The 71,349-nt window shown below is 34.9% G+C and overlaps 5 protein-coding genes, 1 long non-coding RNA gene and 1 other non-coding gene across 11 annotated transcripts; 1 reads left to right on the top strand and 6 right to left on the bottom strand.

The window, feature by feature from the left end:
• Positions 1-9,267: 9,267 nt before the first annotated feature.
• Positions 9,268-11,506, bottom strand: LOC114271284 (uncharacterized). The gene is made up of 2 exons (XR_003632286.2): positions 10,870-11,506; positions 9,268-10,044 (listed from the first exon to the last, which is right to left on the bottom strand). It is a non-coding gene; the product is annotated as an uncharacterized LOC114271284 (long non-coding RNA).
• On the bottom strand, positions 11,126-11,207 carry TRNAS-GCU (transfer RNA serine (anticodon GCU)). Its single transcript has one exon. It is a non-coding gene; the product is annotated as a tRNA-Ser (tRNA).
• Positions 11,507-13,984: 2,478 nt separating the features above from the next.
• Positions 13,985-20,498, bottom strand: LOC114271280 (thermosome subunit gamma). The gene is made up of 6 exons (XM_082870362.1): positions 20,000-20,498; positions 19,802-19,839; positions 17,358-17,628; positions 16,305-16,591; positions 14,759-15,186; positions 13,985-14,255 (listed from the first exon to the last, which is right to left on the bottom strand). Exons 1-5 carry the CDS (start codon positions 20,354-20,356, stop codon positions 14,769-14,771), a joined length of 1,371 nt encoding a protein of 456 aa, XP_082726488.1. The 5' UTR covers positions 20,357-20,498; the 3' UTR covers positions 13,985-14,255; positions 14,759-14,768.
• A 1,151-nt stretch (positions 20,499-21,649) lies between these two features.
• Positions 21,650-23,953, bottom strand: LOC114271281 (protein CfxQ homolog). The gene is made up of 3 exons (XM_028212908.2): positions 23,816-23,953; positions 22,613-22,752; positions 21,650-22,511 (listed from the first exon to the last, which is right to left on the bottom strand). Exons 1-3 carry the CDS (start codon positions 23,841-23,843, stop codon positions 21,975-21,977), a joined length of 705 nt encoding a protein of 234 aa, XP_028068709.2. The 5' UTR covers positions 23,844-23,953; the 3' UTR covers positions 21,650-21,974.
• A 24-nt stretch (positions 23,954-23,977) lies between these two features.
• LOC145790969 (uncharacterized) lies at positions 23,978-29,077 on the bottom strand. 2 transcript variants are annotated; one of them, XM_082870363.1, is made up of 5 exons: positions 28,643-29,077; positions 28,450-28,487; positions 26,008-26,278; positions 24,945-25,231; positions 23,978-24,119 (listed from the first exon to the last, which is right to left on the bottom strand). In XM_082870363.1, exons 1-5 carry the CDS (start codon positions 28,739-28,741, stop codon positions 24,110-24,112), a joined length of 705 nt encoding a protein of 234 aa, XP_082726489.1. In that variant the 5' UTR covers positions 28,742-29,077; the 3' UTR covers positions 23,978-24,109. The 2 variants fall into 2 exon arrangements, with proteins under 2 accessions (XP_082726489.1, XP_082726490.1); XM_082870364.1 differs by lacking the exon at positions 28,450-28,487 and having other exon boundaries at positions 28,643-28,773.
• A 1,433-nt stretch (positions 29,078-30,510) lies between these two features.
• On the bottom strand, positions 30,511-35,755 carry LOC114271279 (uncharacterized). 4 transcript variants are annotated; one of them, XM_028212905.2, is made up of 8 exons: positions 35,290-35,755; positions 34,144-34,226; positions 33,455-33,565; positions 33,222-33,320; positions 32,991-33,101; positions 32,384-32,687; positions 31,474-31,613; positions 30,511-31,372 (listed from the first exon to the last, which is right to left on the bottom strand). In XM_028212905.2, exons 2-8 carry the CDS (start codon positions 34,153-34,155, stop codon positions 30,836-30,838), a joined length of 1,314 nt encoding a protein of 437 aa, XP_028068706.2. In that variant the 5' UTR covers positions 34,156-34,226; positions 35,290-35,755; the 3' UTR covers positions 30,511-30,835. The 4 variants fall into 4 exon arrangements, with proteins under 4 accessions (XP_028068706.2, XP_082726492.1, XP_082726491.1 ...); XM_082870366.1 differs by having other exon boundaries at positions 33,455-34,029; positions 35,290-35,671; XM_082870365.1 differs by lacking the exon at positions 34,144-34,226 and having other exon boundaries at positions 35,290-35,483; positions 35,514-35,531.
• A 6,764-nt stretch (positions 35,756-42,519) lies between these two features.
• Positions 42,520-47,856, top strand: NYC1 (NAD(P)-binding Rossmann-fold superfamily protein). Its single transcript, XM_028212901.2, has 10 exons — positions 42,520-43,029; positions 43,840-43,918; positions 44,264-44,399; positions 44,699-44,773; positions 44,896-45,091; positions 45,560-45,628; positions 46,163-46,302; positions 46,421-46,543; positions 46,739-46,931; positions 47,333-47,856. Exons 1-10 carry the CDS (start codon positions 42,667-42,669, stop codon positions 47,516-47,518), a joined length of 1,560 nt encoding a protein of 519 aa, XP_028068702.2. The 5' UTR covers positions 42,520-42,666; the 3' UTR covers positions 47,519-47,856.
• The last annotated feature ends 23,493 nt before the right edge of the window (positions 47,857-71,349 follow it).

The following is a 71,349-nucleotide window of genomic DNA, read 5'->3' on the forward strand; positions in this document are numbered from 1 at the left end:
TGTGTGCAAAACTAAGACAAAACACACACAATACACAAGAGAGAGAGAGAGATATAGAGATGGAGGATATATGAACCCTAACCCTAAAACTCAAGACCCTCTGAAAATGCTGTCTAAATTGTCTAACCTCTCAACAAGAGAGAAGAGCCTCTCTTTTTGTAGACAATGGTCTTGTAAAACTTCCAAAGGAAGCTAACAAGAGGGCAATCCCTCCATACACGTGTATGGAGGGGGTGAAAGTGTATGCCAGCTGCATGAAATTATCTGCAAAAGCAGATGCACAGTAGTCGGCCGGCCAAAAATGCAATTGACCAAAAAAAGATAGCCGGCCAGCCATATATAGCGCCGGTCGGCCAGCCATATATAGCGCCGGCCGGCCAAACATTTGGCCGGTGGCCTCAAGCCATGGCCGGTGGAGTGTGGGGATGGCTCACAAGCCATTCTCTGCCCCTCCAAGGCAAAGCACAAGTGTTTGGTGCAAAACCAGACACAAAACAGTCGAGTCGAGAGATCCTGAGGCAAGGCGCGTAGCCAAGACCTCCGGGAACTCAAGACGAACACAAACATGGATGATCACCAAGTGTTCAAGAGGTGACGTCCAAGTCTTGAGGACGGTCAAAAATGGGGTGTCTACAGAAGAGGATGCACATCAAAGCCTCGTTTCGCCCATATACTGCCATAACCTAGCGGAAGTGGCTTAGGTGTATGTAGGGGTCCGTCTTCTCCTCGTACGTGGTGAATTTGGGCTGAAGGAAGCCTGAAGGTAGGGGCGCGTTTTCAATTTTCGAAACGAACGGCGAGGTTTGCAGCCTTGCTAATGCTTTGTTCGTTGGTTCGTAGGCAGGGCGTGGTAACGACATTCCGACCTCGACGCTTTCATGCATCCGAGGAGCCAACCGCTGAAGGGCAGATACCCTGCGAGGGTTGCGCGCCCTAGTATCCTCCTTCCATCGTGTCTTTTCTTCCAGCATGATCCGCAAATCGGATGATCTTGGCAACTCCGTCTGCCTGGATGATGTCTGGTGCGAGCGCGAAGGTCGATAGGTACTTCCCTCAGTGTAAGACCTCAATGATCTCGTTCTCTCAAACCTGGAGTAACGAGTTCTGGAGGTTCTGGATTGAGTATCGCCTGTCCTGAGGCTTCTACTCTCTGCTTGTGATGGTGTGGAATGCCTTCCACGGTCTTCTGAGCGGCGAGAGGGCGTCTTGCTTTTGCGCCCCTCTCCTATCGCCACTCCTTTTCCCTTCATCTGGCGTTTCATAATCTCCATGTCTGCCGCCATCCGTCGTATTAATTCGTCCTGCTCCTTTACACGGTCCTCCAAAACTTGAGGATCAATCCTCCGCTTTTGTCTGTCAAGACTTTGTGAATGAGAGTGACGGGGGCTGTTATTCCGCCTCCCCCTAGCATCCCTCCTGGGGTTATGTCGTTGGGGCTCCAAGTCCGCCATGGGAGGGACAGGAGGCAAACCTTCACGCCTCCCACCTCCTTCTGGTGTTTGTCCATCAATGGCGGACTGTGGTAAATCTTCGTTGTGCGCCATTGATTCTAAAGAGGAAAAAGCTTGATCAAGAGGTTTTGTTCTTGTCTGAAATTCCCACAGACGGCGCCAATTGTACGGGAAAGAAATAAACCTTCTCGTATAATCATGTTGATCAAGTCTGCGTTCCTCCGTACGTCGTCGCTTTACTCCCTGAAAATACAAACGTGAGCTAGCCGGCGGGTGTGTGCCGGATACCTCTCCGATGTCTAAGTCAGCAAAATAGACAAAGACAAAAAGCTCTGTGTATTCGAGAATCAAAGTTGTGTGTTACCTCTCCATAGGTGATGTTTGTGAGCTTTTATAGGTTCCGTGTGGCACAATCATAGTAGGACTCTTACTCCTCCATGTAGAGTCCTCCTTGAATTCACACTCCTGAAAGATAATGCTTATCCTTCAACACCCTCCTCCCTGCTTAAACCAAGTGAGATGGTTTTTCCATGGTCGGACTCCAATATGACCGAGGTATGCATAGCTATGCTAAGCCGCAGACTAGACCGAGATAACTCTACTTCAGTTCTTCCATTCACTGCTACCACGGTTTTCCCAATGCTGACCATAGTATTGTTAAGTCCGTGCTAATCATTAGCTAGGTCGGACAGAGCTAGCTGCGCTACGCTGCGACCGGACTAACTCTGAGAGTGGCATCCTGGCGACCGAGCTATCCGTAGTGCTCTCCTGGATCGAGATAACACTAGGTTCTTTGGGTCCAGATTAACTTTAGGGCCGTCTGGAACCGGACTAACTTCAAGGCTCTGGGACCGGACTAATCTTAAAGGCCTTTTTATTCTGCCCTCCGTATTGTGGTCCATAACGGCCCATTACCCAGCTCAGCCCACTTTTCATATAAATTTCCCTCTCAATAACTTTTTAAATTATTAGTTTAAAAAAATTTATATAGTACAATTTTGATAATTTGTAATAAAAAAAGTTAAACCTAATTAAATGATGTTATATAAATTATGACATACCAGTTCTTCTTATGAAAATATACAAGTTTAAAAGTTATAATTAAGACAAATATACAGTTTTATTATTAAATATGAAGTGATATTTAACAATAATTGATTTGATGTTTCTGTTATTAATCCAATAATTTAAGTTACATTTTTTTTGGTTTTAATTTCATAATTATAAATACAATATAAATATAATACACACAGATTTCTAATCTTTAAGAATAAGAAGGTTTTAGAATATTTCCAACATTTCATCATTTTCTTTTAATTTTTTTTAACTTGATTTGATTTTAAACTTGAATAAAAAATTTGATTTGATATTAAGCACTTTAACTTTTTCATTTAATTTTTATCAATTTTTATAAGAACTTTCATTTTTATCTCAAATTTTTTTTTTCTTTTCATCAATTTTGATTAAAAAAACAATAATTTTTTATGCTTCATCTTTTTTAATTTTTATCAAATTATAATTTGATAAAAAAAAAATAAGGGTTGAAAATTGGGAGCTTTTTTGATAAATCCATTTTCTAAGAGCTTTATTCCATCCAACCCATATTCTTTTTGACTATTCCATTAGGTCCAATTTGAGATAAGAAGACCAAAATACCATTTTCATCTACTTATGTTCCATTTAGTTCACATTATTTTCTTATGTTTCAATAAGTCCTATGGGTGACATAATTACCAAAATACCCTTAATGTGAATGTTCACACTGTCAATATAAATGTTTATATCGTCAATGTGTAGGGGTCCGGCTCATGTCGATCCTCGTGGGTGCCCGGAAAAATTCGAGTCGGGCCGGGCCGGCCCACAAGCCAAAAAAATAGGCCCGACCCGGCCCGTTGATAATATGAATATTCACATTGACAAGTTAACATTCACATTGATAGGAGCGTAAAATTGGCCTGCAGCCCGTGGGCTGCCCGAAACCAACCCGTCGCCCGGGGCGGGCCCGGGCCGGCCCGTTCACAATATGAATATTCACATTGACATATTAACATTAACATTAACATTGACAAGAGTGTAAAATTGGCCCATGACCCATGAGCAGCCCGAAGACCGGGCCCGGGCCCGGGCCCGGGTCGGGGCGGGCCCGGCCCGGCCCGTTGACAATGTGAATATTCACATTGACATGTTAACATTCACATTGATAGGAGTGTAAAATTAGCCCGCGGCCTGTGGCCGGCCTGAAACCCGCCTGCGGCTCGTGGGCTGCCCTGGGCGAGCCCGGCCCGACCCGTTGATAATGCAAATATTGACATTGACATGTTAACATTCACATTGATAAGAGTATAAAATTAGCTCGCGCCCTGTGGCTGCCCGAAACTAGCCCACAGCCCGTGGGCGGCCCGGGGCGGGCCCGACCCGGCCTGTTGACAATGTGAATATTCACATTGACATATTAACATTCACATTGATAAGAGTGTAAAATTGACTCGCGTCCCATGGGCGGCCCGGGGGGAGCCCGGTCCGGCCCGTTGACAATGTGAATATTCACATTGACATATTAACATTCACATTGATATGAGTGTAAAATTGGCCTGTGGCCCGTGGGCGGCCCGAAGCCCGCCTGCTGCCCAGGGCGGGCCCGGCCCGGCTCGTTGACAATGTGAATATTCACATTGACATATTCACATTAACATTGATAAGAGTGTAAAATTAGCCCGTGACCCGTGGGCAGCCCGAAACCTGGCCCCGGGCCGACGCGGGCCCGGCCCGTTGACAACGTGAATATTCACATTGACATGTTAACATTCACATTGATAAGAGTGTAACATTAGCCCGTGTCCCGTGGCTGCCCGAAACACGCCTACGGCCCGTGGGCGGCCCGAGGCGGGCCCGGCCTGTTGACAATGTGAATATTCACATTGACATGTTAACATTCACATTGATAAGAGTGTAAAATTGACTCGCGTCCTATGTGCGGCCTAAAGCCCGTGGGCGGCCTGGAGTGGCCCGGGTTTAGGTCTGGGCCTACCCCGGGCCGCGGGCGAGCTTCGGGTAGCGGATAAGTTTTACACTCCTATCAATGTTAATGTTAACATGTCAATGTGAATATTCACATTGTCACGGGTTGGGCCAAGCCCGCCTCGGGTTGCGATTGGGCTTCGAGCCGCCCACGGGCTGCGGGCCAATTTTATACTCCTATCAATGTGAATGTTAACATGTCAATGTGAATATTCACATTGCCAACGAGCCGGGCCCGCCCTGGCCCGAGGTCGGGTTTCGGCCTGTCCACGGGTCACGGGCCAATTGTACACTCTTATCAGTGTGAATGTTAACATGTCAATGTGAATATTCACATTGTCAACAGGCCGGGCTGGGCCCGCCCCGGGCCGCCCACGGGCCGTGGACGGGTTTCGAACAGTCACGGGGCGCGGGCTAATTTTACACTCCTATCAATGTGCATGTTGACATGTCAATGTGAATATTCACATTGTCACGGGTCGGGCCAAGCCCACATCGGGCTGCGGTCGGGCTTCGGGCCGCCCACGAATGTGAATGTTAACATGTCAATGTGAATATTCACATTGTCAACGGGCCGGGCCGGGCCCGCCCCGAGCAGCGGGCGGGCTTTTGGCCGTCCATGGGCCGCAGGCCAATTTTATACTCTTATCAATATCAATGTTAACATGTTAATGTGAATATTCACATTGTCAACGGGCCGGACCGGGCCCGCCCCGGGTCGCCCATGGGCCGCGGGCGGGTTTCGCGCCGCCACGGGACGGGGGCCAATTTTACACTTCTATTAATGTGAATGTTAACATGTCAATGTGAATATTCACATTGTCAACGGGCCGGGCCGAGTCGGGCCCGCCCTGGGCTGCTGTCTAGTTTTATACTCTTATCAATGTGAATGTTAATATGTCAATGTGAACATTCACATTGTCAACAGGCCGGGTCGAGCCCGCCCACGGGTCGTGGACGGGTTTTGGGCAGCTACGAGGCGCGGGCTAATTTTACACTCCTATCAATGTGAATGTTAACATGTCAACGTGAATATTCACATTGTCAACGGGCCGGGCCGGGCCCGCCCCGGGCTGCGGGCAGGCTTTTGGCCGCGGCCCAATTTTATACTCTTATCAATGTGAATGTTAACATGTCAATGTGAATATTTACATTGTCAACGGGCCGGACCGGGCCCGCCCCGGGCCGCCCATGGGCCGCGGGCGGGTTTTGCGCCGCCACGGGACGGGGACCAATTTTACACTCCTATTAATGTGAATTTTAACATGTCAATGTGAATATTCACATTGTCAACGGGCCGGGCCCGTCCTGGCTCGCGGGCGGGTTTCGGGCCGCCCACGGGCCAATTTACATTCCTACAAATGTGAAATTTAAAATATGAATGTTCACATCATTAAATTGATAATCGTTGAAAAAATATTTATAAAGGTATCAAAATTAAATATAAGGGTATAAGTGTCCAAGAAAATAATGTAAATCAAGAAAATGGACTTTATGGAATAAAACTATACATACATGGGACTAAATGGGTTAAAAAATTCCTTCATGGACTTCTTGGGTTAAAACACTTCTAAATTGGACTTATCAATAAAAATCTCATGAAAATTCTCTTAATTGGAATTATAATGAAATAACATCTTGAAATAATGAAAGTTTAAGTATGTGGTTGGTTGAAATGTATAATTTGATTAATTCCCTTCTTATATTTGTATAAAAATCGACATTTATAACCGCATCATTATAAGTCGGATTATGAAAAAAATTTTGAGGTGTCAAACATTTTTTATTTGTAAATATCCTACCTATTAAAAAAAAGAAAAAATAAAATAAAAAGAAAAAAAAATGTGTAACTTTTGGATATGTATTTAACAATTTTGTTTTGTGGACGTAAACAATTGATATTTCAATTTAAAAAATTAAAAAGTAAAAAAAAAATAGATTGGGTTTTTTGGGGATAAAATAAGTCATTTAACTCCTCTATATACAATTTTAAGATGGACTATTTTAATCACAAAAATAAATAGAAATATATTTATAAATTATTCATATATATTATGCTATTATATACAAATATAGCGGTAACAAATTAATTAATATATATGAAAATTTATACTAAGTTTTCATTTTCAATTTATTGAATTATGATTAACAAACTAACAAATAGCAGTAATGATATAATAAGTTAGAAAGAGGATAAAAATAAAAAACACAATAATATTTAAAAATTTTAAATTTACCTAGTTATACAAAAAATTAAGAAATTAAAATTAAGATATTAAAGCTTTCACAGGTTTTGTGAATTAGAAATCTCCTCCTCCTTATATAATATATATAGATAAATAGGATTGAAAAGATGGGTATTCATTTATTTCAGGTAAATTACAAGGGAAATTTATGGTAGACACCACCTTTGGTCATTTGGATGTGTATTATATGTATTTTTAATTATAATGTTTACATTTTTAATTATGACTAATTGTATTTTTAATTATGATATATTATAATATTATTTTAGTTATGATTTAAAAATTATTTGATTATATCTGAAGTGATATTATTATTTGGTTATAATTCAAATATTTCTTTTTACTTATGATTCTCACTCATAGTAGTTATGTCATTTATGATAATTAAATTCACAAATAACATAACTTGCATATGATACAAACTCTGAAAATGGTGTGTACCATAGCATTACTCAAACTAAAATCACCTTCTTCAACTTTAAAAATATAATTAATTTTATATTTTTGACATAATTACACTAATTTTTTTAAAAAAAATTTAATTCATATATTACTTATGTTATGTTATTTTCTACTAAAATTACTTATGTATGTTATGTTACTTTCCCACTAAAATTATACCATGAAAGCCGTTTCAGATTGACTCTTTTGATAATTTTTTTGTTAATTTATTTTTATTGTTTTTAATGTTTTTTTTTTAATTTCAAAAAATTTAAAACTTTTAAAATTTATTCAATTAAACGAACGATAAAAGTATAATACAATTGATATGATGGGTATGAAATTATATATATATATATATATTAAATGCTTTTTTTTAAGAAAGGAAATATTAAATGCTTAAATTTTGCTAGAGAATTGAAATTGATTTCTTATGTGAATTTTTATAATTTTTTTTAATTATTTAACTTTTGAAGGTGTATGATTTAAATAATTACATAGGAGTTTTTTTTTTTAATTGATTTAAATAATTACATAGGAGTTCTTTGGTGAGATAAGGGGGTGCTGTTGTGCCTTAAGACACAGCACTTACTGTTGTCCCTTTTTGGGAGGTTTTCCGAGTATTTTTCGATAATCTGAACCATGCATATTGTAAGGTTCGTCAAGAATATTATTATTATAAAAAATCAAATTAATAGGATATTCATAACTCCATAATTAGACCCCAATTGTTTTTAAAAATTTATGAAAATTATGTTAATCGTTAATATTTATAGAAACAAATGTGCTTTGTTTATAGGGTTACAGATATCCAATTAACTAGATTTTTTGTATGGATAATCTACTCGACGAATCCTACAATACGAACGGTTCAGATCATCGAAAAATATTCGGAAAAACCTCTACCAAGGGGCACAGCAATAACTGATATGCCTTAAGGCACAACAGCACGCCCTCTCCGTCTTTTGTGTAGTTTCTCGTAAGTGTAAAATTGATAATAATAATAATAATAAAAAAAATAGAAGCTAAAAACATTCCTCCTAAACTTTCTAATAATTAATTTTTTACAACTTATCAGTTATTTTAATTTTTTATAAACTGTAAGCAAAAATTACACCAAGCACTTCAACATATATGGTCAATATATATATAAAATAAATTCTACCAAACAAAATTATAAACTTATAAAAAGTGAATAGCATGCATAGATTTAGACTAATCTCATACAATTTTTTATTAAGTTAATTGTCTTATATTGGTTTATTATTTTTTTTGTATTTAATCTTTTTAAACTCAACCTGGTCAACGATTTGCCCATGCAAAATTTGCCCATACTTTTCTTCCAACCCCTGCCATTGAAAATTATTGACTCCACCACTGCCCCTATAACAACTCATGCCTGATAAAATTATGAAACACCATTCGTATTAGGATCAACCTCAAATGTCTTAGCGGCCCAAGGTTCTGCGAGGCTTTATGCTAAATATTAAAATTATGTCTTATCTTATTAGGTCTTTCAAAAATTAGGGCCTTCAATAATAAGAATTTTGAGAAGAAAAAAAAAATTGAAGGCCTTTACGATAAATTAAGTGACGTAATGATTAAGCTACCTCTGCTTTCCTGATCATTTCGGTATACACTTGAAATTTGCAGAAGTGTTTACATACTATGAATGCTCTAGCTACATTAAGATAATATTTGTACTCCCTTTTTTGAGTTAGACGATCAATCACTCGCCAAGGAAAAATTCTTTCTAGCAGGCTCAGCTCAATGCTTATAGTGTTTTAGTTGTAATGATTCATTATCTGTTGATATCATTGTTGGGTAGTTCACATCACATGGATTATATTATACCTACCTGATAAATTTTTCAAAGCAAGAGATGGTTTGAGGTTAAAGTCAAGGAAATGAAGTTAGTATTCCTCACTTGACTTCGCAAACAAAAGGAACATAGAAAGCGGGGTCATGGTAAACACTGTCAAAAAAATTGCATATTATATGTCAGTTATGATATTTGTGGGGTTGATTATTACAAATATTATAGCTAAATCTTTTTCAATCATAACTAAAAACAATAATAATAATGATGAGTCATAATCAAACATCACATAAAGTACAATCAAACAACTTTTGGATCATAACATAACCAACATCTCAATGAGTCATAACTTACATCATGATCAATCATAATTAAGTCATAACTAATACTACAATAAGTCATAACCGAATACTACAGATGTCATAACTAGAGCATATGGCACACACCCCAAAAGATTTCCCTCTAAACACTTTGTTTAAAAATTATGACAATGTTTGAGTAGGTTGGGAGCAATATTTTTAAGCATGTGGTGACAAATTTCTAGAAACCATGGTTCCAAAATGAACCGAACCAAACCGTCAAGATCTTCCATATTTGGTTCAGTTTCAAATTTCATGGAACCGTAAATAGTGATTTAGTCATTGAATTTCCTCCTAAACTGAACCAAACCGAACTATGTTCACCCTACATAGAATGAAGAAAACAATGAGGCATGCATTGATGTAGCCGCCAACATATTGAGGATATTGTACCTGCAAATTTTCACCTTGAAAGTGGCATATCAACATGTGTTCATACGTGTTAGATTTGTCTCATATTGTCTATTTAAGTTACTCAAACTATGTTAATATATTCTAGAAGCTCTTCTACTTATTATCAATTGGTTTTATGTTGAATGTTTTAACAGTATTCTCAATTTCTTACCAGTCTAGCAGCATTTTCATTGATGCAAGAAATTTTAAATTCATACAACTAAGGATAATACTTGCCTTCACCTCTGCCAACCCAAGCTAGTGTTGATTTTCTCAAAAGAACATGTCTTCATTAGAGATCTCAACTAAAAGCCATCCTGCAAATCAAAAGAAGAATTAACTCAAAGTTAACAACCAGCAAAAACACTATCTTTATTGTGAAGTATAATCTTACCATTCAAGATTCAACTCACAATACATGTATAAATCGATGAGAATCAATGGGTGAACCTATTTTCACATAGAATCAATGGTGAATCATGTAACAGTAAGTATCAAGAAACCAACCATATTGAATCTTGATCAAATGGGAAAACAAAAACATCTTCGAGATGAAAACAAATGACACAAACAAGATAATCGGTCTTTCAGGCATTTAATCAGACAGAAAGTAGACAATTCAAGACAAACCAAGCATTAACACAACTTGCATCTTTAGAATTAGCAAATCAAATGAATCTGTTTGTGTTGATGTTCATATATGGATGTATTATTATATACCCATATGAATCAAGAGCATATAAATTTCTTCAATATCTTAAATTGACAACACACATTTGATATTCCAAGTAATATTCTCAGAAAAAAACACCATCAGTGTGGGAACATACTTAACAAATCGTTCCTTCACCGGCATTCTAGTGGGATGCCCACCTGTTAATTTAACAATTCAATTATGATTATGTTTTGGTGGACTAGTCTTAACAATCTTAGGTATTATGACCCCCCAAAAAAAAAAAAAATAGTAATTAAAAACGAATTTAGAGATTCTGTTTCTAATATTTAAGACGTGAAATTCTAACATATACACTGAGGAATGGGTTTATAAAGACTGCAATTTGCAGACACATAAATGCGTGAAAGAAAAAGAATGAAATGGTGAAATTGTAAAACACACAATACCCAGAAAAGTTTGAGGCTACCCATGAATCAAATCACTATTGGCAAGTGCAAAATTTGCAGAAACTGCTTTTGAACGTAGAAATCATAGTAATCCAAATTGGGCATACATGAATCAAATCAAGCATTGAGGAGTGCAAAATTTGTAGAAACAACTTGCGAATGTAGAATGATGACATCAAAAGTTGTCACACAGAGAGAGAGAGAGTGGCTGATCAAATTCTTTCTTGGTGTTTTTCCATTGCTTTTTGGTTTACCCAATATTAAAAAATATCTACACGTCGCCTGAGAGATTCGAACTCTCGCGGGGAAACCCCATGTACTTAGCAGGCACACGCCTTAACCACTCGGCCAAAGCGACGTTGTCTGATTGTCTTCCTCCTTTTTTATTTAAAAATCTTAGATTTCAATAGGAAGGGACACCCTTTTTAACTTTTTTTTGTTTTTCAATCCACTAAATTCAAACTTGACTACTCAAAATATCTTCTTGTGATTCATATTTAATTTATACATAAACTACACCCTATGCAAATTTTATCTGCTTTCCACTACCATCCATCCAAGAAAATTCTTAATAGATATGTCTGGATTTCCAAACTTTTCTTTTCAATCTATATTTATTAGGTTTTTTCTTGGCAATCCTATTTGAACAAAACTCCTTTCAGTTGTACTTAATTTCGCACTTTTTATTTCAATGAGGCTATAAGTGTTTAGATGTGAATCCAACCCGAATTGTGCCTTGCAGAGAAATTTGTGATGTTAATACTTTCAGGATTGCCACTTCGCTGATTATGATGAGGATCGAGCTGTCCGATCAGCTCGTAGGGATCCAGAAGGCAGTGCCCTTTGGCGGGTCCGGGGCAGCGCCCAGGCAAGGTCGAGGGGCAGTGCCCCCGAAGCAAAATGTAATTTTGCATTCGAAATTGCATGTCCGCCCTTGCTCGTTCGAGCGAAGGTTGCGTTTAGCAAAAAACCTGAAAAAGATGATTTTACGCTCGAGCGCAGGTTGTTTGGCTCCAGCGAAGCCACTTATGGAAACACATGCGTTTTTGGTTCCTCGCTCGAGCGAAAGAGTCTTCACTCGAGCGAGCTTCGCAGTCCCAGATTTCTATAAGTACGGGTTTTTGTTAGATTTTAGGATTACTTTATCTCTAGAGATATTTTGCTAGTTTTCTTTGATGTTTTGATTGAGTATTTAACTCATGGTTTTAGAAATTTACATCAAAGGGTTGTTTGTTTAATCCTATACAAAAGAGAGAGTTATTCTTCAGTGGATTCTGAAGAATACAAGCCTGAAGCTTTGGTGGATTCTGAAGTGACTCATCGTCAAGACAATTCTGAGGTGAAGACGGAGTTGGAAGAGACACATAGAGGTTGGTTCAATTCGGGCATAGATTTGCTAGGTAATTGAGAGTATACCCGTGTAATTCCTTTATATCTTCTTAGTGGATTGTTTTGTGGCTGTTGCCCATGGTTTTATTTATCACAATTGGAGGTGCTCCAATTGTGATTTTTCCACGTTAAAATCGTTATGTTGATTTGTCTTGATTGTTTGATTGCGATTGTTTTATTGATTTAAATTGATACATAATCACAAATCAATATCTAGCGGATTTTTAGATTTTTCAATACCGTACATGCATTTTGAGCAAAAATTTGGACTCTATTTTCTCTGTTTCTAAAGAGGCAAAGCTTCTCTCGTTGCAATTGCCAATTTTACATATTTTTAGGCCATGAGACTCATATTGATAATCTGAATTATTTATATTTCAAGACTTTTTGAGAAAGATAATCCTTGTAAAAAAATTTAAAATGATTAGATAATTGTATACATAAAAACATTTTTAAATTAGTGAAAAACTTTTCATAAATTGAAGTATAAAATCATAAGGTTTTTCATCAATTAGTAATTAATTTTTGAAAAGAGACCACTGCACTGTGATTGTTCCAATAATAAATTATATATTCTCAAAAGTATGTTTGTCTTTAATTTTTTTTTAATAATAAATGTGATCTAATCATGTTATTATAATTATTTAAACAATTTAATTTTTGTAAAATTATCTTCTCAATAGATATTGTAATATAAATTATTAGAATCATCAAATTAAATCTATAATAAACCCACGTAAACATAACAGCACTTGTAATTAGCAAATTATTCAAGCGTGGTTTGGGAGATTTTTTAAATTTTTTAATCTTTCTAGATGAATCATAAAAATAAAAAATAAAAATAATAATTGATATAAATTTTTTGTCAACTGATGAATGTCACTGTGAATTTTATGCAGAGAGAAATAAAAATCAATGTACACCGCCAGAGCACCGCTTAGAAGAAAGTGACATAATGCTAAATTGCGCTGCCACAAAGGCCACAACCGCTTAGCTAGCCTTGTAAATGTTGAGAGAGAGAGCTTCGGAGAAGCTCAAGAGTGTTGTGTTTTTTTTTTGACAACTCCTGTTAACGTTAACAACAATGGTGATGTTTTTTACACTCTCCATTTTCTCTGTAATTCATTCATATACTAATAACTGTGTACCAGTTTCCATAGTTTTTATTATATATATTTGTTTGGGTTTGGGTTTGTGTTTGTGTTTGTGTTTTGTTATCTGGGTTTTGAATTGAAACTTGAAACATGAAACAAAACAGGGTAAAGGAACAGGGAGCTCTGGGAAGAGGAGGAACAAGACTCACACTCTCTGCGGTGCAGCCGCCGCCGCAGCTTCCTGCGGCTTTCCCTCCACCCGTGTTGGAAAATCTGGGAAAGAATTCTATAAATATGTCCTGTACTGTATTTGGTAGATGCTATCTCTTTTTAACTTGCAATGTATCTTTTCTATGCATAAGCTATGTTATGTATCATAAAGATGAATGAAATGGATATACTGGTTTCTTGCAATTACGTTTGAAGAAAGCAAACATTATAGACAATTATAGAATTTTTTTTGTCAATTTTTGCCAAAAATACATTTGAGAGACAATCAGATAATAAAACTAAGATATATCTCACTTGGTTGTTTGATTGGTGTAAGACCATTGCAGCCAAGATCCTACTCTCCAGGCAGGAACATTTGTGCCTTTTTATATTTGAAAATGATCAAAAATTTACGGTTAAGAGAGGTAAACTGATAGCTGAGTGTCGGTGTAAATAACGCTTGGTTAAATTGCTATATCAGCTGAGGTAACAATCATGGTTTCGCATGTAATATTACACGCATATTACAGATCATATTTTAGGAACTAGCGAACACCATGATGCAAAAGACAAGCATTCTTGATCAGTATGTATCATATCCGAACAATCTACCACAAGAAATGGCTCAAACAATCTTACTATATTTCAATCCAAGGAAAGAAGTTCAAAATATTTACAAGGACATTCACAGCTTTGCCTCCATCTTTGTCAAACTGAAGAAATTGTACCTATTAAGGTCTCTTTTGGAAATAGAATATTTTAATAACCTTTTAATTTTTTAACTAAAATATGAGATAAAAAAACTATTATATTTGAAAATATTTTTTTAACTTTTTATAAAATAAACGTGAAATGAAATAATTTATAAAATTAAAAAATAGGTAAATTACCAATTTTGACCGTGAATTTGGACTCACGAAATGATGTGCTGACGCGACAACCTACCCTTTGGCTGTGAGCCAGTAGGTTGTTGGGAAAACATAAAGACTTAACCATTTTTTGTGGGACTTAACCATTTTTTTATTCTAAAAAAATCCTCATAGTACTAGATTTTTAGGCTAAAATGATAAGATGGTAGGCTTTTATAGACACACATGATTTGCAATTGTAGATAGGTTTGTAAAATAAAATAATAGGCTTTTTGAATTTTTTAATAATTTTTTAAATAGTTGGATTGGCCAACAAGTGAGACCTAAGAGAGACTTAATCACATCACCTGTGCATTATCAAAATATAATGTCTGAAGCAACATGGGCAATCCAATCAACGGTAGTGCCAAAAAAAAGCTCCCAAAACAAGAGGTCCAACGCTAGCACGGAGGAGAAGAGAAGCAATGCCAAAGTCTGGTACCGATTCAACGGCCATCCCAAAACTTCTGCCATTGTCTTCAGAAATGGAAGCGAGCTGGTCGTTAGATTCTGGTTCTGTATGGACCAAGCTGTTATCCACTGCACCCCAGAAGGGATTAGATCAAATTCATCTCGTAATCGCCTCCCCAAGTCTGGCATGTGTCCACCTCCGTAAAGTATAGCAATCTTATTGTGACCTTCATCGATTGCTCTTCGAAGTGCCTCAGTTGCAGCTCTGTTCCGCTCGCCAATGATGACAGATTTCTCCTCTACGTCAGCTGTCACCTGAGTAAACCTTCACATTTATAGTGTTCCATCAATACAACAATTCCTTCATTAAAAAGATAAATAATACCATTTGTATGAAATCATAGTAGTTTTATAGGAACACTAAGCCTCCGTTTGGGAAGTGGGTTGGCTTTTTGGCTTTTTGGCTTTTTTGGCTATTTTAGCCTGGGCTAAAAAGCTTGGTTTGGGAAGGGCTTTTTGGCTTTTTGGCTTTTTTGGTTTTTTTTGTGAGAGAAGAATGTAATGATTATGGGTTGGATGTGATGTTTTGTTTGTTATGGCTAAAATAGCCTATTTTGTTTTTTGTGGCTAAAATAACCAAAAAAGCCTCAAAACCATCTTGCCAAACAGAGGCTAAAATATTTTCATTGGTAACATGAACCATTTCCAATGTCAATTTTGTCGTTGACTGCAAGTTCCAACTTTTCATTGCCAAATCAAGGCACAGAATACAGATGATAGAATATATCAAGGAACTTACCCGAGTTGATTAAATTTGGAATGAAAATTTGAAGGGGAAAACAAGTTGAAACAACAGAGATTATTACATGTATGAATGAACTCAAACTGAATGGTCCAAAGTCATCTCCACATCTCATTGCTAACATACCTCTTGGGGAAAACATTGTTAGGTCCAAATCTAGGAGCAACCCACACATACAAGAAGGGATATGCTTAAGGTCTATCAGTCTAGATTTTCCACCAACTCACTAGATACGAAGTCTAGAACAGTGAGCTCACATTTAGCTCTATCAGAATAGCAAATATCACATTTAGCTGTATCAGAATAGCAAATATGTTGTATACACAACTTTATATTTGAGCAAAAGGTTCATTTTGCAAGTTTAAATTTAAAAAGAAAAAAAGAAACATTAATTAGTTTATGATTTATGCACGGCCGTAGCAATAAACGGCCATGGTCTCAGAGTACTCCCTCAACTAGACCAGTTTGCTCATTAATTCATAATTATCAACATTGCATTAACCTGAAGTCCAGACCCAAAAAAAAAAAAAAAAAAAGGGTATAAAAGTAAATACCAGACAACATCTATGACCTATCAAACAACACCATTACCACTAGCAGCATGTAACCTTCAGATATAGAAGAAGATTGAATATACTTACTCAGATGTTAGTCTCTTTGCCAGGAAGACCTTCATAGCAGCCCCAAAATCCAGCCTGGACAAGGCTTCTAATTCTGGATATTCAGATCTTGGACTTCCCACATCAGCACAAACACTTCCAATAATGACAAGGCCAACAAGAGGCATAGGTAGCACACGAGAAGCCCAAAGAAGCTTGGATCTCCAAGGACCAAGCTCTTCTGGAATTGAAGTAGGCTGCACCATGGCTTTTGTTGATCTAAGAGTCATATCTCTTGCAAAGGTAAAGAAGCTTTCACCTTTTTCATGCTGAAAGAGAAAATAGAGTAGCATAAGATTTTCAAGTCCAATGTTAATGGCAATCAATTGTTCCTGAACTTAACTAGAAGTGCAAGAGGTAACGCTTGTACATGTAGATAAAGAACGTGAGAGCATTCAAACACTTTTATTGTTTTTTTAGATAGAAGCATTCAAATACTTTTATTAATAGTTTTTCTTCTTTTTCATTTTTCATGTTTTTGGAAACAAAAACAATTGAGTAAGTTTGAAAAACCTATCGTTTTCATATTGTTTTCATTTTGAGTTTTCAAAAATTTGAAAACAACTTTTTGGTCTTTCCATAAATATGGGTTGTTTTAAAAAATAAAAATATAAAAAATGCTGAAAACAATTTGCCAAACAAGTTTTCTCAAATTTTCAGACGAACAAACCCACCTGCCGCCCACCCCAGCTGCCTGGTCCTATTTCTTTTTCCCTTCATATAGCTTTTATTCAGATAGCACAAACAAAGACGCAAAACTATTATAAGAAATTGTATTTAGAGCAACAACAGCTTCATCACAAAATCAGAGGTTGGAAGTGAAAAGACAGACCATGTAGATTTCAGGAGTAGCTTAAAAATTTTAAGCATCTCTAAGCACCCTAATTCATTAATAAGATGAGTTGAAACTGGAATGAAGTATATTTTTTTGTCAAAAAAAAAAAAAGAAGAGAAAATTCAGCACTAAGGTAAACTCCAAAAAACAATTACTGTGTATTAGATCAACATTATGCAGAGTGCTCAAAGGAATAAAACCTGAAGTAGTTTGAAGGTTTCATAATCCAGATCTGCATGGTACCAATTCTCAGCCTGGTAGTCAAGACAGTCTAATTGAAAATCAAGCGTAAGAAGTCTAGCCATCTGGCGCTGAATGCATCCAAGAATATTAAACCCCCGTGAGCGGGAAGCTTTTAACTTTTTTGTGGCACCACGGTATTGTCTGCCTTCTAAACTCTCCCTGCTAGCCACCATCTCATAAAGGACACAGTCATAAGTTTCAAGTTCCTTCTGGAGGGTTGCAAAATATCTGTGTATGACACAAGATCAACCAAACAAATGAATTTCAAGTTAAGAAAGTAAATCAAGTGAAGAAGTCAAGAAAACAAATAAGAAATTTTAAAAGGAAAAAAATTGAACTATCATTTTTCTGTAAGAGTAAAATAGAATAGAAACCAGAACCTCATACATGGATAAACAGAGCAAGATGCAAGTCACACATCATGCAAATAGGCTGCAGTGTAAAATTATGGACAAAAAAGGAAAAACAAACAAAAACAGAGGAAAAAACAACTAAAAACAAAACAAAAATGTCATGCTTCATTAACCCATATGTGTCCACTAATTACATCAGGAAAAAAATTTAATGCCCCTTTAATGGCATCATAATCCATGCAACTAACAAGTGGTTTCTGCTACCTTTTTGAAGAAAATTAGGCAATAGGTGGCTCAACAGATCCAAGTCAGTCAAATGAAGCCCATGCAATTCTTAAATCAGGTTTATATAATACTCCCTTCAATACTAAACCATCTGTTCACATGATTCACTGCATCTCACAGAAAAATAGTTGAAGGGGGAGCACACAATTATTCAAAAAAAAATTAAGACAAGCGAGGAAAGCAAGAAAGAATGATAGAGATATTAACAATCACCAAAAAAGGGGAACATCAAGGACTGATGGGCTGGGTTTTTGGTTAGTAAGGAGGGTGACAAAAATGGTTTAAATATAGTTGGTATGTTATTATTCAAAAGTTGCCAGCGAGAGGCTCTATTTGGTTGTCAGGCACATTAAACAGTAAAGTGGTTCATGAGAAAAGTGAACAGAAAGGAAAATGAAAAATACATTTTTCTCTCTCATGCGTAAGGTTTACAAGAGAGTTTGTAGAAAAATAAAAGTTGAACTTCTCAAGTTGGATTTCCAGCAATACATAATCTTGTATGAAATGTTAAGATTCAAGGGAGATTATTTCCTTCAAGAAAGCGGTTAATCTACAGGATAGCTTGCAGGAAAGGTTTAGAAGGAAATTATGTCACCGAGTTCAGTGGCTAATAGGCATCACAGGTTTTCAACCACAAAAGAAAACAGAAAAGGGATAAGAAAATTTTCCAAAGACAAGTGTGTGATCAACCATTATCAAACCCCACAATGCTGGAAACAGACCTGTACAATTATGTACAAAGCGATTGCCCTCTAATTCAAACCCACAACCCCAAGGTTATTAAACTAATGGCCCTCTGTCCATATTCCATTCCATCTAGATAAATTTCAGAATTAAAAATTGGTCTCATAATCCAAGAATCATGTTCAAGTTCAATGCAAGATCACTAAGAGAAGCTAGTTACCCCATGATGTTCATTTTCCAAACATGGTACACTTCTATTCCAAAACACAATAAATTTATCAAAAATATGTTTTACAATCTGTCCCCAATAAAGGTTGCCCTCCAACTTACTAGCTCCAGTAAATCAATGATCAATTTAACATATGCATCTCCAAACTCATCTACTTTTTCTCCACCCACTTGGTCATTGAAAAATCTCCTCCTGCCCTAGTTCTAATTCTCGTAGTCTTTTCTCTAAATATCATCAGCACTCTCATCTCAAATTGGTTCACCTTTAGCAACAAATCATGGGAGAATTACAATTAAGTGGGTTTTTTGAAAAAATATTTACAAATACATGAAAAAATTTAGAATTTTAATTATTAATATTTATAAAGTTTACCCTTTATGTGTAATTTTTTTTTTTTCAAAACCTACACTGAATTGTATTTTCCCATAAATCATCCTCCATACAGTGCAATGGTAAATATAAATTTGGATCAGTGAAAGATAAATAACCATTCTTTCCTAACCCTGTGTTTGGTTGGGGGATTTGGAAAGAGATTTGAAAAAAAAGAAGATAAAAAGTGTGTGAAGCTAGGTGAAATGTAGTTATATTTTATTTACATTTCACCTACCTTTTTCATTTCTCTTTCCAAATCCCTTCCCAAATCCCCCAACCAAAAAAGAGTTAAAAGTATACTTGTAGAAATTTACATTTATTTCTTTGAAAATATAGGCATCCAGTATGCATGCACCATCCAAAAGCATATACTTGTTGTACAGACCGTAGTTTTTTGTGTCTCATTTTTTGTCGAACCATACAATTATCCTATACTAAAAAAGATAAATCTTATCCAAATTTGAGTAAGAAAACATACTCTTTGTCCGCAATGTGTATTGTAGAAACCAAATCAACCTACATAGTTAATAAAATCAAAAACCAGTTATACAAAATCAAACAATAGGTCAAACTTCAAAGTTACAGATTTTCTCAAGAAACAAACATGTCAATACACACACACACACACACATAAGTATGCAAAAAAATAACATTAATTTACAGGTTATAATTATACCTGAAGAAATGGTCGGAGAAGAGACCAAGGGAACTTCTTCTTATAGCTAACAGCGGCTGTCTGAAGCTCCGCATCGGAATTCCCTCTCTTGAACCTCATGAAGTCCGTAATCGAATTGCTCCGCAGAAACTGCGCGGCTGAGCCATCCTCGGCTACCGATAGCTTCGAGCGAACTTCGATTCTCCAAAATTGAGAAGAAGATGAACAATTCGAGGAGGCTAGTTTCAGAACCCTAGGGTTACGTTTGAAAGATCGGAGCTTGGATAGAGAAGAAGAAGTAGAAGGCGAATCGTTGGTGGAATTGGAAGGAAATGAAGAACATGGGGAATATAGTAGGGAGAGAGAACTACAGACCATAGTTCTCTTTTAGAGAGAGATAGAGAGAGAGATTTGAGACAGAGGGTGGATTGAGGATGAGGGTGAACCCGAATTTCTGTTACTCTTCTGTGTGTCTGGTTCTGGTTTTTGCTATTGTGCAGACTCAGCCAACTAAGCAACAATGAAATCAGGTTTTTATTTATTCATTTTATTTCCTTTTTTTTCCTTTTGGATTTAGGGGGGAAAAATCTTAACAAATCAAACTTTCATTTTTTAATTATTTTAATCTAAATTTTTAACTTCTAAAATAACTAACGGAAAATAGATAATTTATTCATTTTTTTCACTTTATCATTCTTGATAATTATTTCTTATCTTTATCGTCGTTTATCTTCACTCCTCTTCTCATTTAATCTACTATTATCTATTTTTCTTGTCCATCGCTACTCTTCTTTTTCCCTAATTTATTGTCATCTTTTTTATTTATTCCCCATTCTATAATCTCTGTTGTTACCACCGATAAAAAGTGATTAAATTGTTTTTGTTTCATTGGTTAGAACTAATGAATTGTTAGAATCAATATCATTCTAAAAACTTAAGAATTTAGATTGAACCAATTAAATAGTTATAATTTATTTTATCACTTATCAAATCTGGAATTTTTTTCATAATTTTTCCTTATAATTATTTTTGGCTTGCACGCAATGACCTCGTTTGTTTGGATTTTGCAGAGTTCCTTGCGTAGGTTTCACCCAAACTCTTCTAGTATCCAAATCATTCATAAATTTTATATTTTTCAAAATAAATATAATTCAATTAATAGTCATATGATTGGAGTAAATTCATCTTAAATTTTTTTATCATTTTATAAATAATTTGCTTAACAGATCTTACAAAATAATTATTATATGGTTCGATAATATCATGTTAACTATATGTTCAACTAATAATAAGAGACTAAATGAATACACAGGAACTTCTAGATCAACTACAGAATCTCAGCAAGTATAATTTATGAGTTATCATCACAAATATGATCAACTTTTGCAGCTTATTATTTCAGCTGGACAATGACAAAAAGACACAATTTCTAAACCAACTTCAGAAGCCAGAAATTCTTATTTCAGCTGGACAATGACAGAGACAATTCTAAACCAACTTCAGAAGCCAGAAATGGACAACGACAAAAAGACACAATTCTAAACCAACTTCAGAAGCCAGAAATTCTTATTTCAGCTGGACAATGACAAAAAGACACAATTCTAAACCAACTTCAGAAGCCAGAAATTCAAAAAGTAGGTAGTAGTAAAGAAAACAAATGAACCAACCACATGAAAAATGAGAGATATCTTTGCTTGTTATTGAACTCAACAGTGATACATGAAAAGAATAAAGAAAATTCAAAGAATTGCTTCATATCTCTATCAACAACAAACCAAACTCCTCTTGAACATATTGCTAGCTACAACAATCAAAGACTTCAAAATAAAAAAACAAAAAAAACAAAGAATTTTCAAATACCCACCAAACATTTTCAAATGGGCATCAATGACTATCATAGCCTATCAACTACAAAAAGGAAAAATATACAACAGAAGAATCTGGCCAATTATCGAACCTGGATCGCCCCATTTCAGAGTCATCATCTAATCATGTCTCATTGTGATAATAATCGGATGCCAACTTCTAAATCCTCTAGCGTGATCGTAACAAGTTCATCAACATCTACACAGTCAAATTTGAGCCTCAAGTCCAAATTCTCTCGAGCATTAACTAGCATCGGATCCACCAAACCGCCATTCATCTCCTTCCGCTGCTTTTCACCAGTTTCTCTCTCTATCAGCGATGCAACAGTATTGGCAGTACACGAACGATGCAACTTAAATCCATACAATAAGCTGTCTTCCGCTTGATCGTTGATCTTCATATGAAGGATATTGGCTAAATCTATCGAACTAAAGTCATCAAAATGAAAAAACTTTGTCACCCTTCTGGAGAATCCTTCGTTAGATGAAATCACACGCTTCATCGGTTCACTGTAGCCAGCAAAGATGACAACAACTTTTCCACTGTCCATCACAGACATGATCTCTTCTAAGGCTTCGAGCCCATAGTCTTTATCATCTGTCTTCTGCATTGGTATTAGTCGATACGCTTCATCCACAAATAAAATTCCTCCCTCTGCTTCTTTGATCTGTAGATGGTTTGGTAAATATGTGTTTGTTAGAATATTATATTTACTTTTTCTGCCACGAAGAAAAGATGAGATATGGTTTTGGAAGCACGATAGCATACCTTTCTCCGAGTCTTTGGTCCTGTATGACCAACAAATTCCCCAACCAAATCTGTTCTTTGTACTTCAGTTACCTTGTCGGTTGGTAAAATTCCTACCATGTAGAGTAATCTTCCAAGGATCCGAGCTACCATAGTTTTACCTGTTACATATAAAAGTATAGTGCCTTGTAATTAACCATAAAAGATATAGGGAAAATGACAATTTAAATAATTGCTTACATATTTTTAATATGAATAAGAGAGCTTATCATTGAATCTGTACCTGTACATTGGTTTAACCCTCTGACTATGAAAATAATTTTTTAAAAAAAGTACACTAAGGCCTTGTTTGGTTTGTGTTTCTCAAAAAATTTTGAGAAAAATTCTCTACAAATAAGTTTTCAAAAGTAATCAAACCGAACAAATTTTCCCAAAAATTTTTTCCAAAACTTGTTTGGTTTACAAATTTTCCAAACAAATCTCTCTCTCATACACATCAAATCAATCATTTTTTCCAAAACTCTCTCTCAAAATAATTTTTCAAAACATCTTTTAAAAAAAAACCAAACCAAACAAATTTTTATACTTTTTATCTCAAAACATATTTCTCAAATACAAACCAAACAAGGCCTGGATTTCTTGATATCACATTTTCTGACTAGTCAAAAAAGCATGTGACACAGACCAACACAAGAATATGGCAAGTTTTGAAAAACAAAAAGGAAATCAACTACATGTATTGACATAACAAAGAAACTTCCGGACAGAATGGCGAGTCGGAGACTCTCATGGGAACATCAAGGTATGGGTACGCAATAATCATCTCAAAATGTCATTTTGGTTGAGAAAACCAGAGTCGCAAAACAATAATTTAGAATTGCAAGAAAAAAATGCAGATAAGAACATCTAAGCATATGCTTGCAGAAAAACTAGGAGGGAAAGCCATAGTTAACAACCATTTGTGTTATCTATTTCGGTTAATTCACTAAAAGGATGGTGTAGAATGTGTGCAGAAGCAATCAGTAGAACTACGATCGAGCAACCCACCAAATGGGAGAAGAATTTTTAAAAAAAATAAGGCATTCATTATGATACCCAATGTTGGCTAATCTGAAACAACTCATTGAGAGAAGCTGATAGTATACAAGGCCGTGGAGGAGGGCAGTAGTGATTGCATTTAAGGAAATATAGTCACAATCAACACACAGTACGCCAATTACCTACCTGTTCCAGGATTGCCAAGGAAGGCCATATGAGGAGGTCTTCTAGGGCCGACTCTTAGCCCAAGAGCCCTTCATCTCTCATCCAAAAGCATCCCCTTTGCCCATTTCCTAAGTTGTAACTTAAGCTCATGCAGACCCACAACATTTGATAAAGCATCTTCAAGTTCATCCATCTTAGCCTTTGTCTCACTGCAAGCATCGATAGCTTTACGTTTTCTCTGCTCTTCAAGGTGCCAGTGAAGAAGTTCCCACAATTTCTCACTCCCCAGGCCTTGAGAGAGATGATTTAGCGGAGTCATGCCCTCCTGTACATTAAAAGTTTTACTAATCATAAACACTGACCAATATAATTTATTGGTAACATGAACCATTTCCAATGTCAATTTTGTCGTTGACTGCAAGTTCCAACTTTTCATTGCCAAATCAAGGCACAGAATACAGATGATAGAATATATCAAGGAACTTACCCGAGTTGATTAAATTTGGAATGAAAATTTGAAGGGGAAAACAAGTTGAAACAACAAAAATTATTACATGTATGAATGAACTCAAACTGAATGGTCCAAAGTCATCTCAACATCTCATTGCTAACATACCTCTTGGGGAAAATATTGTTAGGTCCCAATCTAGGAGCAACCCACACATACAAGAAGGGATATGCTTAAGGTCTATCTATCAGTCTAGATTTTCCACCAACTCACTAGATTCGAAGTCTAGGACAGTGAACTCACATTTAGCTCTATCAGAATCGCAAATATCACATTTAGCTGTATCAGAATAGCAAATATCACATTTAGCTGTATCAGAATAGCAAATATGCTGTATACACAGCTTTATATTTGAGCAAAAGGTTCATTTTGCCAGTTTAAATTTAAAAAGAAACATTAATTAGTTTATGATTTATGCATGGCCGTAGCAATAAACAGCCATGGTCTCAGAGTACTCCCTCAACTAAACCAGTTTGCTCGTAAATTCATAATTATCAACATTGCATTAACCTGAAGTCCGGACCCAAAAAAAAAAAAGGGTATAAAAGCAAATGCCAAACATCATCTATGACCTATCAAACAACACCATTACCACTAGCAGCATGTAACCTTCAAATATAGAAGAAGATTGAATATACTTACTCAGATGTTAGTCTCTTTGCCAGGAAGACCTTCATAGCAGCCCCAAAATCCAGCCTGGACAAGGCTTCTAATTCTGGATATTCAGATCTTGGACTTCCCACATCAGCACAAACACTTCCAATAATGACAAGGCCAACAAGAGGCATAGGTAGCACACGAGAAGCCCAAAGAAGCTTGGATCTCCAAGGACCAAGCTCTTCTGGAATGGAAGTAGGCCGCACCATGGCTTTTGTTGATCTAAGAGTCATATCTCTTGCAAAGGTAAAGAAGCTTTCACCTTTTTCATGCTGAAAGAGAAGATAGAGTAGCATAAGATTTTCAAGTCCAATGTTAATGACAATCAATTGTTCCTGAACTTAACTAGAAGTGCAAGAGGTAACGCTTGAATATGTAGATAAAGAACGTGAGAGCATTCAAATACTTTTATTGTTTTTTTAGATAGAAGCATTCAAGTACTTTTATTAATAGTTTTTCTTCTTTTTCATTTTTCATGTTTTTGGAAACAAAAACAATTGAGTAAGTTTGAAAAACCTATCGTTTTCATATTGTTTTCATTTTTGAGCAAAAACCGTTTTCAAAAATTTGAAAACAACTTTTTGGTCTTTCCATAAATATGGGTTGTTTTAAAAAATAAAAATATAAAAAATGCTGAAAACAATTTGCCAAACAAGTTTTCTCAAATTTTCAGACGAACAAACCCACCTGCCCCCCACCCCAGCTGCCTGATCCTATTTCTTTTTCCCTTCATATAGCTTTTATTCAGATGGCACAAACAAAGATGCAAAAATATCATAACAAATTGTATTTAGAGCAACAACCGCTTCATCACAAAATCAGAGGTTGGAAGTGAACAGACAGCCCATGCTGATTTCAGGAGTAGCTTAAAAATTTTAAGCATCTCTAAGCACCCTAACTCATTAATAAGATGAGTTGAAACTGGAATGAAGTATATTTTTTTTGTCAAAAAAACAAAAAGAAGAGAAAATTCAGCACTAAGGTAAACTCCAAAAACAATTACTGTGTATTAGATCAACATTATGCAGAGTGCTCAAAGGAATAAAACCTGAAGTAGTTTGAAGGTTTCATAATCCAGATCTGCATGGTACCAATGCTCAGCCTGGTAGTCAAGACAGTCTAATTGAAAATCAAGCATAAGAAGTCTAGCCATCTGGCGCTGAATGCATCCAAGAATATTAAACCCCCGCGAGCGGGAAGCTTTTAACTTTTTTGTGGCACCATGGTATCGCCTGCCTTCTAAACTCTCCCTGCTAGCCACCATCTCATAAAGGACACGGTCATAAGTTTCAAGTTCCTTCTGGAGGGTTGCAAAATATCTGTGTATGACACAAGATCAACCAAACGAATGAATTTCAAGTTAAGAAAGTAAATCAAGTAAAGAAGTCAAGAAAACAAATAACAATTTTGAAAGGAAAAAAAATTAAACTATCATTTTTCTGTAAGAGTAAAATAGAAAAGAAACCAGAACCTCATACATGGATAAACAGAGCTAGATGCAAGTCACACATCATGCAAATAGGCTGCAGTGTAAAATTATGGACAAAAAAAGAAAAACAAACAAAAAACAGAGGAAAAAACAACAAAAAACAAAACAAAAATGTCATGCTTCATTAACTCAAATGTGTCTACTAATTACATCAGGAAAAAAATTTAATGCCTCTTTAATGGCATCATAATCCATGCAACTAACAAGTGGTTTCTGCTACCTTTTTGAAGCAAATTAGGCAATAGGTGGCTCAACAGATCCAAGTCAGACAAATGAAGCCCATGTAATCCTTAAATCAGGTTTATACAATACTCCCTTCAATATTAAACCATCTGTTCACATGATTCACTGCATCTCACAGAAAAATAGTTGAAGGGGGAGCACACAATTATTCAAAAAAAATTAAGACAAGCGAGGAAAGCAAGAAAGAATGATAGAGATATTAACAATCACCAAAAAAGGGGAACATCAAGGACTGATGGGCTGGGTTTTTGGTTAGTAAGGAGGATGACGAAAATGGTTTAAATATAGTTGGTATGTTATTATTCAAAAGTTGCCAGCGAGAGGCTCTACTTGGTTGTCAGGCACATTAAACAGTAAAGTGGTGCATGAGAAAAGCGAAGAGAAAGGAAAATGAAAAATACATTTTTCTCTCCCATGCATAAGGTTTACAAGAGAGTTCGTAGAAAATGAAAGTTGAACTTCTCAAGTTGGATTTCCAGCAATGCATAATCTTGTATGAAACGTTAAGATTCAAGGGAGATTATTTCCTTCAAGAAAGCAGTTAATCTACAGGACAGCTTGTAGGAAAGGTTTAGAAGGAAATTATGTTACCGAGTTCAGTGGCTAATAGGCATTACAGGTTTTCAACCACAAAAGAAAACAGAAAAGGGATGAGAAAAATTTCCAAAGCCAAGTGTGTGATCAACCATTATCAAACCCCACAATGCTGGAAACAAACCTGTACAATTATGTACAAAGTGATTGCCCTGTAATTCAAACCCACAACCCCAAGGTTATTAAACTAATGGCCCTCTGTTCATATTCCATTCCATCTAGATAAATTTTAGAATTAAAAATTGGTCTCATAATCCAAGAATCATGTTCAAGTTCAATGCAAGATCACTAAGAGAAGATAGTACCCCCATGATGTTCATTTTGCAAACATGGGACACTTCTATTCCAAAACACAATAAATTTATCAAAAATATGTTTTACAATCTGTCCCCGATAAAGGTTGCCCTCCAACTTACTAGCTCCAGCAAATCAATGATCAATTTAGCAAATGCATCTCCAAACTTGTCTACTTTTTCTCCACCCACTTGGTCATTGGAAAATCTCCTCCTGCCCTAATTCTAATTCTCGTAGTCTTTTCTCTGAATAGCATCAACACTCTCATCTCAAATTGGTTCACCTTTAGCAATAAGTCATGGCAGAATTACAATTAAGTGGGTTTTTTGAAAAAATATTTACAAATACATGAAAAAATTTAGAATTTTAATTATTAATATTTATAAAGTTTACCATTTATGTGTAATTTTTTTTTTCAAAACCTACACTGAATTGTATTTTCCACATAAATCATCCTCCATACAGTGTACTGGTAAATATAAATTTGGATCAGTGAAAGATAAATAACCATTCTTTCCTAACCCTGTGTTTGGTTGGGGGATTTGGAAAGAGATTTGAAAAAAAAGAAGATAAAAAGTGTGTGAAGCTAGGTGAAATGTAGTTATACTTTATTCACATTTTACCTACCTTTTTCATTTCTCTTTCCAAATCCCTTCCCAAATCCCCCAACCAAAAAAGAGTTAAAAGTATACTTGTAGAAATTTTCATTTATTTCTTTGAAAATATAGGCATCCAGTATGCATGCACCATCCAAAAGCATATACTTGTTGTACAGACCGTAGTCTTTTGTGTCTCATTTTTTGTCGAACCATACAATTATCCTATACTAAAAAAGATAAATCTTATCCAAATTTAAGTAAGAAAACATACTCTTTGTCCGCAATGTGTATTGTAGAAACCAAATCAACCTACATAGTTAATAAAATCAAAAACCGGTTATACAAAATCAAACAATAGGTCAAACTTCAAAGTTACAGATTTTCTCAAGAAACAAATATGTCAATACATATATATATATAAGTATGCAAAAAAAATAATATTAATTTACAGGTTATAATTATACCTGAAGAAATGGTCGGAGGAGAGACCAAGGGAACTTCTTCTTGTAGCTAACAACGGCGGTCTGAAGCTCCGCATCGGAATTCCCTCTCTTGAACCTCATGAAGTCCGTAATCGAATTGCTCCGCAGAAATTAGCCATCCTCGTCTACCGATTGCTTCGAGCGAACTTCGATTCTCCAAAATTGAGAAGAAGATGAACAAGCCGAGGTGGCTAGTTTCAGAACCCTAGGGTTACGTTTGAAAGATCGGCGCTTGGATGGAGAAGAAGTAGAAGGTGAATCGTTGGTGGAATTGGAAGGAAATGAAGAACATGGGGAATACAGTAGGGAGAGAGAACTACAGACCATAGTTCTCTGTGAGAGAGAGAGAGAGGATGAGGGTGAACCAGAATTTCTGTTACCCTTCTGTGTGTCTGGTTCTGGTTTTCGCTATTGTGAACTCAGGCCTCGTTTGAGAAGTGGTTTGGCTTTTTGGTTTTTGGCTTTTTTAGCTATTTTAAGCTGGGCTAAAATGTTTGTTTGAGAAGGATTTTTTAGTTTTTTGATTTTTTTGATTTTTTTTGTGAGAGAAGAGTGTAATGATTATGAGTTGGATGTGATGTTTTATTTTTTGTGGTTAAAATAGCCTATTTTATCTTTTGGGACTAAAATAGCAAAAAAAAAAAAAAAAAAAAAAAAAAAAACCAATCCAACTTGCCAAACGGCGCCTGCCAACTAAGCAAATCAGTTTTTTATTTATTCATTTCATTTCCATTTTTTTTCTTTTGGAATTTGGGGGAAAAAAATCTTAACAAATCAAACTTTTATTTTTTAATTATTTTAATTTAAATTTTTAACTCCTAAAATAGCTAACGAAAAATAGGTAATTTATTCATTTTTTTCACTTTATCATTCTTGACCATTATTTCTTATCTTTATCGTCGTTTATCTTCACTCTTCTTCTCATTTAAGGCTATTTTGAGAAGATAGTTATAATCAGTTTTTTGATTAAAAGTTAATTATAAACTGATTATAATCAGCTTTTTGTGAGAGAGGGAAGTGAGTTATAATTTGGGAAATGGATTATAACCTATTTCTTATCTATTTTTCTTGTCCATCGCTGCTCTTTTCTATAATCCCGGCTGTTACCACCGATAAAAAGTGATTAAATGATTTTTGTTTCATTGGTTGGAACTAATGAATATCATTCTAAAAACTTAAGAATTTAGATTGAACCAATTAAATAGTTGTAATTTAGTTTACTACTTATCAAATCTGGAATTTTTTCATAATTTTTCCTTTTAATTATTTTTGGCTTGCACGCAATGACCTCGTTTGTTTGGATTTTGCTGAGTTCCTTGCGTAGGTTTCACCCAAACTTACTTCTATTATCCAAATCATTCATAAATTATATATTTTTCAAAACAAATATAATTCAATTAATAGTCATATGATTGGAGTAAATTCATCTTAAAATTTTTATTATTTTATAAATAATTTACTCAACAAATCTTACAAAATAATTATTATATGATTCGATAATATCATGTTAACTATATGTCCAACTAATAATAAGAGACTAAATAAATACACAGTGAACTTCTAGATCAACTACAGAATCTCAGCAACTATAATTTATGAGTTATCATCACAAATATGATCAACTTTTGCACCTTATTATTTCAGCTGGACAATGACAAAAAGACACAATTCTAAACCAAGCCAGAAATTCTTATTTCAGCTGGACAATGACAAAAAGACACAATTCTAAACCAAGCCAGAAATTCTTATTTCAGCTGGACAATGACAAAAAGACACAATTCTAAACCAACTTCAGAAGCCAGAAATTCAAAAAGTAGGTAGTAGTAAAGAAAACAAATGAACCAACCACATGAAAAATGAGAGATATCTTTGCTTGTTATTGAACTCAACAGTGATACATGAAAAGAATAAAGAAAATTCAAAGAATTGCTTCATATCTCTATCAACAACAAACCAAACTCCTCTTGAACATATTGCTAGCTACAACAATCAAAGACTTCAAAATAAAAAAACAAAAAAAACAAAGAATTTTCAAATACCCACCAAACATTTTCAAATGGGCATCAATGACTATCATAGCCTATCAACTACAAAAAGGAAAAATATACAACAGAAGAATCTGGCCAATTATCGAACCTGGATCGCCCCATTTCAGAGTCATCATCTAATCATGTCTCATTGTGATAATAATCGGATGCCAACTTCTAAATCCTCTAGCGTGATCGTAACAAGTTCATCAACATCTACACAGTCAAATTTGAGCCTCAAGTCCAAATTCTCTCGAGCATTAACTAGCATCGGATCCACCAAACCGCCATTCATCTCCTTCCGCTGCTTTTCACCAGTTTCTCTCTCTATCAGTGATGCAACAGCATCGACAGTACATGAACGATGCAACTTAAATCCATACAATAAGCTGTCTTCCGCTTGATTGTTGATCTTCATATGAAGGATATTGGCTAAATCTATCGAACTAAAGTCATCAAAATGAAAAAACTTTGTCACTCTTCTGGAGAACCCTTCGTTAGATGAAATCACACGCTTCATCGGTTCACTGTAGCCAGCAAAGATGACAACAACTTTTCCACTGTCCATCACAGACATGATCTCTTCTAAGGCTTCGAGCCCATAGTCTTTATCATCTGCCTTCTGCATTGGTATTAGTCGATATGCTTCATCCACAAATAAAATTCCTCCCTCTGCTTCTTTGATCTGTAGATGGTTTGGTAAATATTTGTTCGTTAGAATATTATATTTACTTTTTCTGTCGCAAAGAAATGATGAGATATGGTTTTGGAAGCACAATAGCATACCTTTCTCCGAGTCTTTGGTCCTGTATGACCAACAAATTCGCCAACCAAATCTGTTCTTTGTACTTCAGTTACCTTGTCGGTTGGTAAAATTCCTACCATGTAGAGTAATCTTCCAAGGATCCGAGCTACCATAGTTTTACCTGTTACATATAAAAGTATAGTGCCTTGTTTGTAATTAACCATACAAGATATAGGGAAAATGACAATTTAAATAATTGCTTACATATTTTTAATATGAATAAGAGAGCTTATGATTGAATCTGTACTTGTACATTGGTTTAACCCTCTGACTATGAAAGTAATTTTTTAAAAAAAGTAAACTGAATTTCTTGCTATCGCATTTTCTGACTTGTCAAAAAAGCATGTGACACAGACCAACACAAGAATATGGCAAGTTTTGAAAAAACAAAAAGGAAATCAACTACATGTATTGACATAACAAAGAAACTTCTGGATAGAATGGCAAGTCGGAGACTCTCATGGGACCATCAAGTTATGGGTACGCAATAATCATCTCAAAATGTCATTTTGGTTGAGAAAACCAGAGTCGCAAAACAATAATTTAGAATTGCAAGAAAAAAATGCAGATAAGAACATCTAAGTATATACTTTCAGAAAAACTAGGAGGGAAAGCCATAGTTAACAACCGTTCGTGTTATCTATTTCAGTTAATTCACTAAAAGGATGATGTAGAATGTGTGCAGAAGCAATCAGTAGAACTACGATCGAGCAACCCACCAAATGGGAGAAGAATTTTTTTAAAAAATAAGGCATTCATTATGATACCCAATGTTGGCTAATCTGAAACAACTCATTGAGAGAAGCTGATATAAGGCCGTGGAGGAGGGCAGTAGTGAGTGCATTTAAGGAAATATAGTCACAATCAACACACAGTACGCCAATTACCTACCTGTTCCAGGATTGCCAAGGAAGGCCATATGAGGCGGTCTTCTAGGGCCGACTCTTAGCCCAAGAGCCCTTCGTCTCTCATCCAAAAGCATCCCCTTTGCCCATTTCCTAAGTTGTAACTTAAGCTCGTGCAGACCCACAATATTTGATAAAGCATCTTCAAGTTCATCCATCTTCGCCTTGGTCTCACTGCAAGCATCGATAGCTTTACGTTTTCTCTGCTCTTCAAGGTGCCAGTGAAGAAGTTCTCGCAATTTCTCACTCCCCAGGCCTTGAGAGAGATGATTTAGCGGAGTCATGCCCTCCTGTACATTAAAAGTTTTACTAATCATAAACACTGACCAATATAATTTATTCTATTATATAAATCACACAACTCAGGACAGTTTTGAAGCTTTGTCATATTTTTTTTTTCCCTTCCAAGAATGCCCATATTGCTAAGTGCTCCAGTACATAACTTCTAACAGTTTTAAAATTCAAACCTACCTTCTTCATTATCCAGTCGTGAAAAAAATTTAGAAGTAAAACTGCAAACACACAGTGTCACCTACTTCCAGTGTATATATATAAGTATGCTAGAAGATAGAAGTAATGAAAACCAATAATACATTGTCTACAGCACTGCAATCAGCATTACACTCAAGCAGTGTCTTCACGGTGGAAAAATCTTCAGCTCGGAGTGAGTGCCATACAGCCAGGTGCAATGGAGTCATACCATTCTGTACAAATAATAGGGAGAAAAAAAATATTAATAGAAGGTTCAAAAACAATACCTCCATATCCAAATTTTGAACACAAATTCAACCAAGAAAGGAAAACAAGTTGACAAGAAACCATACATTTGCTTTGGCTTCGACAAAAGCACCATTAGCAAGGAGCAACTGAGCAGCATCATTGCACCCATTTTTAGCTGCCATGTGCAATGGAGTTTCCCCATACTGCAAAGCAAGACATTTGTATTAGCCATCAAGAAATTACATAAAAATAAAAATCTAGTCAGTCAACATAAGCTTCACTTTTTAATACAACACATGTTCGACAGAGTTCAGATAACATAAAAAATTTTACACACCATGTTTTTTGCCTCCAATTCAACTTTTTCCGGTCCTTGCCAATCAAGCAAAAACTTAACTATCCCAACATTGTTGTAACCAGATGAAACATGAAGTGGTGTCTGAGCCATCTGCATTTAAAGCATAATAAGTGAATAAAAGAAAATGGAAAGAAACAATTCAACGGGCACAGATTCCAAGCACACAAAAAAAAAAAAATTAAAATGACGTGCATGCAGTATAGCAACCTAGATCTAATTGGCTTCATAATATGCAATATAGAAATCGAGATCTAATTGGCTTCAAAAACAAGAAGCAACCCAAAACATAAGCAGAAATATCCTAAATTCCTAATGCTATTGAAAAACAAAATAATGAAAGCTCATCTTTACCCCTCCTCATGTTTACCCCTCTTGACTAGCCATATCCGCCCCACAATCAGAAAATAAAATTCTATATTTATTTACAAATTAAACAAAGAGATAAGACAAAAGAAATTCAAAAAATAAGAATAGTCAAGGATGGAAAGGAGGTTAATATGTCCAAATGTTGAAGCCCGTGTAAGAATTTGCTCAGTGTTTTCTCTATTCCATTTCTGTAAGATTAATAAATAGATAAGGCCAAAGCTAAGTTGTCTCTAATATCACACGCACAAACATATGCAGCAGCCAAGAAGAAAGAGGAGGGGATATAGACTTCGAAATCTTACAAGTACAAACATGCTGGATTTTAGTGCTGTAAGATTTCATATTCCCATTCATTATCCTCAATCTTCTCAGCAACCAAATGAAGCTGTTACAGCCAAAAAGATGGAAATAAAATTATTTTACTAATACATTATAGCTCAGAGATGTGAAGATTAACAAAAATGAATCCCCAATATGTTCCCATTGTTACAAATTGTCATAAATGTAACTCAACTGTACCAAGTCGAAGGTGTTTTTATGATATTCATTTGTAAACAGCTATCCAAAACATTTTTCTTCATCCTATCTACATGAGAATATTTCATCAACAATACCATCAATCAACATCTCATCATCGGTCATTATTGCAAGCAACCAAAGAATAAACAAAATGAAAAAATTTGTATATGCATTCCATGAAATCAACATAGAGTTGAAACAAATCAAAATGCAAATTTTTTTTTTTATCTGGTTTTAATCATTACCAATCAATTACTGAAATAGTTCCTTATCCAAATCTAACCATTATAAATAGTTTTTGGGTATGGTACCCAAAAGCCATTTTTTTACCGGAGAAAAATGCCAATCTTCTATACCCCATTTTAATGTCAAATCTTAGTTAAATTGCATCCCATACATCTCATATTCTTGTTTGATGTCCTAGAAGTTCATCAGGTTTACCCACTCCTCTAATCTCGCAACATAAAGTTACACACCAATCCACAAAGGACATGTGTACAATTGGACCAATCATAACTGCTTAATCCTGTTTTTTTCACACCCAATCCTTCATAACTGACATCCAAATCCACCATATAGAAATATCTAAGAAGCTCTTGTGTCCAAAACCAATTACATTGGATTTATTTCAATTCCATATACTCCATTATATACACGTACATTCGCATGAACAATCAGATTTTTGAGCAACAAGAACATAATAATTACATCACTCACCAATAAAACCTCTTGTTGCTTTGTGGGTTTTAGAAGAATTTGACATTAGACCAAATGTAAACAAAGTGCGTATCCATAATCATTCAAATTTAAATCAATTCTTGAAAATCCCATCTTATTGAACACCTTAAAACATAACAAAAGGATAGATAAAATCATGGGTTTCTTCAAAAAGAACACATTTTGCATATAACACAGGGTTTGGATCTTACAACAGGGTTCCGATCGTTGAGGAGAGAAGGGTTATCGCGAAGTAACTTCTGAAAGCCCGGGAGATCTCCAGACTGAGCGAAGGCATGTATGGTGGTGGGCTTGGAAGATCTTGACCGTTGATTCTGAGTCCTCTGCATCCTTCGATCTTCTCTCTACTCTCCTTCCTACAGACAGAACGAGCCAGAAAATGCAGAGAGAGAGAGAGAGAGAGACAGACAGAGACAGAGAGATTTTAAGAGGGATTTTGTTATGTTTGTTTGTTTCTTGGGATAATTTTGGGTTCTTGGAGAGAGTAGTCGATCGGTGGTGAGTATGGAAATGGAAATGGAAATTGAAATGGAAATGAAGGGCCTCAGAAACCCAACCGTGTCCCCCGACTCCGCGTTGCGTAAAATCTGATCCCATTTTTAACATTTTTCTTCTTTCAATGATTAAAGCTAGCTGCCTGCCAGCTTGTACACTCCTGGCCTGTGTGTGCAAGCCCCTTGTTTGTTACTATCAATGTTTTTCTTTTGTTTTCATTTTTTAAAAAAAATTATTATTTTAATAATATTATAACATTTTTTATGTGAAAATATAGTAATTGAAAATCACGTGTTTAGATAGTAGGAGCAGAAAAATAAGTGGAAGAGCTACTATTAATGGTGTGACAGTGGATCTTATCTACCACCACAGTATGTTTTTTTTTTTTTTCTTTTTTTTACTTTTTCACCTTATTAGTGATTGGTTTAGAATTATCAAATTAGTAGTCTCTAACATGGTTGGTAAGAGTAAGTGTGGTTCAAAAAAATAAAAAAAGATAATAGGAGTAAGGATTTGTATATATGACAATGAAATTTATTTAGTTATAAATGAAACTAGCATATCGTGTTTAGTTAGTAGGAGTAACTATTTATATAGATTAATTCAAGATGGACACTGCAACAAGTTCGGAGACATCGCACGGAGGTGGAGATCAAGCCACTGCAACTGGATGCCAGAAAGCAAAACCAACAAGGAAAGATCAAGAGCAATCCGAAGAGGAAGAGGACCAACTAGAGCGCCACCAACGAAAAGTAAACCCTACCCACACCCCTAGTACTCTCATGGGTGGTTCTAGCCTTGAACCATTCACCTTCAACGAAACCACAACTGCTAATGGGGAGGCGGACTCCATTCCGAAGGTTGAGCTGTCGACAGATGACCTGCATCGCCTTCGAACCCCTTGGTGTAAGTCACTTATTGTTAAACTGACAGGCCGCAAAGTGAGCTCTGCTTTCCTTCTCTCTAGACTGAACAATCTTTGGAAACCCGTTGGAACTTCCAAGGTATCGATCTGGGGGATCAGTTTGTTTTGATCAAGTTCATGGACGAAGCTAACCTTGTGAAAGTTCTCAACGACAGGCCGTGGTTCATCGAGCCTAACTACCTTACGGTTCGACGTTGGGAACCCGAGTTTCAGACTGCTAATGCTACTTGCTCCACCATTGTGGTGTGGGCACGCCTTGAAGGACTACCTATTGATTTCTTTGATCGTACTGTCCTCCAACGAGTGAAAGCCATGTTGGGAAAACTATTAAAGATAGATGTCCACTCAGAACACCAAGGATCCTCTAGAGTATTTTTTCCCTAAAGTTTCCTAAAGTGGTGTATTATGTGGTTGAGATTTAATGCTGAAAAATTGATGTGAGTTGTCATTAAATCTCAACCACACAATGCACTACTCTAGAAAACTTTAGAGAAAAAAAAACTCTAGAGGATCCTTGCTCCACTCAAAAAGTGAGAATAAAGGAAAGTTTGCTAGACTCTGCATGCAGATTGACCTGGAGAAGCCTCTAATATCGAGAGTTATGATTGGAACTATTATTCAAAAAGTGTCGTACGAGGGCGAAACAACCATCTGCTTTGAATGCGGTAAAGTTGGTCATTGAAAAGGGATTGTAAAACGTTTTTGGCCCCAATAAAAGTTAACAATTATTTGAATGTTCTAATCAAGTAATTTCAATATTTTAATTTTTAATCAAATCAATCTTTAGGTTTATTTCGAATTAAATAAATTTAATTAATATATTTTGATAAAACTGTTAAAATCACGATTAAATCAACAAATCAAAAATGATTTAGCATAATCGACTAGGTCATAATTAATTAATTAAAAATTTAAAAATTGAAACTACAATATTAAATGGGATAGGAGTATAAGATATAACTCATTTTTTTCTTCTTTTCTTGAAGTGGGATTATCAAATAAAAGCTATCCAATGGAGATTTTTTAATTGTTTAAAATTAAGAAAATTAATAGAAGATATTGAAACTTTCACAAGGTTACTCACTAAATGGGATGGGAGTATAAAATTCCTTTTATATGAGTAAAACAACTCATTTTTTGCTTTTTTTTTTTCCCCCCGATATGGGATTATCAAGTAAAAACTAGCCAATGGAGGTTTTATTAATTGTTTAAAATTAATAAAATCAAGAAAATCAGTGTGAGACAACATATCAATCAAATAAAAAATTATTTAGTCTAATCGGGTCGGTCATAATTAATTAATTAAAAAATTTTAAATTTAAACTACAATATTAAATGAGATGATGGTATAAGATATAACTCATTTTTTCTCTTCGTTTCTCGATGTGAGATTATTAAATAAAAGTTAGCTAATGAAAATTTTCTTAATTGTTTAAAATTAAGAAAATCAAGAAAATTAGTATGATATATTGAAACTCTCACAAAACTCCTCACTAAATGAAATGGGAATATAAGATTTCATTTATATGAGTAAAACAACTCATTTTTTTCCTTTTTTTTTCCGATGTGAGATTTTCAAGTAAAAGTTAGCCAATGGAGATTTTATTAATTGTTTAAAATTAAGAAAATTAGTATGAAATATTAAAATTCTCACAAAACTCCTTACTAAAAACTCCATTTTCCTTATATAATAAATAGATATAGATATAGATAGATACTATGGTCATGTGTGGCAAGTGATTTTTTGATTTTTTTAATTAAAATTCACAAAAAAATAAAAAGGTTGAAATAGTTAATAAAATAAAATATTACATTAAAGTCATAATCATTTTAATTTTTCTTTCACAAATATATTATCCAATTACAAAAAAAAAAAAATCAAACCATCTTTCCAAACACAAAAATTTTAGTCTACTAAAATAACTAAAAACTAAAATAGCCTATGACAATAACTAACTTCCCAAACTGGGCCTATGTTACACATCTTTTAAAAAATGTGTACTATGGGGGTGTTTGGTGTGGATTATAGGGGGTGATTATACCTTATTTTAATTTGAAAATTTGTGCCAAACTGTTGGTTCAGCTTTTTGCTTATAGCTTTTTAGGCAAAAAATAACTTAAATGAGTTAAGAAAAGTTAATTATTTATAAGCTAGGGAAGAGGTCTGTTTACAGTTTTCTAATTATCAACTTTTAGCTTATAATAATCCACACCAAACACCCCCTATATATATTTTCCAATTAAAAAATAAAATAGTATAATTTTATATTTTTTGAGTTAGAATAAAAAAACACTTTATCATAACTAAATACAATATGAAGTATAATTAAAGAACTCATGAGTTATAACTAAAATAATATCGTAATTAAAGAAAAAATTGATCATAATTGAAAAATAAAATGACATAATTAAAAGTACATATGATATATCATTTTCAAAAGACTTGGGGATGCTAACAGCGATTTGTTGTGAGTCAGTGGAGGATTTTTGTTGAGTCTTTTTTAATAATTCAAACCGTTCATATTGTAGAATTTGTTAAATAAATCACTCATGCAAAAAATCAGATTGATTGAAAATCTAAAGCTTTATAACAATAGCACATTTATTTTTTTTAAAATAAACAGTTAACATTATCTTGATAATTTTTGTAAAATAATTTGAATCTGATGGGATTGTGGATTTCTAATTAACTTAATTTTTGTATAAATTATATACTCAATAAACTCTACAATATAAACGGTTCAAATTAAAAAAAAAAAAAAAAAAAAAAAAAAAGAGTCAGAAAAACCCTTCACCAATTAACAGCAAATCGTTGTTGTGGGGCATTTTGGAAAGAGGCTAAAAAAGTTAACTTTTTGATTTTTTAACTTTTTTACTTAAAAGAACCCAACTTTAAAAGTTGCCAAAAAAAGTCAAAAAGTAAAAAAAAACTAATTTTTTACTAATTTTCCAAAACACAACTTCCCTGGTCCCTTTTCAAAGTTACATATTAGAATTTCTCAATTATAAATAGTGTTGGTATGTTTTGCTTTTTTGCTTATAAGTTAGGGTGAATTACACTAACGGTTTTTATAGTTTGGGATTGTATCATTTTGGTCTTTAACTATTTAATTATGACACATTTGACTTTAAATTTTAAATCTTGCTCCAAAATAAGAACAATTGAAGATACTATTAGATTTTTCAAAGGCAAAATCGTTAATTTGATAAAATATAAATTAATTTGACAAAAAATAAATATTAAAAAATTTAGTTTTGAATTTTTAAAAATTATTTCTACCTATTAAAGATAAAATTATATAAAATTGATATATCTTTTAGACATTTATTTCTTTGTTTTATCAAATTAATTTTTATTATGTATTTGAATAATGATCATGTAAAATTAATTTTTAAAAATTAATCATGTAATTTTTATTAATTTCTATCAATTTTACATAATTTTATTTTTGGTGGGCAGAAATAATTTTTAAAAATTTTAAAATATGTTTTTGACATTTATTTTTGTCAAATTAGTTTATATTTTATCAAATTGATGATTTTGTCTTTGAAATTAAGCAATGGTACGTTAATTATCTTTATTTAGAACAAGATTCAAAATTCAAGAATGTGTCATAATTGAAAAGTCAGAGACTAAAGTGACACAAATCCCAAACTATAGGGACAATTAGCGTAATTTGAATTTTAAGTTGTTCATCTAGTTATAAATGGTAATGGTCTAATCTAGTTCCCCTCTGTTAGGCTTATTTCGAAAAGTAAGTTAATTTTTTAATTTTTTTTTGTAAAAAATGTATAATAAAATATAGAAATAATCACTTTGTTTGGTTCTTATTTTTAGAAAATAATTTTCAAAAAAATTTACTTTTTTATTTTTGTATTTTATTATTTTCAATAATTTTTTTAATATTTTAATCAAATTTTTTTTTTAATTTTCAGACACGCTTAACATAAATATACTTAAAAAAATAATATTTGTAAAAACAATCTTTAATATATACACTAAATACCAAAAATACAATAAAAATATGACAATTCGGTATATTTTTCATATTTCTGTGTATTTATTTATTTTTTAAAATATTTTTCACAAATATTTTACTATTAGATACATCTAAGTAAGGTGTATCTAAAAAAATAAAAAAATTATTTTAAATTTTAAAAATATTCACTAAAAATAAAAAAAATACGAAAAATAAAAAAACTCAATTTTAAAAAAACTAAATTCAAAAAACTGAAATCAAATATACTAAATATAATCCAAAAAAATTTTAAAAATTAACTTTTAACCAACTTTTCAAAATAGGCCATATTTGGGCTTCGGCCTCTTTTGGGAAATAGGTAAAAGTCGCTTTACAGTTTTTAATCCATTTTGAGTCACATCATCTCTCATAATTTTTACATATTTAAAAAAAAAAATCAAAAAGTCAATTTTTATTGACTATTTAGCATTTGAGATGTTTTTTTAAACTTTTTAATTTTTATGAAAAAAAATAATTATGCTTTAAATATGACAACTTTAAACCGAAGTGTAAAAAACTTATTTTATATTTTTATAATTAAAATAAGTCCAACCTAACCCAAACTCATGCCAAACCACTACTTCAAGGAGGTCGCACAACCCCTCGTTAGTGCTCACCCAACTTCAAGGGCAAAAATCTCTGTCTTACCCTAAAATGGTGTACAATTCTAAGCTCCCGTCTAACAGAAGCAAATATTAAATAATTAATAATTAATAATTAATAATTTTATATTTAAATTGACGTAAAACCCAAATATGTAGCTATTACATTGGTATATAATTAGTTAAGTATATTTTTCATCTTAAATGCATATTTTTATTTAAAAATAAATATAACTACATAAATTACATATTTTTGTACATACTAATATATATTTCATATTATATTTTAATAATTGAGTCAAACTGTATAGGAAAAAATATTTATAAGCTCAACCTGTTTAATATTTTTTTTTTCCTATTAAAAAGGAAACCTTACTATTTAGGGGTTATTTAAGAAGTATTAGATTAGTATATTTTTTTGATTTTGTATAAAAAAATATGTGAAATGTGAGCTGAGATTGAAATGACATGATAAAAAAGTGATATGACATAAATAAAAAGTGATACAATCTAAATAAGATAACTTACTAAAATGATATGTATTATTTTACCATACACCAAACAAATCCATAATATTTAATAAAAAGCCACAAATAATATTTTAAAACCCACCTATTTAGTGGGTATTAAAAAAACCATCCCAAACATATAAAAAGAGTTGAGATGTTGGCCCAATTGGTTGTACACACTCTTAGGATTAATTTGAGAATATGATTAAAAGTTTATTTTTTATTTTTTATTTATTTTGAATCATATCACCTCTCTATTTTTAATATTTTTTAAAAAAAATCAAAAAAATTAAAAAACTAATTCTTAATTAAGAGCATCTCCAACGGTAGAGCAAATTTTTTATCAAATTTGAATAAAAAAAAGTTAATTTTCTTAATCTAATATGACTTGCTCCAATCGTGCATCAAAAGAGAATGGGTTGACCGATAAGGCTAATTTTTATTTTTTTTTATACCTATTTGAACCTTTTTGACCGGTTTGGACCTACCTATTTGAAAGGGAACCGGTTGAACGGATAACCGGCGGATTGACCGGTTGGTCTCTCCTAACGGTAACGCACAGTAAAATAATAAAATTTAGAACTTGTTCTCACTTTGATAAATTTTTTGTTTTATTCTCATTTTGATTTTAATTTGCTGAAATCATTAGAACTTAAAAAAATACATTTTTTTACCAAGTTTTAAATATAATGCAAGATTTGATGAACCGTCAGTGATGACCTAACATCTTAAAATAATCCTGAGTGCCAAATGCGGTGTTTCAAATGACAAAAACTCAGGGCAGTTTCGTAATGTTAAAGTTTCTTACCCATTCACGCAACTGCACGTGTCAAAAAGATACGTAAAGATCAGATTGCCGTAACGTGTGGCCATCACACTACTCTCTCCCCCTCTTCTCCAAAAATATCTTTTAACCTCAAATATAAATTTCCACAAATCCCAGACCCAAAAAAATGGGAAAAATCGCTACTACTTTACATGAAAAAATCTCAATCTCAGCCTCGTATCACCGTACAACATGGCCTCAATCTCGAAAATTCACGTATCGCCGCCACTTCACTGCCACCGAACCACCGGCCAACCACCCCCGGTCCGCCTCGATTTTCGCCGGAATTTAGTCTTGTTCGAAACGACTTCGTTTATAGCGCAAACCAAAGGAAGGAGTAGAACACTGCGTATGAGGTCCTTTAGGTCTGAGGAGGAGAGAGGGGAGGTAGCCGAGAAAGTTGAGGAAAGTGAGGGAAAGTGCGGGAAAGTGAGGGAAAATAATCAATTGAGGAGTAGCAAGGGGCTTTATGATGCTTTGGGTGCTTTTTTGCGTTTTCCATCGGAAGATAAGTTTCAGGATTCGTTGGAGAAATTGGAGGAGATGTTATTCTCAGTAAGTTTTATTTTACTTTCCGTTTGGTTGCTGAGAAAGTTGAGGAAATCAGACTATTAATTTAAAATTCAACTCATTTTATAGTCAACTGAAGCTCAGCTGGGTGGGAGTTTTTTTTCTCTCTTTTTTCTCGCGAAACCCTGAACAGTGAAAATATTTAACTTGTTTCCAATCCTTTCTTTTTGATGAATTTTCTAAGTCAATTAAGCTTGATTAATGTACTCGAGAGCTCTCACTCGTAGTCAAGAGTCAATTGGTCTTGAGTTTGATACGTTAACATGGTAATATTTTAATTATCAAGTGTGTGCACCAAAAAGTTTCTTTATCTACCCAAAAAAAACTAAGGGAAATTGGAAATCAGTGAAAAGATCTCAAAAAAAAAAAAAAAATTTGCAAAATCATGAAAAGTTTATCAGTCTTTCCACTGATTTGCAATTTCTCCAAAAAAAAAAAAAAAACTATTAGAAAAGTCAAAAAGTTAGGAATGTGACAAAAAACTAAAATTTTTAAAATTAATTTTTTTGTAGGCTTATTTTTAGCTAATAAGTTTGATTTAACTTAATTCTTAGACAAAATGACAATTTTTTATTTATATTATCAACACTTAGCACGTAACCCCATCATGGAGAAACTTCACCAAATAAGCTAACTTGCACATTCAAAGCATAATTGTTCTTAAAAAGCTGCTTGTGTTAATTGAATTTGTACAGTAGCAGCACACTCACTTCATATGCAACTCTAATGATTGTTGCTTTTGATGTGTAAGTGATTTCTAATTTAATTTTTCTTTTCCTCTCTAATAAATGATAGATTGCCATGCAAATTGGAAGATACATTGTGACAATAATGAGTACCGGAGTAATACTCTTAGTTGGATTTCAGTTGTCAGGTCAGTGAACATGCTATTGTGTATTTGTGCCTCTCATAGTTGCTTCCATGTGTAGAAATTCATTTCAAATCAATGCATTTATTCATTTCAACTCGTCACAAAATGCATTGATGCCTAATATTTGTGCCAGCCATGTAAATACTTCATATCCAATAAAGGCTATCCATAACCTCATTCTCCATTAATTCCTAGGCAATCAGATACTTACAATTGCCTCACATTCTTTTTGGCCTTCCTCCTATCCATTGGACAAGTAACTTGAAACAAATCTCTTTTATGGAGCATAGTTGCTTTTATAAACAATAGTGGGCGTAAAGTTAATTTTTTTCTGTAATTATCGTGAAGGTGGAGACAGTCAGATGCATGATTTGATATGGTATAGCTGGCTTGGAGGTGTCATTATTGGAACAATGATAGGAGCCAACATGGTTTTAGAGGAAGTCAGCCGAGCCGGTCCACGTAATGTTGTCATAACTGGAAGGTATCCCACTCTCCAATCCAACGGTTTACTTCACTGAAAAATTCTAGCTTTCTGTATATTTTCGTTTGGGTTACATCTTTGAGCAACCCCGTCAACTATGCTCAAACTTATACACTCTTGCCCCTGGTGTCCTGTAATTCATTTTCCGTTGGGGCTGGTTCCTTTAAAGCACTAATCTTTAAAAATTCTCTCTCTTGGATGTAACTGGTACCTGCTTAGATTGCTGACTAAAAAATTGGTGATATGGACAAAGTTTTGTTTCTGTATTATTGATTTCTTATGTTAACTGGATTATGTAGTACAAGGGGATTGGGGAAAGCTCTTGCTCGTGAATTTCTTCTTTCTGGAGATCGAGTTGTTGTTGCTTCTCGCAGGTGGTGCCCAGAATTATGGAATTTTTTATTCGTGTATCGTTATTTAGTTTTGTGTCTGTGGTCATCATCTCGTCTGTCTGCCTTCCACAATACCTTATCAGTACTTAATCTTGTGAAGGCAGTCCTGAGTCTGTGGATATGACTATCAGAGAGCTTGAAGAGAACCTGAAAGAAGGTATGGTCACTGCAAGTGCCTCATCTGGGACAAATCTGGCACGTGCAAAAGTAGTAGGCATTTCATGTGATGTTTGCAAACCAGATGATGTACGGAAATTGGCGAACTTTGCTGTCAGTGAACTTGGTTCTATTGACATTTGGGTGAGTGATCTTGAATTTCTGATTGATTTTTATCATTTAGAGCTGGATGCTCATTTGAAGACTTAGATATGATGTCAGGAAAAGGAAGTTCCAAAGAGAAAAATAAAACTGAATGAACAGGGCACTACAATAATCTTCACTTTGCTTTTTAAGTATGCAAGGGTTGAACCTTGACTGGATTAGAGGACAATAATTCTTTATCAATATTGCAACCATAGAACTGCAACTTTCAACAAGTGAATGAAGGTGGCCCATATAGCTACTATACTCTCAGTTGATGTTCTGATGATTTTTTTCTTGTACAAGAATAAGATATTAAATTGAAGGTACTTGAACAAAAGAGATTCTTGTTCCAGATAGTGTGCTAATGGTACTTGAACAAAAGAGATTCTTGTTCCAGATAGTGTGCTAATCAAATCATCTATCTGTTTTATAATGGTTATTTTTCAATGTTCAACCCTTTTACAGATAAACAATGCTGGGACAAACAAAGGCTTTAGACCCTTGTTGCAGTTCAGTGATGAAGATATTCAACAGGTATGCTCCTGATCAGATGATTATTAGAGATTTTTTGTTCTAGATAATGTCCGAGGAAAACATAAAATTTTCTCAAAAGCTCATCGTCACAAGTTGATTCTCTTAAGTTGTGCAATTAGCAACCAATTCCATTGCAGGAGCAGTGGGTTATAATGTCTTGAGTTATTAAATTATGACATCATTTTAAGACATTTTATTTGTTTGTTTGTACTTTGTTCTTTTCAAGCACTGCTTCTTACCAGAAGCTTCAAACTATGAACTGAGCGACACATGGGAGGTGCACCCTCTCTCTCATGAACAAACACAGAGCAGATAGGCACACTGTCATAGCACAGAAAATTAGCCTAGCAGAGGCTAATTTTTTTTCATTTTTCACTTTTCACTTTTCACTTCTCCTTTCATTTACCTATACAAATTCCCTCTCAAATCCTTAATCCAAACACAGCCTCAGGTCTAGATTTGCTTGTCTTTATCAATTGTATGCATTTACTATATTTTAAACTAGTAACTCTTCTCTCTTGTATAAATGGACAGATTGTCTCTACAAACTTGGTTGGATCTATACTTTGCACTCGTGAAGCCATGCATGTTATGAAAAACCAGAACAAGGGCGGTCACATATTCAACATGGACGGTGCTGGCTCCGGAGGATCTAGCACCCCTCTGACAGCTGTGTAAGTTCTGCAATTGTCAATTACAGTTGGAAAATTTTCTTCTCTGGTATGCAAGAACTGAGTTTTTGACAACTCATGAAGTGTGCACTTCACTAATTCCTGATCCTTTGGCCTGTAGTTATGGGTCAACAAAGTGCGGTCTAAGGCAACTTCAATCATCACTTTTTAAGGAGTGTAAAAGGTCAAAAGTGGGAGTGCATACGGCCTCTCCAGGCATGGTTCTGACGGACTTACTCTTGAGGTACATTGGGTTAATTTCTTTCCTTGAGTTGTTTTGATGAACTCATCCATTTAAAATGCAACTTTTTTACTTCACTTTGATGTCTCTGGATTTGGTCAAGTGAACAAACAAAAGTTTAACAACATATGTGAGCTCCCCAAAACAAATGTTTTCCTGCATAAGAACTGAAATAACATGAAGAACTGTTTCTGGCAGTGGGTCGACTATAAAAAACAAACAAATGTTTAACATCATATGTGAGCTCCCTGAAACAGTAGCTAGAACTTTAGTTCCACGGATGCGGGTTGTAAAGGGAAGTGGGAAGGCCATCAATTACTTGACCCCTCCGAGGATATTACTGGCTTTGGTCACTGCATGGGTGCGACGAGGTCGTTGGTTTGATGACAAGGTAAATCCTCTTAATTTTTATGAATGTGTTCTATGCTGCATGCTGTAAAGACAACAATAAGTTATGATATTGTTCAGCTGAAGAATATGTTTTCAGGAATTACTTTCCTGTTCAACATGAACTCATGTTGGACTGTTAGTATAATGGACTAATGACAAACCAGTAAATGAATTCACTTTTATTTCTTTCTGCTTTAAATGAACCGATTACTTTAGTTTTTTTTTTTGATTATTTAAATTTCCCATTTCTCCTACACTACTCTTATAATTTGATGTTAGTCACCATCTTCTCTCTCTCTCTCTCCCCCCTATCTTTAAATTCCTTTTTTATTTATTTATAAATTTTCTCTCTGAGTTAATGATGTGCATTCAGGCAAAATCTAAATTCTATTTACCTTTCAGGGAAGAGCATTATATGCAGCAGAGGCGGACAGAATCCGTAATTGGGCTGAAAGCCGCACTCGTTTCTCTTTCACGGATGCCATGGAGATGTACGCAGAAAACACTTGGGTTTCTGTGTTCTCACTTTCTGTCGTTTGTGCCTTCATAATTCTTTCTAGCACGGGGAGCACATTTCCTGGCACCTGAAGACAACACTCGCAACTAGGTCTTATCAGAAACATATCGATTTCTCTCCTCTTATATTCATGAAGGAAGCTGACTGTGTAGCTAAAGTTACTAATGCAACAAAGAAGCTACGACTCAATATGACCGGTGTATGGTTTTTTTCCCTGCATCTATCTTCGAACGCCTCCTTCAACCATTGTTGCCTTGTATAGGAGTCTTGAACAGGCTCTTCTATGGGGTTCTGTAAAGAATAGCAAGCACAATTGTTATCATTTGTAGCATATTCTATTTTGAGATGACTTTGAGTTGTAACATTAAATGTCTGTGTAATCAGTAATGTGATATCATTTTTTTAAAAACTTGTCTCATTCCTGTCTGTGTTTGAACATGTAAAGTGAATTTTAAATTCATCCTTAGCAAAGATTTACATGATGTCGCCCAATGCAGTATGCTGTGCAGGGTTTGGGAATGGTCAGATATATGGAGTCTTTACACTGCACATATGCGGAGCGGAAAGTTTCGCTGCGCTTGGTTCAGTTTTGTAATCAGTTTTACGTTTTGAATTTTAAAAATTAAAAATTTGTTTGGTTATAAGTTTTGAAAATAGTTTTTAGAAAATTAAATTCAAAACTTGTTTAGTTACGAGTTTTCAAAATTTTATGAATTTTTTTGTTTTGTAGTAAATTTTTTTTGTAATATTATAGTTAAATTTATTTACTTCTTTCATATACCTAGTTTAAATTTATTTTTTAGATACATCTAGTTTAATTCATAGGGTAGAGTTTCATATCATATTTTTATCTTTTATGAATGTTTTAAAAAATTTAACACTTATTTTTTGGTTTTATATTCACTCAATACGTTTCATATTTAAATGTAATTTTTTTATAAAATTATTGAATAATGAAAAATACACACACAAAAAAAAAAAAAAAAACCCAGTTTAAAAATAAACTTTAATATTTTATGTATTTATTAAATTTAGTTTTGCACTCTTTGCATTCTTTACATTTTGCTTACTGTTTATTAAATAGCCACTTATTTGTTTACCCGAAACCAATGTATTTATTAAACTTATACGTATACCAAGGCTCACCCTATAAATCCACTAAGGGCTTGTTTGGAGCGTTAACTATTTTAATAGATTTTTAATATTTTTAATTATTTTAACTTGATTAAAAGAATTTTGTTTTGGATAATAGTTCGATTTTTTTTTAGTTGATTTCTCAGTTATGAGAAAAAAAAAAAAAAGAGAGTAAAATAATTACGATTTGGATATAATATTTATTTTAGGGTTTTTTTTTTTTAAGGTTCTTGATATTAAAATTTTATAGCATAAAGGATATTCAATATTTTTATAATGTCTAAGGTCCCTCAACAATATTTTCATAATGTCTAAGGTCACTCAACCTTGATCCAGAGAAATTCCAGTCCAGAGAAAATTGATCCAGAGAAATTTTAAATTTTTCTGGAAAATCTTCTCAGAATTTCTCTAGTCCAATTATTCTCAGAATTTCTCTGGCCCAATTCTTCCTATAATTTCTCAGCATTTCTCTAATGCATTGGCTGAGTCCAGAGAAATTTTGAATTTTCCTGGTCCAATTCTTCTTAAAATTTTTCTGGCCTAATCCTTTCTAGAATTTCTCTGATGCATTAACTGACTGTCCTGACCATATGCAATCACATGTTCTTATGGACATTAGGTAGTACTTTGTTCTCTTTACTATCTCACTAAGAAAATTTCCAGATATGTCGCTACTTTTAGCATGCAAAATGCCCATATTTGAGTTTTCTGAATTAAGTTTTTTGAAAACTGAATTTTTTATTTTTCGTATTTTTTTGTTTTTAGTAAATATTTTTAAAATTTTAAGCATTTTTTTTTAACTTTTTTAGATACACCTTACTTAGATGTATCTAAAAAGTAAAAAATTTGTGAAAAAATATTTTTAAAAAGTAATAAATACATAAAAATATAAAAAATGTACTGAATTCTCGTATTTTTTTTTGTATTTTTTGTATTTAGTGAATTTTTAAAAGGTTTTTTTCAATTTTTTTTGACTTTTTAGGTATATGTACGTTAGGTATGTTTAAAAATTAAAAAATTTGCTCAAAATATTAAAAAAATTCAGTAAAAATAAAAAAACATGGAAAATAAAAAAGGAGAATTTTCTAAAAAGTATTTTTGAAAAATGATAACCAAGCATGGTGATTATTATTAAAGATTTCAATTGTTTAAAAGATTCATAAAATAAATTCACATTTTAAAATTATATACAACAAATAATCCCTTAATTTGCAAATTTATTATGAAAAATAAATTATTGTAATTATGTGTCGTATTATGAATTATCTTGCATCATTCGAACGCCGGTAAACTATTCTATACTTTTTTGTAAATAGCATTGATCGCTACAAAATCGTCACTTTCAATACAAATATATCATCTAATTGAGTAATTATCTAATATCTCATATAATATTATACTTATTCACACCATTAATTAATATGGACTCCGTTTAAGTGTAGGCTTCACACTAATGGTGCGAATCACCTCAATGTGACACGAGTAACTGGAGGGCTATGGCTTCTCTCCCGGCTTCCATTGAGTTGGAAAAGTGTTGTTAGGTCATGTGGGTTGATTTTTGGATCCACTTTCGATAATTTGAATAGTTTATATTTTTGGATTCGTTAAATATATATATTTTTTATAAAATCAAGTCGATCGGATAAAAGTAATCACCTGTTTGGATCTATTTTGCATATATATAAAAAAAAGATGATAAGAAAATAAATGGTTCGTATAAATTGATCCGAGCACTTAGTTTTCGTTATACGATTGATTTGATTTTTCACAAGATGATATACTTGATAAATCCTAAAATATAAACGATTCATATTATCAAAACGGATTACAAAAGTGGATCGATTGGGCTGGACTAGACAGTCTAGTCCAATTACGGACTGGAGACAATCAAATCTCTTACTGGATAATTTCACGCGGTTTCAATCGTGGTTTGGAATGGACTTTTTTAGACAGACTTTTTTGTTAGTCAAAAAAAATAATGTTTGAAATGATTTTTAATTTTTTGTAATTGATTTGATGGTTATGAAAAAAAAAATAATTATAATTTAAATATAATATTATAATTTATTATTATTATTTTTATATTTATTAACTATTTTTGCTCAAAACTTAAATCCCAAATGAGTTGATTTGGACCTATGGTTATCAGGTATCTTAATTTTACTATTTTATCCTATTTCACAGCTATTCTCCTGGGATTAAAGGTGGACGCAGGTCGGTTGCGGTTACGGAACCTTCAATCCGTCATCCGTCTATCATATTGACAGATTAGAGAAAATCAATCCGTATCCGTCCGCCAATCCGGCGGATGTGGATTGAGCGGATTGGCGGTTTGGCGGATAGATGCGAATCGGTTTTGCGGTTTAAAATTTTATAAATTTTTAACATAATTCAACTTGTGTACTTTCTCCAAAAAAAAAAAAAGAAGAAAAAAAGTATTACAGTTAATGACTTAAAAAAATATTACAATCACTACATGACTCATCCACATACTACAATCATAGTATGCCTTATCTACATAAAGTATTACAATCTGTGATTCTTAAAATATAAAAACAATTCAAACCACCAAAACTATGAACAGAGTAGTAGTAGAGATTGTATGTCTTTGTATTGTTACATCTATATCTATTTTTGAAAACAAAAACCAATCAGCATATATATCATATTTTCTATTTATTATTTTTAGAGATAGATTTAAAAACAAAAAAATATAGATAAATAATACATCTATATTACAAACAGAATATTTAAACAAACTGAAAACACAAAGTCTTATAAATTACTAGGGGTGTTCACGGTTTGGCGATTCGGTTGCGGCCAAAGGAATCTCAAATTCGCCATCCGTCTACCAGATTGGCGGATTGGAGAAAATCAATTCGCAACCGTCCACTCGTCATCACGTATACGTCCAAAATACGGCAAATCGGTTTGGTTCAGTCGGTATTAACGGATCGATATATCTGCTGCTCGCCCCTACTTAAAATAACTAAAGCCAATTCCAATTTTTATAAATTACTCGTTTTACAGCTATTCTGGTATAACTAAAGTCAATTCCATTTTTATGAATCTCTCAATTCACATATTGGATGTCTCAATATAAATTCATCATTTGTCAACACAATACGCTTAATTTTTTCGAAGTAACTTACAAGTTCACATCCATAATATTAAGACTTCACATATTGTGTTTGAAACAAGAAAAAAATAAAATAAAAAAAGGTACGATTTTTAAATAATATATATCAAGATGCTGATGTTCCACATATGAATTTATATATTTGTAAATGACAAATTAGTTCGGTATTGTTGTGCATTTATGTACTCCCGGAATTTCCCAACAATTTCTTCGTATTATGTCAACTACTAAGAGTATCTCTAATAATACTTCTTTTTTTTTCTAATTCAAATTATTAAAAAATAAAATAAAAGAGTTGTTTACCTATTTTTAGGGAATTACTTTTTAACTACCTTTTATAAAAATACTCCATATTTTTTCTAATTATTTTCAATTTAACTTAATTTTGTAAATTGTTAGGTTTTATTTCTTGGCAAACCCGTTTGACAAAACTCCTTTGAGTTGTAATTTTATTCGCATTTTTATTTCAGTGAGGCTATGAGTTGTTAGATGTGAATCCAACCCGAATCAAGCATTTCAGAGAAGTTTGTGATGATAAAGCTTTCAAGATTGCCACTTCGCTGATTATGACGGGGATCGAGCTGCCCGGTCAGCTCGCGGGGGTCCAGGGGGCAGCGCCCCTTGGCGGGTCCGGGGCAGCGCCACGGCGGGGTTGAGGGGCAGCGCCCCCGAAGCAAAATGCAAAAATGCATTCAAAGTTGCCTATCCGATCATGTTATATTTTTCCAGTTTTTCCATTTTTGGCCTTCCCGCTCGAGCGGGGAAAGTGACGCTCGAGCGGGGATTGGAAGCTCTCAGCATCTCTGCAGTCGCCCGTAAAAATACTAGAAGGTGTGATTTTACGCTCGAGCGGATGCTCCTACGCTCGAGCGCATCTCAGTTTGTTCGCACGCAGTTTTTGGTCAGTCCGTTCGAGCGGGCTGTGTTGAGCTCGAGCGGAGATCGCGGGACAGATTCTATAAATTCGCGTGTTGGGTCAGATTTTAGGATAACTTCTCCAGATCTTCTTTTTGGTTTCTAGGGTTTATATCTGGGGATACTTTGGGAGTTTTCTTTGATGTTTTTATTGAGTATTCAACTCATGATCTAAAGAGAGTACATCAAAGGTTTGTTTGTTATACACAAAAGAGAGAGTTATTCTTCAGTTGTGGATTCTGAAGAATTCGAGCCTGAAGCTTTGGTGGAATCCGGAGTGGCTCATCAGAAAGACAATTCCGTGGTGAAGATGGGGTTGGAAGAGGCACATAGAGGTTGGTTCAATTAGGCGTTGTGGATTCGCTAGGTAATTGAGAGTATACCTGTGTAATTCCTTTAATTCTTCTTAGTGGATTGTTCTTGTGGCTGTTGCCCGTGGTTTTTTGATCACAGTTGGAGGTGTCCAATTGTGGTTTTTTCCACGTTAAATCGCTGTGTCTCTTTGTCTTGATTGTTTGATTGTTTGATTGGGATTGTTATATTCTACTTAAAATTGATACATAATCACAAATCAACATCTAGGGGATTTCTAGATTTTTCATAAATGTTGATGTGACAATGATACAAGCATATATGGCTAAAAATGAGCTAAGTCAAATTGAATAGTAGGTTATTTAAATTTGGTTTGATGACTTAACAAGTTTAAATTATGTTCATGCATTACTTATTTACATAATAAGTTTTTAACAAATCAAACACGAGTTGAGTTTGAGTAGTTTAATTATTTATAATGCATATAAACTTATCAAGTTGAGTAGTAGGTTTTTTAATTCAGTTTAGAAATTTAACGAGTTTAAAATTATATTTAAGTTTGATTTATTTATATAATGAATCGATCTCAAATGAATTTTTAATGAGTCGAACTCGATTAGCATCGTTCGTTTTAACAGTCAAATAGAAATGAGAGAGGAGATAGAGGAAAGAGGAGGAAAATTTGATTTTATATTTTAGAAAATGAATAGTGACTTTCCATATATAGAGATTTATTACAATTTTTTCAAAATTTAAGGAGGTCATTGGAGGTTTTTTATTTTTATATTATTATTAATGACTCCCTATTTTAGCTAGAAATGGATAAAATATCTATTGGAGATTTTTTAAGATGGTTTTACCATGCATACATACAATATCCAACTATTTATTTCAATCAAAAGTTTAGATCTATTTGGTTGGTTTTTATTTTCTTTTTATCTTTGGTTGAATTTTAAAAATATATAAACTTTGTTTCACGAATTGTTTTTGAAAATTATTTTTCAAAAAGATTCAACCTCTTAATGCATATTATAAAATTGTTTTCAAATTTCTTAAAACTATTTCACACAAAAATAAAAGGTAAACTGTGATGGTGCAATTTTTTAACATGAAGGTTTTCTGGACTTGGGGTGGTTGTGCGGAATGATCTGGGGCTCGTTATTGCTTCGTTTCGTGAGCGCATTCCACTGATGTTGGATGTGGACTGTTTGGAGGCTGCTGCGGTGTTGCATGGTGTGGTGTTTGCGCAAGAATTGAGACTTAGGGATGATTTAGAATGTTTTAAATAAGTATATTTTTTTATTTTTTTTTAAAAAAATATATATATTGAAAAGTAAAAAAAGTAAATAGAACAGCAGAGAGAAAATGTTGATAGACATTAATTGACCTGACCCAAATAAATATATATATATATACAACAAAAAAATATATACTTTTTTAATGTATGCCAAAGGCCTACTTAATTTTATTCATATGAAAGGGGATAGCCTAACTATTATTAAGAGTAATTGAGGGTGGTAATTCAGAGTCGTGCCCATATGGACATTTTGTGTCAGAAATTTGTTTGCTGTTTCACATGTTCGGCGGGAGGGGAATCGTGTGACACATTGCTTAGCTTGAATGGCAATTCGGTTTGATAGGATGAGAGTTTGGATGGAGAATGTTCCAGCTTCTATACAATCTCTTGGTCTTTCAGAGATGCCGGATGGTTTTTTTTAGGTTCCGTTTGGCATGTCAGTTTGAATTAATTTATTTTAGTCATATAAGATAAAATTAACTATTTTAATAAAATAAAATAAAATAAAATGTCACATGTAAATCATAATTTTTTTTAAAAAAAATTAAAAAATCTATTCCAAACAAAATTTTTTTAACCCCAAATTAAAATACGACCCCACTAACTAGTTCGAAAGAGATTCAAATCAAAATCAAAAAGAGTAATACTAGAGATCCCAAATATTCTACCAAAAATTTTATCATGTGGATCCCACACCCATGTGAGACATTTGGTAAAACTTTTGATAGAATTTTTAGGACCTCTAGCATTTTTGAATAAAAAATATTCAAATCAAAACTGTGTGTAGGGCAGAGAGATGAGATGAGATGAGATGAGAGAGCCATAATAATAATAGAGAGAGAGAGAGAAAGAGCCGGTATTGATGGCCATTGAATGCTTCACCACCCAGCTTACCTAAACGTCATTATAGAGAGAGAAAGAGCCGGCATTGATGGCCATTGAATGCTTCACCACCTACCTTACCTGAACTTCATTAATAAGTAGCTCATTAATCCCCCTCACCTCTATCACTGTGGTATTTGACCATAAGTGTCCATTCCATACACTTCCTCCTAATACAAGGACATACACACGAGAGAAAAAGAGAAAAAGAGTCTCCTCTGTGTGTATATAGATCTATTTCCTCTCTCTGTTTTTCTTCTTCTCATCCTACTCTCCGTCTTTTTTTTTTCTCCTCCTTCTCTTCCTCCTCCTTCTCTCCATCTTTTCTCCTTCTCTCTCGCCTCTTCTCTCTTTCTTTTGTCGATTTCAGAGAAAAAATTGATCTGTCAATTTTCAGATCTATTCCCCCTTTGTAAAAAGAAAAGAAAAAAAAAATTGAAAAAATTAAAAAAAAATATCCAAAGCGACATCGTTTTGAGTATTCGAGACAATTCGGGCCAAATGTTTTTCAAATTATTTTTTATTAAAATAATAAAAAAGTCAACTCATATCCCCTGCAAAAACTTTAGTTTGTTGACTGGTTTCTCCTGTCTTAAAAAAAAAAAAAAAAAAAAAAAAAAAAAAAAAAAAAAACCTTCTCAAAAAGCAGAGAATAAAAAAGAAAATAATTATTATCAAATTTAATTATTAATTAGTATTATTGGATAAACTACCAATAGGTCTTAATAGTTAGATTTAATTCTCATCAAGTCTTATTAAAAATAAATCCTAATATAATTATCGCTAAAAATAATTTTTTGTGACTAATTTTTACATATATCACTAAATATTGACAATTAGTGACTTTTTTTGTCACGAATTTTATAAATTGTCATTAAAACTTATAATTAGTGACATTTTTCTGTGAAATTTTTTAAAGTTGAAAATTAGTTATTTTTTTGTGACGAATTTTTTAAACTGTCACTAAAAATTATAATTAGTGATTTTTTTTGTGACAAAATTTTCAAACTGTCGTTGAAAATTAAAAATTAATAACATTTTTTAATAGTGTATGATAAAAGTATTATTAATTACCATAAAATTTATTGAATAATAAATTCGCTTTGCTAGACTTATTCGTAAGTCTCCCAATTTATATTTGTTGTTAGTGAGAATCGAACCTCATGCCACTAATCAGGAGAACAATTATATAATACAACAATGATTCATTCTACTAAAAACACCACCACTAATAGCACTAATGTATTAAAAAAGTAAAAAAAAAAAAAAATACAACTCCAAGACCAAAACATCACATCATTAATAACGAGACCCACTACCACTTAATTAGTGGGAGCACTAATTAGTGCTCCCAAACATTTTTCTATATAATAATAACAACCCGCCCCCCGCCCCATGTGATCTTAAATGTTGCCGTCGCTTGTCACCAAAATGTTTAACAAAAAAGTAAACAATTGTAGGCCCAAATATTTTAAATCCAAAATTTTATGTAAATAAATTTTATGTAAATTGTACATATCATATTATTATACAAAAATATAGATGCTTATATGTAATATGCATACATTGAAATGAGTGATATTTACGCCTCGTTTGAAAAGTTAATTATTTTCGTAAGTTATTTTAATTTTTAATTATCTAAGATTTTGAGATTGAAAAAAATATAAAAAGACAAAATAAATTATATAAGTTAATAAAATAAAATGTCACATTTAAATTATAATTATTACACTATTTCTCTTACAACAGTTAAAAAAATCAAACCAAACAAGACTAAAAAAATCTCAATATAAAAAAGTGACTACAAAAGTCAATGCCAAACGAGTTCTAAAATATTTATGTTTGAAAGGAGAATTAGATTTTTTTTATAGTTGAATGTGATATTTGTGAGAGAAAAAGTAAAATGATTATAAATTTAACATGATATTTTATCTTATTGACTATTTTAATATATTTTATTTTTTTATAAATTTTAACCAAAAAAATCAATTTTTAAAAGAGTTTGAATTTAAAACCATGTTTATTTCACTCTATAGGCGTGGTAAATTGGATTAACAATTTAGTGCCTCTACTTAAAATCATGTTCGTTTTTCGAAATTATCAGTCTCACAGGACTTACGAATCCCCTTGAAGGAGAATTGGGGATGAAAATATGATTTTACCCCCCTTGTATAAAAATAACAAAATTACTTTGTATATATATTTTGAACTTTAACGTAAATTTATAAATTTAATACCAACTAATTAATTACCACTATATTAGTATACAGACAAATACAAGTTATTTTACCTATTCAACATAATATTATCCCACTAGTAATTTCTTTACTCAATATTACTATAATAATCACATTAAACTGAGTACGAAATACAAGCATGGCATAATAAACTTACTTAAAACAAATTTGACAATATTTTATGTCTAAATTTGACGTGTTCTTCCATCACAAATCACCTATTAACTCACATTCAAATAAAAAAAATTAATCATATCACAAAAAAAAAAAAAACTTGACAGAAAATGAAAGAAGGGGATTTGGACAAAAGATTCAAACTCAACAAATCCAAATCATAGAACTAAAACTTGTGGTTACCAATTATGTATGTATTGTTATGACCCGAACTTGTCCTTAAAAGTTTGGGTCATAACTAGCCCGTAATCCGTAAATTATCGAAGGCCTCAAACGAACATACAAAATATTTATACTAATAGGGTCATAAATGAAAGCATAAAATAAAGAAAGGTTAATTGAGCTGTGCCAATCATAAACAACATTTGAGAGTTAACACATAGCACATTAATGCATATACATGCCCAACAAAAGAATATAAGCGCCAAAAGAAATTTTGTATACGTTTACAACACAAGACAATAATAACAAAAACATAATACGATCAAGGTGTAGTGTGAGTTAGGACAAAACTTTGTCTCGGAGGCATAACTCGATTGGGATACAAAAAGGCTCCTTAAGCTGATTCTAGGGGTGTGCTCTATGCTGCTGGTTATCTACATATGCATACATAAAATTGGGTGAGTGAAACTCAATGAATAATAATGTAGTAAAGCAAAATAAGTAGATAATCATAAGATTTCCACAATATTCATAATTATATAAACCAAGTAGGCCCAATCATATAACAAGCAACCTTGGACCCAATCATTTAACAGGTGGCCTTGGGTCCAATCATTTAACACATGTTATGTAATATCAATAAAGTTTCGTCATTTCCAATAAATTCATAATGTTAGCACCAATCACCCCTCAAGGTTCGAAGTACACAATAAAGAGTATAAGTGTACAATATTACTACTCACAGTGTGTTTGATTTCGCGGTGTTTCCTCGGCCACACGACCTACACAAACATTCATACATACACATTCGTTAAATAATTTGCTTCAATTGTACTATTTTCTTTCATAAATCATAACATTCTTAGTGAGTTTCTAAGCATCATTTCACTCCCAAAAAGGTCTAAATATGGTTGGGAGTGCATTTCGGAAGCCGGGGGTAGCAAGACAAAACAACATAAATTCTTCCCTATTGGGCCGCACATGCGGCCAATCCAGCTGCTTGAGCGGTCTGGCTCCGCACGTGCGAAAATGGCCACTGCTCGAGCTCACAGAAAGGAGTGGTTTTAGGTTTAAATCTTGGGCGCTCGTGCAGAGCGCGAGGCCGCACGAGCGATCTGGGCTCACTCAGGCAATTCGAAAATGGCTCCATGATGCAAACGTTTTCCTCTTATTCCCAAGCCCAAATCCATGCAAAAACAACTCCAAAACGTGATATCTAAGCATGACACAAGTGTAATTTCACATTAAACATATCAATCCTGCATCAACAACAATTCCATAGTCTCATATTTTCACAATTTCTTGGTTTACATACACAAGTTCAAAATACATATATATTTGTGAATGATTTTCTCACAAATCTTATTTATGTGAACCATCTAGGGTTTTTTCATGGATCAATCAAAAAAATAAACTCAAAACAAATAATGGTGTAGATATTAAGATCCAATTTCATGCCTTTAACCCTAGTCACTACACAATTCAAACCCTACCTTAAATTCCTAATTTCTTTATGATTTCTTGATAAAGATGAGTTAGAATCAAAGTTTCTGAGTAATTTTTCAAAATTTTTCAAAACGAATTGTAATTTTTCAAAATTTCACTGTGAGCTCTATAAATCATGCTAATCACAGATATGAAGCCGTTTTTGTTTATCGCGCCTCTAAGGCCTTCAATTTTAGTTCAAAGTTTCAATTGCAACAGATATTCTTTCTTTCAACAGATATTTTTTCAAATTCACATATTTCTCATATTTAAACTTGCAAATTCGTATTAAACACATAATCACATACATAATTAAGTATAGTACAGATTGAGTTATCACATGTATAAATAAAAGTGTAGTTGCTAAATATATTTTCATTTAAAAACCCAATTTAAAATTTAATTAAACATTCAGTTTGTGGCCATTGAATTTATAATTTGTAATTGGATTTTTTTTAAAAAAAAAAAAATTTCGTGTGTATGGGAATGGAAGAGGATCAAATCCCCTACAGCATGTGCATTTTAGACAACAGTAGGTAAGGTAGGACATGCCATGCCAATGATGCCATGACGAAATAAATAAACAATGGCTTTAATTTGGGGGGCTCCAAAAGGCATTCTGAGAGTGTTAATAGTCGTCATCAGTCAGCCTAGTTGTCTTGAAAACTCATCTTATGAAAGTGATTTAGGGGTGTTTAATTGGACAGACTGGATAAAGGGAGATTAGAATTTATCGAATTTGAGTCTTGGGACTGTGAATCTCCCGGACTATTTAGTTGGATTGGGTATGTATCCTGTGTTTATTTTTTTATGGGATTAGATATCTGGAAAGGACTATTTTTAGTGAATTCAACGTTTGGTTGGACGGATTGGATAGGATAAATGAACAAAAGACTATTTTACTATTTTTCAATTGTTTACTAAGTAATAGCAATATTAAACATATCTTTAATATTTTAATTATTTTTAGCTAGATTAAATAAAAATTTATTTTATTTTATTTTTTACACAATTAAATAAATTTATTTTTTTAAATAAATAAATAAATAAATAAAATATCAATAAAAATTTATATTATTTTTTTAATTAAAATTTTAAATAAATTTGTTTTTAAAAATAATAAGAATTAAACAATGAAATTAAATAAAACATCTATTAACATTTAAATAATGAAATTAAATAAAATATAAACAAAATTTTAAAATAAAACATCAATAAAATATCTATAAAAAATTATTTAAAAATAAATAAATAAAACATCAATAAAAAGTTAAATAAAATTATTATTTTTTAAATTGAGACATTTAAATTTTATTGAATTTTATTAAATATAATACATAATTAAATAGTAGACGGTCAAAATGGTCATTTCACCACCTAATCCCAACAGTAAATAATCCCCCCAAAATTATCCCAGCCCCCCAGGATAATATAATCCCCCCATATGGGGGATAAGGAGTCCGGCCGGACTCCATGTCCGGCAGACTAAAAAAAAAACAAACATCGGATTGGATTTACTGTGCGGATTACAATCCGCACAGTAAATAATCCCCCCCTTAAGGGTGTGTTTGATTGGACGAACTGGATAAAGGGGGATTAGAATTCATCAGACTTGAGTCTTGGGACTGTGAATCCCCCGGACTATTTGGTCGGATTAGATATGTATCCTGTGTTTGTTTTTTCATGGGATTAAATGTCCGGAAAAGACTATTTTTAGTGAATCTAACGTTTGGTTGGACGGACTGGATAGGATAAATGAATAAAAGACTTTTTTACCATTTTCAATTGTTTACTAAGTAATAGCAATATTAAACATATCTTTAATATTTTAATTATTTTTAATTAAATAAATTTGTTTTTTTTAAATTAAATAAATAAATAAATAAAATATCAATAAAATTTGTTTTAAATTATTACTGTATAACAAATCATTATTTTTTTTACATGCAAAACTTTACTGTGCTTGTTTATTTACACAATTAAATAAATAAATAACCACTAAATTTGATTTAATAAAATACTGTATAACCTATATAAAAAATTTATATTATTTTTTTAATTAAAATTTAAATAATGAAATTAAATAAATTATAAACAAAATTTTAAAATAAAACATCAATAAAAAATTATTTTAAAAAATTAAATAAATAAAACATCAATAAAAAGTTAAATAAAATTATTTTATTTTTAAATTGAGACATTTAAATTTTATTGAATTTTATTAAATATAATACATAATTAAATAATAGAGGGTCAAAATGGTCATTTTTGCATTTAATCCCAACAGTAGATAGTCTCCCACATTCTGTCTCACCCCCCCAGGACACAATAGTCCCCCATATAGGGGACATGGTGTCCGGCCGGACTCCATGTCCGACGGACTAAAAAAAAATCAAACGACGAATAAAGAACACTATTTGGATTGTATCCCCCCCCCCCCAACAATCAAACCTTTGTGTATTAGCGACCCCCCCCCCCCCCCCCCAACAATCAAACCTCTGTGTATTAGCGACCCACAACACTTTGATCTCCATAGTCGGATATAATTCTATCAATTGATCTTGGTTTGATGCTCTTACTTCCACACAAAAAAAAAAAAAAAAAAAACTTAGTTTGCATACTGTTGTTGGAACACTTATTGGAAAACATCTCACTTGTATGAAACATTAAAAGGTTTTTATTAATGAATATGATGAATGATTTTCAAATTTTATTGTTCTTGTTTTGAAAATAAGAACAATAAAAATAAAAATTGAAAACAATACCAAACAGATATGAATTGAACAAATTATTCGTTGGTTTGAGAGCATGCTTTCACACTTATCACTAATTAGCACACCCCTTACATGTTGAGCAAAACACCAATATTAAAGTATTAAGTCACATTGTATAAATAAATCACATTCAAATTAAAAAACAATCACACATCATATTGGTTCAATTTAAAATAACTCAAAAACTAAGAGTTGGTTTGAAAAGTGGCTCTTTTCAGTAGTTGTTTGGCTAAAATGAGGCGAAAAAAGTTAAAATATTTGAGAATGACTTTTTAACTTTTTATGAAAAAATATTTTAAAAAATACAGAGAATGAGAAGTAATCTTTGATATTTTTATACGATTTTTAATTTTTTTTAATAATCTATTAACTTTTTAATTAATTTAGTCCATTACTAAATGATTCTTAAATGTCAAATAAATATCGAATATAATAATAATATCACGCAATGTTATCACTAATTCATAATAATAATAATTTTGATTTGCACCCCACCGTTACGTGTTTAATATTTTTTCTTGAATGTCAACTAGCTCTCATCAAACGGACATAGGCTCCGTTTGGCAAGAGCTAAACGGGGCTTTTTTAGCTATTTTAGTCACAAAAGACAAAATATGTTATTTTAGTCACAAAAAACAAAATATCACATCCAACCCATAATCATTACATTCTTCTCTCACAAAAAAAATCAAAAAAGTCAAAAAGCCAAAAAGCTCTTCCCAAACCAAACTTTTTAAGCCAGGCTAAAATAGCCAAAAAAATCAAAAAACCAAAACTTCCCAAACGGAGGCATAATAGAATGCCAATCCCCGGCTGCGTTCTACTGCCAATTCTTCCTCACCAAACTGGTCCCACCCTTGCAATTTTTTAATTATTATTATTATTATTTTTTTGATTATTAATTCTATACTTAATCATTTATATACATTACATAAAAAAAATAATAACGGGCGCGAATTAATATATCAATTAATGTACTAACAGATGATATAATATAATTTCAAAAGTTTTAAATCTTTGTAATTTATATAATAGGTGAAATCATAATTTTAAAATAATAATGTCATAATATATATTGGTACACTAATTACTATATCAATTAGTATATGTAACACTTAAAAGTATTACAAAAAATCTATAAAGACAATTTGGACGTAATACTTTTAAATTTATGAGTTATAATAGTGGGGTAACAAAAGACCATATATAGTGAAATATCACACAAAAACTATGGCCTGTTTGGTAGAATTTTTTTAAGTTGAAATTTGATAATCAAAAAATAAAAGTTAAAAATACCATTTTCCTAGCTTATAAATAATTAGTTTTTTTTTAAATTTATTTAAACTATTTCTACCTAATAAATTATAAGTAGAAATTAAACTAAAAAATCTGACACAAATTCCTAAATTAAAATAAATTCTTGAAATCTATACCAAATAGGCCTTATATATCATTCTAAGAGAAAAGGATCTCGAATCTGTGATAACTATTTTTTTTTTTAAGAACATGAGAAATATTATATTAATAAAGCAACAATACATAAATAAGATCCCAAAGGAACATCCCAACCAAACAAAAAACAAAAAACAAATTCATCAAAAAAATAGTTACGATTCATGAAAAACCACCGATCCGCTTAAAGATATGGTCTAGAAAGAAAGATTTAATTGAAAGCTCGTTGTCCCTGTCGACGTCGTCCCTGTCACTGCTGCTTAACTCCACCACCACTGCTGCCGGAGAAGGAAGTACACTTATAATAGTATGGGAGAAGACTTAGCCCTCGTTTGGTATTGGCTTTTTTAGTTAACTTTTTTTGTGTTGAGACTTTTTTAACCTCGTTTAGTTTAGCTTTTTTGACTTTTGTGAGAAAAAAAATGTAATGATTATGATTTGGATATGACATTTTATTTTATTAGTTTATATAACTAATTTTGTCTTTTTATGCTTTTTTAACCAAAAATCATTAGCCAAACAAAGCCTTAAGAAAAAAGAGAGCTATTGTGAGTATAAAAAATCAAAAAATGTGCATTACTGAAAGATTCACATTCTTATTTATAATATGAGAATTTCTCATCTGAATGTTAAATAGCTTAACTATGCTAATTCCTTACTACACACAAAATAAATAAAGAGCAAATTTTATAAATAATCCATTATTATTATTGATGATACAATTACGATACAACGGGTTCCAGAGGGAATGGGTCGGACTGGTCCACGTTTCTCCAACCGATATCTGAATGGCCAAGCCCACCTGAGAACCTGCACAGGAGTTCAACGGGGAACGGGGAGTCCCCCAGCGAACCTTCCGACGAGCAAGTTAGAGAGAGAAGTGGAATGTAGAGATATGGATCAAAGACAAAAAAACTTAACCTTCTTCTTGTCTTCAATGTCTGCTTATATCCTTTGGTAATCATTTCGTAGTCCCGTCCAACCTGTCACATTGGCCAAAAGTCTATGCTGTAGCTTACCTTGTTCAGGGTGAGAGCGTGCTGTCCCGACGGAGAGGTGTTGTCGTAATAAATGCTGTGAGGGGCTGCATTAATGGTGATGTGCAGTGGCAATAACTTTGCAGATCTTTGTCTGCTGAGGTGGCTTTCCCTTTACTTGCCACGTGTCTGAATATCATTGGTCCTTCATGTCATGTTAACTTCCAGCTGTGCTGGGCCTTATCAGTTGGGTTATGTATTGGGCCCTAAGTGGTAGGCTTGGGTTGTTCATAGTAAGTTATGGTTTTTATGGGCCTACTCACGTCAGTAGTCCCCCATTCCCAAGTGCAGCTTTAGCCCAACGAAGGGAATAATGAGGAAGATGGGGGTTGAAGGTCGAGTGAAAGGAACGACGATCAGAAGTGACCGAGTGGAGGGACTCGCCATGAAGAGGGCCGACCGCGAAGGGTAACCAAGTGGGGGGACTGACCATGAGAAGGAAAGACCTCGAAGGGTAGTCGAGTGGAGGGACCGACCATAAGGAGGACCGACCGTGAAGGGTAAAGGAGTGGAGGGACCGACCATGAGGAGGGCTGACCGCGAAGGGTAGTCGAGTGAAGGGACCGACCATGAGGTGGGTCGACCGCGAAGGGTAACGGAGTAGGGGGACCGACCATGAGGAGGACCGACCGCGAAGGGTGAGGTGGCGGGGTTCGGGGCTCGAGAGGCGGCGGGTCACGTGATGACTTGAAGTGGAAAGGACAAGGTAGGGGAAGGGGGCAGTGAATCGTGGCCGTACACATGGCAACATCTCGTGGTGGGGGGAGGTTAGGCGTTGGGCCAGAAGTGAAACAATGGGTCATAATGGGTGTTGAAAAGACAGTTTTGGCGGAAAGTTGAAAATTTTTCAAACTGGCAAAAATTAATTGCGACCCTTGGAATACACAGAAACCTTGGGCTTTTGGTGTTATTCGTTTTACCTACCTTTTTGCAAAAAATCAAAACATTCCAAATGTAAACTCCTTCGTCGCCAACGATACACCCCTGCAGCACTTTCTGAATTTTCTTGCGCCTGCATCCGAAGCTGTTCGTAGACACACCACAGAAATGGCCTAAGAAGAAGCTGGAATTGTCAAGGTTGATCTACTTTGGGATGACGACGCGGTGGGGTTGGCGGAGCAGTATAGGATGGAGTGGCAAGTGGGGAGGGTGGGGGAGCCGGCAGTACGATCTCATTCTTCCACCATGATAGTGGTTCCGAAGCCGATTAGCTAGGCGAAACTAGATCACTGGCATACGAAGACTGACAAATCAACGGTGACTACGGCGAAATTGGAGGGTATGCGCGAAAAATACCAGATTCCTGCTGAAATAGAGCTACTGTTGCCGACGTCAACGGAGAGGCCATCCGACGCCCGGCCGGGGGAGTTTGCCTTTTACGAGGAAGCATTGAAGGGAGGACTGAGGCTGCCGCTTCCGCAAGTGGTGGTAGATGTCCTGAACCGGTTGGAAGTGGCGCCAGGCCAACTAATGCCCAATGCGTGGAAGATTATACTGGCCTGTGTGAGCGCGTGGCCGTAGGCGAACGAAGGGACGGCTATGACGGTGGATGAGTTTTTCGCTTGTTATAAGGCCTCAGGACAGCAAGAGACGTGGGTGACGTTGCAGGCGGTGGCCGGGAGGGGTCTGATGACTGGTTTGCCGTCATCAATTAAGGGGTGGAGGCCGCGGTGGTTCTACGTTTCAGCGAATGGAGGGGTTGGGGTGCGCACAGTGTGGAGAGTGCCCACCAAATCTTTGGAGCCAAAACTGGGGGCAGTAGCAGAGGAGAGAGTAAAGAAGGTAAAGGCATGGAGGGAGAATGAGGGAGTTAGGTGGGACGAACTCATTCAACCTTCAGCCTTGTTTGCTGCGGGGTTGGGCCCTCAGCCGATTGGTGGGGACTTGGAACCGGTGGAATTAGAGGCGAAAAGGAAGGCGCAAGAGGTGGAGGATAGGTCCATTCTCGCCAAGGCCAGCAAATTCAAGGAGTTGCAGGCAGACCGGCCGCCGAAGCCGATCGCGCGGGAGAGGATTCGACCACGTCCCACATCGCTAGAGGAAAAAGACTTGGGTGAATCTGAGCCACGACCGCCCCCCATTGATCCTTTGAAGCAGAGGGCCAACAAAGAGATGGAGATGGAGGGTGTGGGGAAGAAGAAAAAGAGAAAGGTGAGGAGGAGTGAGGAGGAACCTGCCTTGAAGAAGAGGAGGGAGGTGACGGCAGAGGAGACCCCCATGGCCAAGGAGGTAGAGGAGGAGGGAGTGGAGCAGACCCCAGGAAGGGTGATTGCCCTAGAAATGATGGAGGTCACCTCGGAGGGCATGGAGGTCGTCCCAGTAGTGGTGGGGATTACCTCGAAGGTCGCAGAGGTCGCCCCCGAAATTCAAGTAGAAGATGGGGCAACTGGCCCTGAGACAAGGGGAGAGGAACAGCCCCAGGGGGGTCCTGCGCCCCAAGGAGGGGGGGTGAGGCCAAAGTATGCCATCTACCATGCTCCAGCAGTTTTTGGGTGACTGGAGGGAGAAGGAGGCCTAGCCAGGACGGCTGCAGATCTTCTTTTGGAGTTGGTGGACGAAGGAGCCGTGCGTTCTGCAGCCAGGTTCAATGAGGCGGAGCTGCTAAGGGGGTTGTGCTCTACCCAGATGGAGGCAACCACCCTAGCAGGGGCTTTGCTGAGAAAGGCGGCGGCTGCGAAGGCCAAGTTGGAGGAAACGAAGGTTCAACTTGCAAATTTCAAGAAGGAGAGTGCAGACTGGAAGAAAGCTGCGCGAAGCGCCTGCACCAGGGGGGTGGAGGAGGATCAGAAGGCGAAGAAAATGAAAGTGTTGGCGATTGTGCAGCGTAATATTGCCACTCGAGTGGGTGCTGAGCTGCTCGCGGCCCAGTTGGAGTTAGAGGACGAGCGTCGTAACGTAGTGTCGCTCGAGTTCCAGCTGGCTGGCGAGCAGAAAATGGTGGAAAATGCTGAAAAGAGCCGCGCAGTCGCCATCGAGCTGTTTGAGGAGGCTATGACCAGTAATGAAGATCTGCGTGCCCAGCAGATCAAAGAGAAGGATGAAGCAGACCTGAAGATTGCTAGACTGCAGAAGGAGCTGGAAGATGAGCGGGCAAAAGCAATGGAGGAGAAGGCGAGGTTGCAGAAGGAGTTGGAGGAAGAAAGAACCAAGGCAGCCTCTGAAAGGGCAGCATACCCCGATCTATGTGTCGCAGCAGTAGAACAATTCAAGGGGTCTGCTGAATTTCAGATGGCAATCGATGCCGCGGTCGCCATCAACTTGGTGAGGGAGATGGCTGGGGGGGCGGGCACGTTGGGGGCGACCGCTGAGGGCAGGATTGAAGCAAAAGTTATTGAGAGCTTCCAGCGGTCGGACTTCTACAAACACGAGATGGCTGAGTTCTGGGACAGCGGGTGGAAGATGTTCAAGCGTAAAGCAGAAGAGCTGTTCCCAGACTTAGACTTCAGTGGTGTTAGAATCGATGAGGACGACGTAGCCCAGACCCCCCTAGATGAGGGGATTGAGGAAGGAGATCTCGCCTCGAGTGAAGGAGAGGAGTGAATGGAGTGAAAAAATATGTACTTAAGAGTTTTGGTTGTGTTTTTTTTTTTTTTTTTTTTTTTTGAATTGCTGTAATGAACTTATGTACAAGTTTGTGAATAAATAAAATTGGAGTTGTGTTTTCATTCCATTGTTTTTGCTTGTGCACCTGGAAATGTAAGAAAAACTGGATGCAGAGTAAAGTTAAGAAAAACTCAATGCAAAGTGAAGTTGAACTTGTAATACAAATGCCATGCAGAGTGAGGTTGAAAATGTAATAAAATTATAAATTTGTGTTTGCCACATTGTTGTCTTTATTTTGGTGAGTCTGAAGTGGATGAGGGTGACTTGCAAAAGTTGATGAGTAAGAAAACAATCTGACTTGTAAAGGAGGCTTGTAAAAGTGTCAAAGATGTAAAGTGTCAAATTACCCACAAAATGGAGTTGTAAATCATGTTGTAAGAGTGTTGGTAAATAAAAAAGTAGTTTGGAATTTAACTAAGGAATTTGACTAAGTAAAGAGTGTTGTAACAACATGGACTTGGGATTTTGACCAAGTGTGGCTACTAATGCCACAAGCGTGAAGTTTGCGTGAATGACCTTGATCGAGTGTGCGCGCGGTTTCGGTTAACTGATTCTTCAAGTAATTCAGGAGCTTTGAGTAGTCCAGTCTGGCTGAGCTTTTTGTGCTCAGTTTGGCTGAGACCTGAAGTAACTCAAGCTGGCTGGGCTTGTCACGCTCAGTCTGGCGAAGGTTTGTCGCGCGTAGTTTAGCTGAGGCTTTGCATGCTCAGTCTGGCCGAGGCTTTTATGCTCAGTCTGGCTGAGGCTTTGCATGCTCGGTCTGGCTGAGGCTCGTCATGCTCAGTCTGGCTAAAGCTTTGCATGCGCGGTCTGGCCGAGGCCTTTATGCTCAGTCTGGCTGAGACTTTGTACGCTCGGTCTGGCCGAGGCTTTTATGCTCAATCTGGCTGAGGCTTTGCACGCTTGGTCTGGCCGAGGCTGTTATGCTCAGTTTGGCTGAGGCTTTGCACGCTCGGTCTAGCCGAGGCTCGTCATGCTCAGTCTGGCTGAGGCTTTGCATGCTCGGTCTGGCCGAGGCTTTTATGCTCGGTCTGGCTGAGGCTTTGCACGCTCGGTCTGGCCGAGGCTTTTGATGCTCAGTCTGGCTGAGGCTGCAATCAAAGTGTTATTTGAAAAATCATGCAGATATTTGAGATATAAGCTTGTTGTCATTAAAGTGTAGCCCATTGGATCATAAATTTACACCGCATGCGGAGAAAATGTGAACATTCAGGTGTGCAGATTGTCAAAAAGAACATATATCAATTGGACAATACAAAAATACAACTTTTATTGAAAATAGCGCTTCAAATGCTCAGCATTCCAAGGATGGGGGAGGTCTCGACCTTCCATGTCCTGAAGTCGGTAAGTGCCTGGGCGAGGTCTGGTTTTAACAACGTAAGGTCCTTCTCATTTGGCTGCCAGTTTGCCCTCAGCCGGATTCTTGGTGGCGAGGGTTGCTTCGCGTAAGACAAGGTCCCCTACGGCGAACTCCCTTGGTCGGACTCTGCGGTTGTAGTGTGTTCTCATTTTCTATTAGTAGGAGGCTAGTCTGACAGCAGTGGTTTCTCTGAGCTCTTCGATTAGGTCAAGGTCAGCTCGACGGAGCTTTTCGACTAGTTCTGGGTTCGGATGCAAAACCCTTGGGATAGGCAGACCGACTTCCACTAGGATGACCGGCTCAGCGCCATATGTTAAGCGAAAGGGGGTCTCCCCAGTGGGAGTCCGAGCGATAGTGCGGTAAGCCCAGAGTACATTCGATAATTCCTCAGCCCAAAGTCTTTTAGCACCTTCTAGCTTAGTTTTGATGATCTTTAGAAGAGAACGGTTGGTAACCTCGACTTGGCCATTGGCTTGGGGATGACTTAGGGAGGAGAAACAGGGTTGGATCTGGACATCTGCATAGAACTTCCTGTACTTGGCGTTGTCGAATTGTTTGCCGTTGTCGGAGACGATGGCTTGAGGGATGCCAAACCTACATACGATCGACTGCCAGATGAATTTGGTTGTGTTCTGTTCAATAATGGTGGCAAGGGGTTCTGCCTCTACCCACTTGGTGAAGTAATCAATGGCGACAATCGCGAACTTGGCCTGGCCTCGGCCGATGGGAAGTGATCCAAGTAAGTCGATCCCCCATTTGGCGAACGGATAGGGACTGCAAAGTGTGATTAGCTCTGTAGGAGGAGCATAGGAGATGTTGGCAAAGCATTGACACTTATCATATTTGAGTACGAAGTCAGTCGCATCTTGGTTAAGAGTAGGCCAGAAATAACCAGTGCGAAGTATTTTGCGGGCTAGGGACCTGCCGCCTGAATGATTACCGCAAATACCCTCATGGATTTCTCGCATCACATAGGTTGCTTGAGCCGGATTGAGGCATCACAGGTACGGGCGTGAAAAGACACGTTTGTACAAGACACCACTGACGAGGATGTAATTGGACGACCGGGCCTTAACTTTGGCGGCTTGCTATTGGTCATCTGGAAGTTCCCCCGTTGTCAAAAATAGAAAGATGTTCGACGCCCAAGGGATGGGCTCATTATGAAGGAACTGTACTTCTTGTTGGTCGGGAGAAATGGCAGGGTGGGCTAGGTATTCGAGACAGACACCACGACTGAGGTTGGACTAGTCTGTAGAAGCCAACTGAGTCATCTCGTCTGCCTTAGAGTTTTCCGCCCGAGGGATGTACTGGATGTGAAAAGTATTGAAGAGGTGAACAAGGGGAAGTGCAATATCCCTGTAAGCCCGTATTGTGTCCTCATTTGCATCGAATTCCCCCGTAATTTGTCCGACAATGAGCTGGGAGTCGCTGAACACCCGGATGTGGCTGACACCAATGTCCCTAGCTAGGCGGAGACCTACTATTAGTGCCTCATATTCGGCCTCATTGTTACTGGCATCGAACAAGAAACGGAGAGCACATTTGAAATAACCACCTTCAGGAACGGTGAGGATGAGACCAGCCCCGCTGCCTTCTCTGCGGGATGATCTGTCGACGTTGAAAGTCTAAAATTGAGGGTCTTCTGGCTCGGTAGGGGTTGGTGGGACCATGGTTGGGGTAGGATTAGTGAACTCCAGGATGAAATCAGCGACAGCCTGCCCCTTAATTACTGTTCGAGGTCGGTAGGAGATGTTAAACTGGCTGAGTTCCACCGACCATTGCATGAGTCTGCCAGAGAGCTCTGGTTGCTGTATTACCTTCTTCAAAGGTTGGTCGGTGAGGACCACTATGGAATGGGCTTGGAAGTAAGGACGGAGTCGTCTGGAGGTGGTGACCAAGGCCAAGGACAATTTTTCTAACAGTGGGTAATTCTGCTCGG

The sequence above is a fragment of the Camellia sinensis genome, chromosome 5 (assembly GCF_055761805.1).
Source record: "Camellia sinensis isolate YWXY chromosome 5, ASM5576180v1, whole genome shotgun sequence".
NCBI lineage: Eukaryota > Viridiplantae > Streptophyta > Magnoliopsida > Ericales > Theaceae > Camellia > Camellia sinensis.

Excerpts from the sequence above, each read along its gene's own strand:
- LOC114271280 (XM_082870362.1), bottom strand. The coding sequence starts at position 20,356 with ATGGTCTGTAGTTCTCTCTCCCTACTATATTCCCCATGTTCTTCATTT. Across the intron at positions 17,629-19,801 it reads ATACACATTGCGGACAAAGA|ATATTTTGCAACCCTCCAGA; the intron begins GTATGTTTTCTT and ends TGTCATACACAG. Across the intron at positions 16,592-17,357 it reads AAACCTTCAAACTACTTCAG|CATGAAAAAGGTGAAAGCTT; the intron begins GTTTTATTCCTT and ends TTTCTCTTTCAG.
- LOC114271281 (XM_028212908.2), bottom strand. The coding sequence starts at position 23,843 with ATGGCCTTCCTTGGCAATCCTGGAACAG. Across the intron at positions 22,753-23,815 it reads CCTTGGCAATCCTGGAACAG|GTAAAACTATGGTAGCTCGG; the intron begins GTAGGTAATTGG and ends TATATGTAACAG. Across the intron at positions 22,512-22,612 it reads GACCAAAGACTCGGAGAAAG|ATCAAAGAAGCAGAGGGAGG; the intron begins GTATGCTATCGT and ends AACCATCTACAG.
- LOC145790969 (XM_082870363.1), bottom strand. The coding sequence starts at position 28,741 with ATGAGGTTCAAGAGAGGGAATTCCGATGCGGAGCTTCAGACCGCCGTT. Across the intron at positions 28,488-28,642 it reads TCCTCCGACCATTTCTTCAG|GTTGATTTGGTTTCTACAAT; the intron begins GTATAATTATAA and ends TTAACTATGTAG. Across the intron at positions 26,279-28,449 it reads ATACACATTGCGGACAAAGA|ATATTTTGCAACCCTCCAGA; the intron begins GTATGTTTTCTT and ends TGTCATACACAG.
- LOC114271279 (XM_028212904.2), bottom strand. The coding sequence starts at position 35,427 with ATGCAGAGGACTCAGAATCAACGGTCAAGATCTTCCAAGCCCACCACC. Across the intron at positions 33,566-35,289 it reads TCAACGATCGGAACCCTGTT|ATGGCTCAGACACCACTTCA; the intron begins GTAAGATCCAAA and ends CTTTAAATGCAG. Across the intron at positions 31,373-31,473 it reads GACCAAAGACTCGGAGAAAG|ATCAAAGAAGCAGAGGGAGG; the intron begins GTATGCTATTGT and ends AACCATCTACAG.
- NYC1 (XM_028212901.2), top strand. The coding sequence starts at position 42,667 with ATGGCCTCAATCTCGAAAATTCACGTATCGCCGCCACTTCACTGCCAC. Across the intron at positions 44,774-44,895 it reads GTTGTTGTTGCTTCTCGCAG|TCCTGAGTCTGTGGATATGA; the intron begins GTGGTGCCCAGA and ends TTGTGAAGGCAG. Across the intron at positions 46,932-47,332 it reads GTCGTTGGTTTGATGACAAG|GGAAGAGCATTATATGCAGC; the intron begins GTAAATCCTCTT and ends TTTACCTTTCAG.